The 72,089-nt window shown below is 42.5% G+C and overlaps 1 protein-coding gene across 1 annotated transcript; it reads left to right on the forward strand.

The window, feature by feature from the left end:
- The first annotated feature begins 16,248 nt into the window (after positions 1 to 16,248).
- KDR (kinase insert domain receptor) lies at positions 16,249 to 44,034 on the forward strand. The gene is made up of 30 exons (XM_040556175.1): positions 16,249 to 16,408; positions 17,204 to 17,294; positions 17,738 to 17,934; positions 19,024 to 19,148; positions 19,468 to 19,636; positions 20,479 to 20,618; positions 20,812 to 20,980; positions 22,491 to 22,602; positions 22,701 to 22,864; positions 23,700 to 23,856; positions 25,034 to 25,154; positions 25,723 to 25,831; positions 26,553 to 26,897; positions 27,838 to 27,984; positions 28,145 to 28,276; positions 29,538 to 29,644; positions 30,046 to 30,181; positions 30,445 to 30,549; positions 31,787 to 31,900; positions 32,837 to 32,925; positions 34,507 to 34,663; positions 36,120 to 36,220; positions 37,562 to 37,684; positions 37,805 to 37,916; positions 38,311 to 38,410; positions 38,523 to 38,628; positions 39,749 to 39,900; positions 41,551 to 41,647; positions 41,760 to 41,848; positions 42,639 to 44,034. Exons 1-30 carry the CDS (start codon positions 16,357 to 16,359, stop codon positions 42,856 to 42,858), a joined length of 4,038 nt encoding a protein of 1,345 aa, XP_040412109.1. The 5' UTR covers positions 16,249 to 16,356; the 3' UTR covers positions 42,859 to 44,034.
- The last annotated feature ends 28,055 nt before the right edge of the window (positions 44,035 to 72,089 follow it).

Here is a 72,089-nt window from a genome sequence, read left to right on the forward strand (position 1 = left end):
AAAGGCACTTTTGCACCAAATGATACACAGCCTGGTGTTAACTTTGTGAGTCGAATGAGTCTCTATTAGAAGGACAGCATGTTGAGTCACAGCTTTTAATCAAGTCAGGCTCAGTCTCACAAGGTGCTGCATCTGGGTGTCCCAGCTTGAGTCCCATAGTGCCTGTCAGTGTATTCCTCAGCTCCAAAACACTCCCCAAATTTGTGGAAGGCACAGCAGACACTTGCACACTTAGTATTGGGTACACATGCTTCAGCTTCTTTGGGAGTAGCAAGGACAGGACCTGGCAAGACCAAGGTGAACCAAGCCATTAGTAACTGGAGCTGCATGGGGTCAAAGCACAGCTCTTGTTACAGGTGATGTCCAAACCCTGTTCCCTGTTCTTTAGGGAATAATGTTGCTTATTGAAAAACAGTTTTTGAGTTGCTTATTGAAAAACAAAAACTTTTTTGTCGATGAACCTTACTACATTTTATGACCTTTCTCATCTCTTCTTCCTGCACTGTGGTGCTGCTGCTTTTGTTAGCTGTTACGATCGTCCTCATCATTATTACTCTGACTGTGCCTCTGCTAGCTGTTAAATCCAGAGTGCCTGAGTGTTTTGCAGTGCTCGTGTATCATTTCACCCGGTGTTTTCTGCAGTGAAGTGACTGTGCTTGCCCTCAGTCGGAACACAGTGTTTGTGAGAGCGTGGTCAAAGTGCACTGCACAGCACAGGATGACAGCCTCAAAACCAGCCCTGCAGCTGTTGTACTTCTCTGAAAAAGGTCTCCGTCAGCTCTTACAAATTTGCTGATGTTACTTCATTTCCACCAAACAGGCCAGGATCCCCAGAGCTGTCTCTTTCCCCATCTGCCTTTCCTTACCCACGCACCTTGCTAAGAGCTTGCTGGAAAGGCTTCCTCTTTGTTTCACAGCCTACCCGTGCTCTGAACCACTGTAATGAGATGCTTGCACGTAGTCAAAACTGGACATGTTCTTGAAAAATAATTGCATCAGGTCAGGGCTTTGCTTTTTAGTGGTATATGAACTTATTTTGATCAACAGCTTGCAAAAGGGAGAAAGAAAAGCAACACCATTTGTAAGAAGTGAAGGCTGTTGAAAGCTGTTTGCAGAGCTCCAGGCTCTGCACCTTCAGGAAGGGAAAGGAGAGTGCAGAGAGGGTATCACCAGTGTGACTGAATCCACAAAGGTAAATGACACTACTACTTATGCCAGTCCTGGGAATGAATTTTTGCAAACCAGGAAGCTGTGCAGGGAACATGAAACACCAGACTAGGTTGGGACAGCGGTATTACGGTGTGGTTTCATGCTTTACAGAATCTGCCCCAACTGCTTGCTGCCAACAAGAGGGTGATCTCTTCTTTCCCACTTCTTATCATACATTCCCTACCCTCTAGCAAATGCATGATTACAGGAGTTGGTCGACCGATCAGATGGACAACTGTTTCTTGGAAGTGGGTTCATTTTCTGCCAGATCAGCTCAATGGACCGACTCACTGGTTGTGGCTGTATGGAGAAGCAATGACAGCCTGTGGCTGGGAGGGAACTGTGCTCCCTATGGAGCTGCAGAACTAATGCTGGCCCTGGGGGAGAGGCTGGGACTGTCTTTCTCAGAAGAAGTCTTATCTCACTCCACTTGTGAAGCCACACCATCAGGGCTTGAATGTGTGGCTGCCTGTGAGCAATGTAGGTGAAAGCTGCCACGTCCAGGTGCAATGAAGAATAGTAGTAAAACGCATGTCCTAAACCAATTAAGGTTTGGTACTTAATAATAAGTACTCAATAAGTACTGGAATGTCATGTTGAATGATTCAAGCACACGATTTTGAAGGCTGACCATATAGCAGAATGTAAATAGTTACTAGAGCTATTTCATCAAAATCATTTTGGCTGAGGCACAGTTTCATACTCATTTGCAGTCCTCTTTCCATGGCAGTGGGTACAGTGGCACTAATTAAATTCAAGGAAGATGAAGGACCAAGCCATGGCATCAGCAGCACTTCTCTGAGTGAATGCAGAGGTCTTTTGCCCATGCTGGCAGTGATGACTGTTGAGTATTTCTTGTAAGCAAGTGATGAGTCCAACCTGGTGTCAGGAGCTTATAAGAAAGTGGAAGTGGAGCTCCAGAACCACTTCTGTGTTCTGTGGGGCTTCATCTTCATCAGGAGGTGTTTATCTGGCTGTGAATGCCACATGGCTGGAAGGGCTCTGACTAAGTACAAGTTGTGAAAGACCTCAGAAGCAAGATAGGTACCTGGTGAGAATTGATACATATACATTTCGAGGTCCATGACTGTTCAGTCTTCTCTTTCTGAAAGGGTTTTGCCTTTACTGATACTGATACTGAAACCATTGCAGTTTGTAAACTTTTTTCTTTACTTTTTTTTTTTTTTTTTTCACAAAATAGGCACTCATTCTGAGTTATTTTATTTTATTTTGCTGGATTGTGAACTGCAATGATTCAAAAGCTGTCACAGGAGCTTGTGAGATGTCCTAAGGCAGCAGCTTCTAAGAAAGGGGTGACAGAAATCACCACGAGTTTCTCCAACTCATGAATCAGACCTTCTATCAGGGGAAAGCCACCACTTCCCTGTTTTCTTAACTATTCACATTTCTTTTAAAACAAGAGACTATGCATAAAATTATGGAAGTCTGTGGCCTTATTTTGCCCAAGTAAAGGTACTGAAAGAAATTTATTAAGAAGGAATCAAATGTTTATACATATACAGCTTCCTCTATTTTATTTATTTATTTATTTTCTCAGACAATGTATTTGGGCAGTAGACAAAATGAAGGAAGCAATAACTTCAAAATGTGACTTAAAAATAGCAAAGCTCTGTGCTTAATTTCTGCCTGAAGTTAGCGTTAGGAATGTATCAGAATGATTGAAATCAAAGGAAAGATTTCAGCTTCTTTCCGCATGAACAGAATTGAGCCTCAAATATCCATGAGTGGTTGAAAAAAATTATCAGGTCCTGGATTATTGGTGCTGGATTATGTGTACCTGGTATTGTCTATAAGCCTAGTTCCTCGTTAGAGCCTTGAGGTACTTTTATTTACATTATGCCTTACTAATTAACTGCTTTCTGATGACTAGAAATGCAAGAGACTGGCATCTCTGAATGAAAGCCCAGCTGAGGGAAAACTATATGAGCCTTCATGGATTTTTTTTTCTTTATTCTTACTCAGCGTTGATAAGTTCAGAAACTTCACTATATATTGTTTTCACTTTCCCCTTAATCCTCAGACTTGAAAGTGCTGTGTGCTTTAGTTGATAATGGAGAAATGTATAGTAAACTTCACTGGGCTAGGGTATAAAGCAGCCCCCTCTCTAAAATGTGCTATGGGAAGTGGGATGAAGTGTAACTGTGAGTACAAAATAAGAGCTCTGCTCCCTGCCAGTTTATTTTCTCATTGTTTTGTTCTATGTAGTTCAGTGTGTGCTTGCCACTTTCACTGGAAATTTATGTTCTGCTCTGAGTTTTCCAATAGGATTCAAGAAATAAAAATCAAATGCAAATACCCCCTGAAATGAAGGGGTCTATTAGAGCCTCTTGCTACAAGATTCCCTTTATGTGTGAAATATTTATTAGTCCTTGCCTGTTCATTATTTGAAGGGATATTTGAACTGGTGAATCCTTAGGGAACCACAAAGGGAGCAGAGGGAATGTTTACAGTGAAAATGGTGCTTAATCTCCAAGAATGACAGGAAAAGATTAAGCAAACCACAGATAAACCATCTTATCATTCAGAAGTATACACGCTGAATGCGTTGTAAAATAAATACACAGCTGCTCTTTAAAACCTTTGTGCATCAAAGGACCAGAGCCCCCAAAAGGACTTATTCACCTCAGACAGGATTTACGGGGACTCTCCATCCAAAGCTGAGATTTAAAAGAAGTCCCACTGAACAACCACCTCGGTCTAGCATCTGAGCTGGTTTGGAGGCTTCAGCAGCTCCACACGCATCTCGTTCACCACAATTCAGAAATTAGTCAAGGTGCCCTCTGTCCTTAACCCATGCTGGCTGCATTCTTGTATTATAAAACATTACAAGACTGCTGTTGTTTTTGACACAGCTGCCCATGGTAACCTATTTTATGTTTAATAACAAAGGAATCAACTCATATATTCAAGAAACATGGGGCTTGGGTTTTATTCCCTTTCTTGTTAAAGATAATTCAAGCTGTAGTTCCTAACACTGGATTATGACTGTCAGGCTCTAACTGAACCCTTGAAAAACTTAAATATTTAGACAACATGACCTCTTGATTGACAAATGGCATTTTGAGAAGAGTTTCATATAAGGAAAAGTTTCCGTGCCTATAAGGCTTTTATCAATAGCGTGAGAGCCCATGAGATATTTTTGCCACTAATGTGTCCACGAGATAGTCTAACTGTTCAGATATGGTGTTATTTTCCCACCACACCATTTGCTCTCACATCTAGAGTTTTTTCTACCACTAATGTACCAAACCCAGAGATTTCCAGCCTTCGTACCAGTTTGTTTTGCAGAGCCTTTCCTGATGTCTGACACCGAGATGAAAGCTCTTCCTCATGCAGTCCATTACAATTCCTCTGAGGCCTAAAGAGTGCATTTTCAAAGTGCCATATGGCTACCATTAGAGATGATAGCAGCGGCTGAGCTAAAGGTAGGGGTGGTTTCATCTAGCTCTGGAAGAGGACAACATTCAAAATCTTCAGTGGGATGGGTAAAGTCTGGAGCTGCCTGACCTGCTGTTGTGCTGTGCCCACTCCAGCTCCTGTGCTCCCACAGTAATTCTCTTTGAGGCTAAGATTGTCCCCAAATATCACCTCCAAAATTTGAGACAAGTATTTTCCTGTATCAGAAACTCACCTATCTATCACTGCAGGTTGAGGTGTACTTGGAAGAAAACGATCTCTCTCGTCCTACTGTTTAGAAAGCCCTCCCCACATCTTTCTCTAGTCCAAGTGATAAAAGTAATGAATTCAGGTAGGTACCCAATGAAAGCCAACAAATAAGAACAAATTCTAACCTGTTCATACTGAAGAAATCTAGATTAATTCTACTGGTGGAAATAATCTTACTTTATTTTCAAACAGACTGTAGCTGAACTCCAAACATTTGTCCCTGTCTTGAAAACCCAACTTTTAAAACTATGGTTCTTCTTTTTATAAACACAATAGATTTCTACCTGCAGTACAAACATTTCATGACAGATGAAAGTCAGTGTCCTTCTTCACATAGATCCTTTCTCACGCATAACACTCAGAGTAGCTTTTTAAGAAAATAGGTCTGATATAAGCTTGGGGTGAAATTCTTTCTACTAGAAAGAACTTTTGGAAGTGCCTAAGAGAAGACTCTAGATATTGTAACCAGAAGGTGATATTTCAGATGAAGAATAACTTAGTATTTCTTCTGTCATCTCACTGAAAGAGATTCATTATCGACTTCAGAGAAATTAAGGGTTACTGAGTTTGTGTTACTGTCAGAAGGATAAAACAGCAGAATAAGCCTATGAGAATTGTGCATAATTTAATTTTTTTTTTTTTTTTTGTCTTTTGGCACTACTGGGAGGAGTTAGTTTAAAGTGGTATTTTAGACATGCTAACAGTAACCAGTGAAGGATGTCCATACAGAGTTTTCCACTCTGCATCAGTGCAGAGGAGAGCAGAACCAGACTCACAGAGGCATGGTTCTTTTGGACATATTTTCATTTCTCTTTGGAAGGCACTGGCTTTTCATTTGGTTATGATGTGTGATAAATAAACCTAAGGAGCTTTGGCATTTGGCAGTTGAAGTATGTCTGAACATATTAACACATTAACACATGGGCTTTTTGAGCAGCAGAACTAGCAGAACTTACTTCCCATGGACTTGTGGCCTCTCAGGAGCCCCTGCAGTGTGACCCAGCTCCCCAGCACATCCCCATTTCCATACCCTCTGGGCTGGAGCTGTACCTGTGCTGGGGGCAGTCTGGATCTAGGACTGGCAGGATGATATGTGTATGCCCTTTTGCTATCTGGCTGCTGTCAAGGAAATTACCTGTGCCCCAGAGGGATAGTGAACTGAGTCTTTCTTCTCTGTCTAGCTGCCAGTTTCCACAAACACATTTATCTGTGCTATTTCTAACCCTCTTTCAACTTAAACAGAAATTGGCCACTGAATTTAAAAGCTTGTAATGAGAGTGTGGCTTACAGATGGACAAACAATGTGATGGCACAGTTTATTTCCTTAGGACAACAGGCTAAAGCTCCGTAAGGGTGAAAATCTCTCCCAAGAGATTGAGCTATTTTACTTGTTTCCCTGTTTCAGCTGGGTATGGATGAACAGCAAGCCAGCATATACTAGACCATTTACAGTCCTGTTTAGGGGCAGATCCAGCTATGAGCAGTAGGATTTCAGTCAGAAAGAGAGATTTGGTTAGAAGTTCCCCATTCCCATCTGGCCCAGAAGAGACACAGAAATACCTCTGATTTGAAAACCTTCTTGATACTCAGTTTGGATTTGTTACAAGTTCTGTTGTTTCCTTCATAATATTAATTTTGTCCACGTGGAGCCACAAGTACACAGAAGATCTCAGCATTGAGAGAGGTGCAGTTCCAGTCCTAGTGCCTTGGTGATAGGATTGAAAGGGCTGGAATTAGTGACTAATTCTAGACAAGGGAGCATTTTGTGGTGAAGCCCTCTAATTAATGTGATCTGGGCTCTTTTGGCTTTCCAAAGTCACCATGCAGTGAGAGGCTGTTGTGCTGCTCCTTGGTCTGCCCTCTCCTCTTGAGGAACACAATGCTGGGCATTCATCTCGGAGCTCCCATCTCCAGTGTTCAGTCACCATCGATCACTGGTGAGGCCTGAACATCATTTGTTGTAGTACCAGGATAGCCTTCATCCCACAGGTTTGATCAATAAAGGTAAGAAAAAGAGCATGTTGAACTCCAAGGGGACTGAAGAAACTATTTTTTCTCCCAACCTGAACATTTGGAGACAGATACATTTTTTTTTCCTCCTGGATCTCCTCATTTAGGCTGTCTGATTTCTCTGTCCAACTATGTCCTTGATCATGGCTCTTGCTCACACTCCTGCTGTGGCTATTCTCTTCTGTTTTCTCAGGAGAAGCATCTCACAAAGAGCAACTCTTATCCTGGAAGGAGATGCTTGGATTGAGAATATAGGAGAAAGCACAAATGAGTTTTTTTTCTGGCACTCACAGCAGTGTGTCCATTGGAAGGTGAAGACAGAAGCATTTGGAGGAATGGAGCTCTGCTTTTTCAGGCATATTGTCACCTCTGTGTGGCATTTTACAAAGGCCAAGGTCCCCTTTCCCATGAAGCATTTATCACCCTACCCCAAATGACAGTGAGCGTGATGCTAGGTGTATTTTTTTTCCTTCCCTACCACTCAGTTATCACTGCCACATATCATGGTGGAAACACCACTTTGTTTTCCAATTGCAAAGATGCTTTGAAACCAAGTACACCCCCATCACGCAGTCATCTTTATGGGCTGATGAAAATAATGAATCTGGACATGGGGAAGGTACAGGATGTCGTTGTGCTAACAGAGCCGGTGTGCAGGTGGCAAGCCCTCTTGGCAGAAGACCCAGGGGTCAGGAAACATGTGGAGCTCCAGGGGCGGAAGAGAAAGTAGTGAGCTTGGACTCAGTTTTCCTGATGACACGCATGTCCATGAGGAAAGCTGGAGGCTACAGAAAGTGACTTTCACTGACTGCACCAGGAGGGCATGGTAAACCTCCCCTGTGCCTGCACTGCTCTGCTGTGCTCAGTGGGTCAAATGGGTTAAGGGAGGCAGAAAGAATGCAAAGTCCTTTAGCAGGTATTTTTCAGGACTTATCCTTTTTTTTTCATTTTCATTTTCCTTTTTTTTTTTTTTTTTCCTACTAGCTAGAAACAGTATACCTGTATTTCCCCACTTGCTTCCTTTGCTAACTGGATAATATTATCATACATCAGTAGGCGTGTTAGTCTCCTAGTGTATTTTGACATCCACACCTCAGGTTTACCTGATATTTTTTTGCACCAGTTCAATCAAAATATTTTCACAGGTTCACGTGAAAAAAAAAAACCTAGTGACTGAAATGATGACAAGAGGATAGAAAATCCACAGTTGAACTCTGTGAATAAAGTAAGTAGCATTATGAATAAGTTAGAGGGAAGGGAATGAGCAGACAGAGAGCATTATTTAACACGGTGAATGCTCATAAATCTGTGGTTGTTAGAGAGATTTATTTTTCCCTGACTCCAGTTGCTATGTTTGCTGGTAAAAAAGAAAAAATAATAATTGTGATTTTTAAGAATTCAGAATGTCTTAAATACTACGCTTGGATTCCCACCCTTTATAAAACAAATCTTCCAGTACTTCTAAGTCATCTGCAATAAAATAAATCTTGTTGGCAGGTGCTGGTGACCCTGAGCTCAATGTCTTCCTTCCTTGAACTGCTCGGTTACCTTTTTCTTGGCACACAGCAGTCAGCAGATGTCAAAGACTAAGGAGGCGTTTGGTGCCAACGCTTCAGTGCTGGCAGAGTATTTCCTGCAATAACGTCTCTAATTTCAGGCTTGTGGAGAATCCCTGCTGACTTTTGTTCCATGGCATTTTATGGACAAAAGTCCAAAAGTGGATAATCTGAGGTCCATGAGAATCCTACAAAGTTTTTCCCCTATGCAGTTGCTTGCAGCTCTCCTTTCTGAGTGGCGGTAGCTGTGGCTTCAGGAGAAAGTTCTCCCTCACAATTTCAACTTGTAGATTTGGCATCTCTGCCCACTTTTGCACCTGTGTAGCTTGAACTCTCTGTGTTTGCCTGTAATTCTTGGACTCACAATTCCCCATCTCACCTCTTCTCCATTGTCCAATACTGCTCTGCTAGTCTCAAGTGGAAATACGACTATCGAAGCACAACCTCTGCAGAGAAAGCAGAATATCCCCAGAGGACAGTCTGGCAGCTCACCATCACGTGGCCTCCTGTGTATCACTTTTCCTGGTCTGCAGTGCTTTGTATGCAGGGCTTGCCTGGAAAATATGATCCTGATGTTGGAAAGGAACCGAGCTGGGTGCTCTCCTGGGCTGCTCCCTGGGCTGCAGGATGGGTCTCTAGGAAACCTCCAGCCCCTCCCAGGGGCCTGGGCTTCCCTTAGAGCTTCCTTGGCCTTGTCAGCCTTCATCAGCAACCTCTGAGTCTGGGCAGGAGGACAGGGGTGTCAAATCTTCCTCATTGCTTGCTATTGGTGCTTCAGGGAAGGATCTCAGATGAAAGGATGTGGGTGGTAATGCATTTCTTGCAAGCACTGAATCAGCAATTTGGTGAAATTAGATCATTTCAAAATGCTTATCACATATGTTAGCGATGTAGTTAATAAATGGCATACTAGTAGAATTCCATAAATTTTCCTGACCTCCCACAAAGTACAGGTATATATGTATATATGTGTATATACACATACCTGTAGTAGACTACATCTAATATTTCCCTTTGACCTTAATGACAATGTCCTGAATTTTGTGCACTTCTGTTGGGCATCCCCCTCCAAAAAAAAAAAAGTAAAAAAAAAAAAAAGTTGAATCTATATTTTAACCTTTTCTTGGCTGGTAGGTAAGACAAACTCAATGTACAGCAAGTGTCTGGTCACTTCCTTTCCTGTTTGTGCTTTCCTTCTGGGAGTTACACAGCCACACATCAGCTGGTAAATGTTCAGGGGATTCATTTCGCTCCAGCCACTGCAGAAAGTAGTGGAGCCGTAATATGGTATTTGCTATGATGCTTCTGCTTGGATGAGAGGTGTGAGAAAATAATCAGATGTTTAAAAAAAGAAAAGTGTAATCAAGCAATCCGTCAACTTGTTCACAAAGGCAAAAATATGTAAAAAAACAAGCTTTGGGATTAGGGTTTCTGGCTTTGGTGTGAAGGGCCTGGTTGTGAGAACTGAGGTAGTCTGCAAAAAGTCAATTTTCAGCCCTGTAAATAGGGAATTTTGATCAGCAAATAAACTGAGATGTTCTCCCTGAAATTAAACTCTGTCCCTTTTCCAAACCTGATTACTTTGCTTCCTTGAAGGGGAGTCTGAACAGAAGAAGAACATGTTACTACTGGATCAGTTCCTTATCTTGGGACAAATAATGGCTGATACCTGATAGAATTGGCTATGAAGTTAAACGATGAAAAATATTAACAGGCAAATAGACAACTAGTTGTGATGAATATTTATACTTTGTAAGAAAAAGACTTTCAGGACATTGGTGTTAAAAATCAGTTTACGCATTACAACTTTAAAGTGATTCATCACATTTTAGGTATCAACTGTGAAAATAAATTTTGACTGTAGCATACCTGAAATAAGGCTTCCTCAGTGCTGGGATAAAAATAGTTCTTTGGAGAGACTGTGAGAGCCAAGTGTACTGGTACCCTGAAAAGTCTTTAGAAGGGTGGTAGTGATGGAGATGGCTCCTGTGTCTCTAGCAGCCCTTGCTGTGCCTTTTTCAGCATCTTGGGGTTCCTTACATTCATATGCCCCTGCATTGTAGGGCCACTACATTATGTCCCATAACAGCTATGCCTCTTCTGGCTGAGAAAGACTGTTCAGTCACCATCCAGTTCTGCTGGCTGTGAAAATATTTGCAAAGAAAATTAATTATCTGGAAGAAAGCAGTTTGGACATTTCCCCAAATACTGCATAAATGGACTGGCAAGTATTGGTTGAGAAAGAAGTCATGCGTTATTGACACGTGTACCATATGCTGCCATTTGGGAATATTGTTTTATATCATTTCAGACCATTACTGCTTGTACTTTGCCAACTATTGACATGTTTCAGAAGTCCCCATCAACTTCTGCCCTGAGGAACTCATGCATTTTTACTATCTCAGGAGTTCCTACTTGGAACTAGGGCTGCGTGAATAATTGCTTGGACGTTGTTATTTTTTCAGGCAGTTTAGTTGCTGAACACACACACACAGTGACAACAAAACCACTCACTACCTTAAAAAAAAAAAAAAAAAAAGCAGAAGAGGTATCAGCTCAGACTGATCATGTTAGTTTTCCCTGCTGAAAGGAAAAACTGAAATGTTGTTGTAAGCTGGTTGAAATATTAAACCTGACCCAATAAATTGATTCATTTTGGGCTGTTTTATTAAAGAATCTGAAACCACAAATTGTATTCCTACCAGTCATGAATATGTGGGACTTGAATAAATCTGAGAAGACTACCTAATCCCTACTTCTGCTGTAAACCACAATTACATTTCACCCTTTGACAGAGATCTGTCAGACCCGATCTTAAACACTTCAGCTGATGCCAGTCCCAGGCTCTTCAGACAACCTTATTCGGTGCTTAGTTGCCATGAAAGTCAGAAGATGTCCCACATTATCTGAGATATCCCACATTATCCATGTCTCATCCAGAAAATTAGATTGATCATTGGTGTCTATAACTGATAAGATACCTCCAACCTATCCACACTGGAAGGCTGTTACCATACTCATCTGTCCATTTGGACCAGGTGACCTCCAGAGGTCCCTTCCAACCTAAACCATTCTGCCTGATCTCTTTTCCAAGAATGAGAAGGCTTAGTTCTTCCAGCTTTTCCTTATAGACTGGGTTTTCTTTATTTCCGACAATGCTTTGCTCTCCCTTGAGTTACCTCCAATTTGTCTAGTTCTCTCCAAAAATGTGATGCCCACAGGTGTCAAAATGGAGATATTTCTTCAGACTCTTCAGTTTCAAATAACCAGAATTTACACAAACAATTAACAGCATCACACAGTGATGACTTCATCCCCGTTCCACTGCAACACATGAGCCCTTTCTGCAGTAGCTCTACCTGGTCAGCTCTTCCTCATTTTGCATTTACCCACTTGCTTACTCCTTTCTAAATGCATTTGACACTCAAAAGCAACCTAGTGTCTGTCAGGTGTCTTCAGCAAATTTTGTCTAACTTGTTTGGGACAATTTTTGATATGTGTCAGAATGATTTTAAGTTCTAATCGTGTCCTACGAAGTACTGGCACTTTTCGCCAGTTGGTATGATTTGTAATTTTTAGGCTGGTTTCCTATGGAAATGGGACTTACCTAATAATGTTTTTTTGTCTGCCTGTTTATTTTTTCTATCTTCTTGATGCATAATTTTAACACTTCTGCCAGTTTCAAGCAAATGTGACAGCGGTGAAATATCTCTAAAATATTAAGTCAATTTAAAAGGAAGTTGGATGTAGGAGAGACATCTTACTAGAGCCCTCACCAGAGAAGGGATGCAGGCTGATAGAATCAATACTAGACACTGAGGCACCCCTACTGCAGACAGGTGCTACAGACTCCCCAACCTTCAATTGGAGGTTGTTCCTTGTGAGGAACGTGGGACTGAAACTCACCAGGAGCTAGGGTGCATGGCTGCTATTCCTAATGCAATCATTTGTTGTAAGAATATGTTGAACAGGCTGGCTCCCAGTGAGATATGCTCATAATCTTTGCTTCATAAGCAACCAGTATCATATTTTGGCAGGCAGTTTTGCAAGCAGCTGGATCTCCACTTCTGAGCAAATTTCCCTGCGGTAGGCCTGTGTATGAATCTGTAGCTTGTCTGTGTCACCAGCTGCCCACCCATTAGCCTGGCTCACCACACGTCCAGACACTGAGCTACCTGATTGCCTTCCCTCTGCTTCCTGCTCACAGAGTGATGCTTCGAGCTGCTTCCCGCTGCAAGAAGAGGGGAGAAAGAGAGACTTCAGCCACATAAACAAGTAAAAGCATTTGTCTCTTCCCCACAAAGCTATACAGTGCTGGGCTTGATGGGAAAACCATGCTGGAAGGAAAAAAATGATCAGTGCCTTGAATAGGCCTGGGCAAACGATTGGCTGCTGCCCTGGCATGAGCAGTTATCAATTCCCAGAACAGAGATTTAGGACATGATGGGGGCAAACAAGTGAGCACTGAAAATGCTCCACTGAAAGTGGAGTTTTTCAAAGGCGTGTCCCTAAAATCTCATGTGCCTCCAACCATAATTAGTTGCCTGGGAGTGGGGACACACATCCAAGGCACGTCAGACTGGTCTGGGCCTTGACAGCAACGAACCTGCTCCTCCAGTTTGGTTTTCATCAGCATCCAGCCAAGCTGGAACCAAGCTATTCTGGGGATGTCCACACATGCCGAACTCACACCTTCTGTTCACAGCCGGACATAGCCAAATACAAGCAATATACTCACAGATTCCAGCAAAGGTATCAACATTTTTGGCAGACACTGAAAATAAGCAAAATGGTCATTCAAATCTCTACCTTTGGGCAACTCTGTGTGAAAATGAGTGACTTTATGCTTTCTCATTCCTATTTCCCTACCTGTTCTCACCTCTATTATTCCATCTCTGACTGGTTTTACAGATTTTGCCCTTTGAATACTGCTTTTGTGATCAAATTTGCAAACCAAGAGATTTTCTATACATGGAGTATTTGGTATGCTATGGTTGAACCTGCAATGTAGACAGAAGTGAAGGCAGTGTTGATGCTAAACTGATTGCATATTAAGACAATCATCTACAAACTGTGTTAAATCAGCTCAAATTCTCCTTGAAGCCAGTCTCTGAATTTCTTAGTTTCCCCTGAGGATTCTCAAGGCTGCCACAACCTGCCTCCACCTTTTTGTTAGATACTTTGGATGCCTGAGCCCCAGCTGTGGCAGAGATGTGAGCAGAAGCTGGTTGCCACTGGATGTGTTCTGCATGGGACCTTGTAGCTTGCACAGCTGCCATTCCCGATGTCTCATCCAGCTTGAACTCAGCAGACATCTAAGGACCCAGCTATGCTTTTTTGTCCTTTGTGAGTATGATGGTGTTTTCCTCAGGGCGTGGAAGAAGGTTTACATGGGAAGGACGTTTCACCACAGCCAGCCATCTCTCTGACAGGTAAATTTGCTTCCTTCATCTCCATGCAGTGAATATGTGTGTGTTTGCTCTCAGCTGCTGCTACAACCTCTAGCAGAAGAGAAAATGGGGATGATATCAAAGGTGCTATCGGGGTTTTTTGTCTGAATGAAGGGATTTCCCTGAGCAGCTGCGCACCTAAGTCTGTGAGGGACCACTGGCAGACTCATTCAACTACATGAGCAAGGGAGCACGTAGCTGTTGTTCACAGCGCTGGTCCTTATCTCCCCCCGGGTTGTTATTTGAATAATTAAGCAAACAAAAGGTGACTGTGGTTGTCCTTGCCGGGCTCCTCGGCTGGACTGCCCGGGAGGTGCTGATGGAGCCGGCGAGCCTGGGGGAGTCGTGACAGGTCGGGTAGGAGAGGGAAGGGGGCTGTCCCGTTCCTCTGCTGCTTTTCTTTGTGTCTTGTTTTCATTGAGTTTTCGGAGACCAGAGAAGCGGATACATAAACAAAAGTTTGCCCAAGGCAAGATGTTGTGCCCCCTCCTGTTGCACTGGTCATTTCCCCGCATGGGAGCTAAGGCACAAAAATGCTGCAGGGAAGGAGGAACGTAACCCAGGGGATGAAAACATGCTGGTTTGTTGCAAACCTCGAGACACAGAGAAAGGTTTCAGGAGTGGAGGGGCTTTGAGAGACGTGGTGGGAGCAGGGAGTTGATCTGACAAGACACACAGGAGTCAGGCATGGGGTCTGATTGCTCCCCATCTGTAGGATGCCATCTCCACTGTAAATCTGCATGTCTGGTCCATGCAATAACATGAATATATTTGGCTTCTCTCACTAGCTCCCCATGCAGCACTGACAGTCTCTGGTGAAAGCTGGGCTACGTGGGATACTCTGCAAGTCTGAAGGAAGGCACAGAAGCTGTACAGAGATGATAGCTTAAAGGGTGGATAAGAAAGCTGCCACCACTCGAATCACTGGCATTTTGGCTTTGTAACTGTGCCCCTTTGCCCCTCAGCCTCACAGACATCTGTTGTCTAATACCCTGTAGTCATCACGGTAGCAGTGTCTTTAGATGAGGCTTTCATTTGAACTTGAGGTTACTGTCTTCTGTGCTCAGGACAGTTTTTCTCTCAGATGTTTCCCCTGGCATCTTCCAGTGACAACCCACCTGAGGAAGCCACACCGAAGCTCAGAATATAAGACTCAGTGTAGCAAAGCACATATCATACCATATACTCTGTGTCAGTAAAGTCACTCTGCATCTTTTGAGCTCTCACACCTTCCATCTGCAGTGATTCTGGACCATAGCTTTTACTTGACCTTACCAGGGGACTAGCCCCACCAACATCAAGCGTGCAAGTGATTTGATTCAGATGGAAAGTTCTACACCTGTAAAATTACTCCCCAGAGCAAAGTTATTCTTTTCCTTAGATATTTACAGGCTCGGTGCCTTATTTGAGCATCCTGAGTGTAAAGAACTTATCTTCTCCTTTGCTCATTGGTGTCACAAGCATCCCTGGTACTACAGGGACACCAATTCATGCAGTCAAGCCCCAGTGCCTGTAGCATTATTCTAGTTAACAAGATTACACTGGCAGCAAAGTACTAAAGGATTGTGTCCTGTTGAGGAAGCACAGCGTAAAGACCCGGGATTTCAATGGGATCACTCAGGGAAGCAAAAGCTCTGTGTGTTTTTGAGCTGGGCACTTCCCCACATTCCCAACTCGCAAGCTGCTGATGTTGGCCGTTCGGTTAGGTGTGTGCTCTGACTTGCTGGGGGTTGTGTGTTTGAGGGGTTGTTCCCTCTCTGCGCTGTGCAGTCCTGCCGGAAAGTCAATTTTTCATCACCTCTTTGTGTCCCTTTGGGTACTATGAATTCTCACAACACACGTATACATAAACCTGATGGGCAGCCCAGTCTCAGCAAGGGTCAGCTCAGAGTGCCCCAACTCATTTCGAAATGTCACTGACCTGACCTACAACGTGATGGAGTGCTATCCATTTTCTGGTGTAAGAGCTCATAGCAATAGCGGGAATATATTTCGCTTGCACGGTGCCCAATATATTTTACTTGCATGATGCTGACTTGCTACTTCTTGAACCTCCTGAGCCTCCTTTGGCTTTTCATGGATTTCATGGGATCTCTGGGAAAAAAACAAGAGAAACTTGGTTTCTGCAAGCAGCAGGGGTTCATTTCCAAGGAACCCACACTCATCCCCCAGCTTGTGCACAGGTGGACTATGTTTGGAGGGACCCCAACCTCTGCTGGGGGCACGGAGGGGGTCGGGGCTTTGCTGGTGGATAGGCGGGGCTTAATTTTGGCTGGGCGTGGTTTATCGAGAGTGGGCGGGGCGTGCGGGCTGAGCCCGCCCCCGGGGGCAAGAGGGGCGGTGCGGCGCGGCGGGGTCCCGCATCCCGGTGCGGTGCAGCTCGGTGCAGCTCGGCTCGGCACGGCTCTGCTCGGCTCGCCTCGGCACGGCTCGGCTCGGCCGGGATGGAGCTGGGGACGGCGCTGGTGCTGGCGGTGCTGCTGTGCACGACTCCCGGTAAGCCATCGGAGGAGGGGAGTCCCGGGAAGGAGCCGTCCTCAGCCCCGCAACCTGCCGGGGATGCCGGCGGCTGCGGCGCGGGGGTGTGCGGGGCGAGGGGGGAGGCTGCCGGCTCGGCATCGCCTCCTCGCCACCCATCGTGGCCCGCCGAGGGTTGGGGGTCCCTCCCCGTGCTGCCCGCAGGTGATGCTCGGGCTGGGGGCGGCAGTGGGGGGCAGCCCGGCGGAGGGCAGCGCCTCCGGGCCAGGGGGTTTTGCTTCGGAGGTAAGGGGGGCAGCAGGATCGGGGTGAAGGAAAGCGCCCCTGGGTGCGTGGAAGCTTCAGTTCCTGGCAAAATGCGTAAAAAAAAAGGTTTCTTCACGGAATTCATTGATCGGTGGCCTCGAAGAGTGTAAGCGTGCTCGATTTATTATAAGAAAAGCTGGTAATCCCTTTCCCCAGGGAGTGAGATCATCAGATGAAGGTTCACTTTATTTCAATGTCCCACATCCTCTCGTTAGACCTTGAAGTTGGCAACGCAAGAAAACAGGAACTCCACCCTGGCTGGCTGAATTGTCGTGCTCTGCAGCTAGCTCCTGACCATCTGCCTGGGCTTCCTGTTATGACAGAGTTTCTGAACTTTCTGGGATATGTGAAAAGTCATTATTTACCCTTCCCTGTTAAGTAGGTGATGGGAAAGTGTCTGCTTAAATCATACTGCCTAAAAACTTGTATATGATGCTGTTCTGGTTGTGTTAGCATTTACTTTTGTCATTGCATTGATCTGAGGTTTTTTTATACCTGTTTTTGCAGGTTTGTTTATTTCTCTGGATCAGCCAAGTCTCAGCATCCAAAAAGATGTCCTCACCATAACAGCGAATGATACTCTAAATATTACTTGCAGGTAAGGGCAAATCTGTCCAGTGTAATTTTGGTAGGGGTGATTTGTGTAGTGAGTTTCTGTACAGAATTGGAGGCGATTCTGTCTCTCCCCCATCATTGCTCCTGATCTGCCCCCCTCCCATGTTGCCTCTCATGTAGCTTTTTCCCTGGCATATTTTTGGAGTATGGCATATAAAATGCTTCAGGCTTAGTATGACAGAGGAGGGAGATGGGTGCTGTGTGACTTAGATTCATCATAACTTTGTTTTCAGGTAGCTTCCTCATAGATATTTACAATAGGTCTGCTGACATGAATTTATCCTGCATGTTCTGATGTTCCATCGGATGGGATGAAGGCAGTTCTTCTCCAGAGACCTTAGGAGATAGCAGGGCTGGTGTTCACAGCTTGGCATCGGTACCGATGCACCTGATGTGCTCATGCTCCCCTAACATTTGCTTTTCCAGCGGCCAGAGAGCTCTGTACTGGTCCTGGCCAAACAACCAGAGCAGTGCCGAGAAGCGCATCTCCGTGACGGACTGCAGCGATGGCCCCTACTGCAAGACTCTTACTCTCCTCAGAGTCATTGGCAATGACACAGGGGACTACAGGTGCCTTTACAGGGACAACCAGGCAGCCACAACCATTTACGTCTATGTTCAAGGTAAGTGCTTACGCAGTTCTCACGTGGCTGTTCCCCTAGCCTCACAAGAAAAAAGGGGTATTGAATATCTCAAAACACTTTTGACATTATCATTTCCTAATCCTTGAATTTCTAGTCCTATGAAACTGTTGATTTTCCTATTTTTGCATTGAGCAATTACATGCCAGCATGCTAGTTATCAACAGGAAATTCTGTGTACCTGTAATTTGAAATTGACCCCCTATATACAGTGCTTGGTCTGCATTCTCCTCCATCCAGAACTTAACAAATGCATCTCTGCTGCGCTCTGTCCTCATGAAGCTGAGCTAACACTGACCTCAGCAGGAGTTTCATATCAGAGGGACTATGTAGATTGTATTTACAGTAAAACAGATCCCTTTTACAGCTTGCACTACCTGATACTGTTAAAGAAAAAAAAACACACATAAGCTTCCATGCATGCACTGACTGTAACAGTAAGATCTGTCTAGGTTTCAAAAGCCGAGTTTTCACACTCAGGCTGATGGGAATGCTGTTGTGTGCACCAGACACTGCAATACCTTCTCTTTAAGAAGGCACATTCAGACACTGAGGCATCTACCTGATTCCTGTTGTCTGGTCCACCCAGTCTCATTTTTCTTGCAACTTACCATTTTTTAAAAATAGGATGCAATTATATGCATGGGTTAGCTTGTTTTATAAGCTTGCAAATTTACATTTTTTGACTGACTTTGGAAAGGATGCTGCCATCGGGGGAGCCAGTGTAGCATGTCACTGCTTTTAGCTGGTATTTCCTGTAATACTTACGCAAGAAAAGTCACAGTAGGGTAAATCAGATTTGTGTCGGCACAAAGACTGCGGTGGCAGGAAGCTATTGTCCAAAGTGTGTACTGCTGCTGATAAATGTTTTGAAAATAATGGTATTGTAAATCTGGGGGGCTGTCAAAATATGTCCTCCCTTTTTAGTCTCATCATTCCAGTGTTTTACCAAATAAAAAAGAGTAAAACTGATTTGAGATGAAATAAATAGGGAAAGAAAAAAATTGGAGGAAGTTTCCTTCATGACCACAGGACAAATAATGTCCATTTACCAACTGAATATTCTTCTAGATTACCGATCTCCGTTTGTGACTTCAGTTAGCGATCAGCTTGGCATTGTATACATCACTAAGAATAAAACCGTGGTCGTACCATGCCTTGGAACCGTATCAAATCTCAATGTCTCTCTACACGCGGTAAGGAAAAAGCCCATTATTTTAAGAGTTAGTTGAAATCACTGTGACATAAATACATTGCTTGTAGTTTAAACGTGTTTCTTGAAAACTGCTTTCCCTCCTTGGGAGTTTTCCAGCCTGTGGTTAGGAGGTGAGTGCTGTAACCTTACTCATCCATGGCCCTGTGCTCTGAGGGTGGAGTGGTTGCCTACAAAAGGAAGATTGCCTGAGCTAAGATGTCAAAACAGGGATCATGCCATTATGGGAAATGTTGCGCTTGAAAATTTGGGGTTGTTTGATTTTGAAATCTGACTGTGTATTTTATCACTATTTCAAACAGAAATATCCAGAGAAGATATTTGTTCCTGATGGTAAATCAATTTCGTGGGATAATAAAAAAGGCTTCACTATACCCAGTCATCTAATCAACTACGCGGGCATGGTCTTCTGTGAAGCCAAAATAGACAATGAAAGCTACCAGTCTGTCATATACATAGTTGCGGTTGTAGGTAAGCCAATGTTTTTTTCTCTATAACCAATGTTATTTTCCTTGCTACAGCATGCTGAACCAATTACATTTGGTTGGACTGTAGGTTATTCAATACTGACAATGCAGCTAATGCAAGATGTATGTTGTGATATATATTACTTTTCTGTTAAATGCAATATATTGTGTTCTTTCTAATTCATCACTGGGACAAGTGCTTCTGTTTTTAGTTTAACATAAGTTGACAGGGATTTTTTTTTTCCCAACAATGCAAGCCTTTTTTTCTAAAATCACTCCCTTCCCTACTTTATTTGCTTGTTCAGGATCCAAGTCATTATTGAAGGGAGCTAGAGGCAGGCATCTATCAGCAGCAGATGGAAAGGAATTGCTGTGAGAGCGTACCAAGGGAACGGGGGACCTGAAGGTCACACTAGGAATTAGGTTGTCTTGTCTCCCTTCAGACTTGTGTCTTCACCCTGAAGGGAATTTATGCTTTACTGGTATATTTTGTCAGTGGTTCACCAAAACCCAGAAATGCCAGCTCCTGAGCTGCAGTGCCATGATGGGGAGCTGGGTTTGTCCCCGTGTTGTTAGGAGGTGGCACGTACATGTTGAATTTCTCCTGTGTACGTCCTGTCGTGACACTGTCTGACGTGGCTCTCACGTCACATGTGGGAAATGTTTGGGAGAGGCTTGCCCTTCCTTCCAGGCTCCTTCGCACGCCAGTCATCATGCTGTGCTAGGGTGTCACGGTGCCTCTTCATAGCTGTGGTTTTAGTGGGAGTTTCAGTGAATTCACTTGGGAAAGTCAGTGCTGGGTGCTGTACCCCTCAATATTTTGTGTGTGCCTTTTTCTTCCTCCAGGATACCGGATTTACGACCTGACGATGAACCCGCACTACCAGGTGGAGCTGGCAGTAGGAGAAAAACTGGTTCTCAACTGTACCGTAAGGACAGAGCTGAATGTGGGCATTGACTTTAAATGGGACTACCCTTCTATCAAGGTAAAACCATAGTAACTGAAAGATGCCAACATCACAGCACAATTTGGTTTAGTTACAGTGTCGCTCCCCTCTTTGTAATGCTGACAAGGCAGCTGATAATACACTCAGAAATTGCTGCTATATACAGGTGTTCAAAGGATGGCAGGAAGAATAACAGTAAAACTCCCCAACACCTGTCTCTTTTCTATTACAGGAAAAGCGTGCAACCATAAGAGATTTAAAAACCACCGCAGGAGAAGTAAAGAAGTTTGTAAGCACTCTGACCATTGACAGTGTGAACTTAAGTGACAAAGGTCGATACACCTGTGCAGCATCCAGTGGCCGTATGAACATGAAGAACAGCAGCTACTTCATTATCCATGGTATGGCACCTTCCACTTCAGTTCTGTTGGTTGTCACAGCTTTTGGATGGATAACTGGGATGCAGGAGGCACTTCAGTGATGAATCAAATGACAGAAATGAACCAAACTGCAGCTATAATACCTCTCTTGCACCCACTAGTCTGTTCTTGAGTAGGGTTATTTTTATACTACAAGTTTATCTAATGATAACTTTTTAAAGAAAAGTTACTGAAAGATGTAAAATCCTATGGGAAAATGGGCAGTAAAATTAACTGAAGTAAACCTCCTGTCCTCTTCTGTGATGATCTTGAGGAGGGCTGAATTAGCAAAAATGACGTTGTGTAAGGCGTGCCTGTTCTCACACCAGATGAACATAAGTGAGGTCCTGGTGGCCCTGTGGGGCAAGGGTCTGGGTCAGCATGAATGAAGCTAGGGAAATAAAACTTTTGGCTTTTACATTATGAGTAGCTGAGTTAAATCAAGTTCTGGTCATACGGAAACGATGCAAAGGAAACAACTTTAACTAACTGCAGAGATAAGTAGGAGGCCACATCCTACAGCCTTTTCTCAAGCCTGTCTTGGGCACAGCCCCAGTGGCTCCACTGGTTTTCTTCTAGAAAAAAATTGTCAGCATGAGAACGGCCCGTTTTTTTATCACTGAGTCAGACAAAGGGTTTTATATTTTTAAGGATGCTGTTTTCCTGTAGTCTAATTTCAGAGGCTAGAAAATTATATACATATATAGAGAGATAGATATATGTATACATACATATGTGTGTGTGTGTGTGTGTGTGTGTGTGTATTCTAACATTCAAAATTATTATGTAGAACAGTGTTCAAGATACACTCATTTTTTTCCTGGGTTCTTTCTATTTCTCTTCAGGAGCCAAAACTAGATCATTTCCTATAATGAGCGTACCAGATATCACATCAATACCATCCTAAATCTTAGCCAAAAGGCTAGTTGCTGTCTTAGCCTGCATGCAAATTTAAAACAAGCAGGGTAAATCATTTCAAAGTGTTCTGTGACTGCTGAGGTTTGAGTACATATGTTCAGCCTCATCTCAAATATATAACTATGATATTGTAGTTTTGAATACTTTTTTTTTTTTTCCTGGAATGAGTCAGTCAAGCCAGTTTTATGATATATGAAAATAGAAGTATTGGAAAGGATGAAAAGGGGATGCTCTGCAGATGAGCAGTCCTCAGGATTCCTTCTTTGGCCACAAAGTCATCGTGGCTCAGTAGAGCACCAGGTCTGACTGACGGTGTGCTGCCTTGAGAGCTGAGGCTGGTCTCTGCTTTCCCAAGCTCCCTGGCAGGGAACTGCTTGGTTTTTCTGTGCGAGGGAAAGGACTGGGTTTTCATGGTGGGTCCGGCTCTCCAGAGCCCAGGTTGGAACTGACTGTGCTTTACCAGTGCCATCCTGTCACTGTCCTCTGTTGGTCATCTGCAGTTAGATGCTAAGCCAAATGGAGACCACATATGCTTTTGTCCCCATAGAAAGACCATTGCATTTATTTTTTGCAGAAAGTCCTTTTATTCATCTGGAGAAAATGGAGAATGTGGTTGAGACGAGGTTAGGCGATACAGTCAAAATTCCTGTGAAGTTTAAAGGATATCCTCCACCAGAGGCAAAATGGTAAGAATTGGGACACAATGTGTTTGAAAAACTGAGCTATTCTTAGTCGAGGTATATCACTAAAGTATTCAGAGCGTTGTTTGTTTTTTTTTCTGTAGGTACAAAAATGGAAAAGCCATCAATGCAAATCATACAGTTAAGCTTGGCTACACATTAGTAATCACTGAAGCAACTGAGAAGGATGCTGGGAATTATACTGTTGCCCTTACAAACCCTACTAACAAGATGCAGAAGAGGCATACGTTCACCCTGTTTGTGAATGGTAAGTGACGTGCAAGGGCAACTTTCCTCTGCATGTAGATGCCGTGTGTTGCCATTCTTAGAATTTGATTTCACGTCAGAGCTATGAAGATATGGATGGGCTGGGGGCTTGGAGGAGAGCACTTATACCCCAGCCCTGGGGATGTAGAGCTGGCCTGCCTCTCTTGGCTCCTTGATCCAGGATGTGCTACTGGAGAAGCTGCAGGCCCTTGTTGTTGTTGTGATGGTGCTTGGTCTGTGTGTGTTTTTTTTTTGTTTTCTGTATGTTATTTCTTTGCCTCTGCGTCCTGTTCCTTTCCTGCCCTCCTTGCTCTCCGGTGCCGGCCGTGCTGCTGGAGTCCTCCCCGACCCTGCTCCATCCTGGCCCTGGTCTGCCTCGCCCATCCTTCCTGCCCTGTGCCGGCTGTCCCGCATCTTCTGTCCTGCCCCACACAGCCCTCCTCCTCCTCCTCCTCCTCTTCCTCCCGGCTTCCCAGGAAGCAGCCTATCTCCTGTGCTTTGAAAACAGCAGGTCTTGGAAAGGGCAGTGAGGGTAAATGTGGGGCATAACATACATTAAATGGCTGGGGATGGTGACGGGACCTCAAGAGCTATATTTTAAACCTGGGGGTAATGAAGGGAGATTTTGCTGGAAATATTAAGCATTGCATCTTGAGGTCCTGGTCCTGAAGGTGTTGGGCAGGTTCACCTCTTCCCAATATATTCTTGTCCGTTGGAGGTACTTTGCATTGCACTCAAATGTCCCCAGCTTCTCCAGGGATGAAGCAACACAGGGCACATGTACACTGTGCTGTTGGGGAGCCTCAGGGGGTGTAACAGCCTGTTCTCTCCTCCAGTGCCCCCCCAGATCGGCGAGAATGCGCTGATGGCCCCCGTTGACTCCTACAAGTACGGCTCGACGCAGGTGCTCACCTGCACTGTCTACGCTGTCCCACCACCCGCCGCTGTCCTGTGGTACTGGCAGCTGGAGGAGGAATGCACGTTTAGCCCCCAGTAAGTGACAATGGCAGGGCTGGGAGGTCACCATGATGATATATGGCTGGGTGGAGAGCGGTGGACGCTAAAGGGTTCAGCCCCAGGCTTTGGTTTTGCTCCCGTTTGAGTCAAGGCTGAGCTTTTGCTGATGGCAACTGTAAGCTCCAAGTGACATCATGAGGTAGAGCATGGCCAAAATTAGCCCCGTGACCAATGAAGAAGATTGTTGTGCTTGATAGGCAGCCAGGCTCTGATGAGGTGGTCATAGGCAGGGAGTCAGAGAGACAAGGGCCACCCACGGTGAGGAGCTGGCAGCCCTTGCTTGTTGCCTTCAAGCCTTCTTGAAGGGCACCTTGGCTCGTGCTAGGTTTCGAGCACAGCTATCTGTGTGCCCCTCTGTCAGATCCCCCATTGGGCTGCAGGCCTAAAACTCAATCCCAAACACAGGAAATTTGCTGTTTATGCTAATTGCAGATCTTTGTGTTCTGTTGTTCTTTTTTTTTTTTCCTTACGCTCAAGTGCTGAGTGTGACGGTGCTCTTTATCTGTGTGAAAGTGTCTCTCAGAGGAAGCGCTCTGATTGATGTTGGGGAATGATAGAGAGAGTGCCTGACTGAGATTCACGCAGCTTCCCTTATCTGGGCCTGCCATAAGCCCAGATTTCCTTTTAAAAAAAAAACAGGCAAGAAAAAAAAAAAGCATTCTTCTTTCCTGTTGTTGTTTTCAAAACGATTTCCACTAGTTTCTTCCTTTGGTGCCTGGTTGTTTCCTACACAATGGCTACTGTCCTCAATAAATTCTTGTAGGGAGTTCAGTGATTTCTGTGTCTCTCTGTCTTCCTTTGAACTAAATTAACTTGAATCATCCATTTTTGAATGGAGGTTTGTTCCCAGAATAGCCGCTTCCCTCCAAGCATCCTGATTGAGCTGACACAGGCAGATTAATTAGGAAATTCACCTTTCAGCTTGGAGGTTTCTTATTTTACAGAGCACAAAGGTCTCAGAAGGTTATAGGGTGCAATTTAATAGAAATGTTTCAAAAACTTTACTTTTTCTTCCCAGAAGGAAGGCTGTGGTCATCTGATTTACAGATCAATATCTGCGTATTATAAAGAGAACACTACACAGCTCTCTTGAAGGACTAATATTCTCCAAAAGGCAATAATATGGGCTGATATGTCTCTTCTTATCCCTCAGAAAAGTTCGCTCGGGAGCCAATCCATATGCATGCAGAAAGTGGAAAGTGATCTCGGAGAGAAAGGGAGGGAATCAGGTTGAGATCAAACACCGAGTCGTTACTATTGCTGGGAAAACAAAGGTGAGCACATTTTCTTTTCTGTTGGTTGGGAATGTTTAGTCCTGTTCAGCAGTCCACATGTCAGTAGTATATCAAGAGAGTCGAGAGTATTTGCCTAAGAAACCGGGGGATCCTCTCTCACTTGGTCTTGTAAGCTCCTGCAGAAGCTAATAGGCAGAGATGGACACTTAGCCCCTTAGACATCTACCCAAAGCAACTCTTCAGTGAGGAACTTAGCTTGATTACATTTCAGTGCTTATGTCTTAGGGGCTTGAAGTTAGTTGAGGTTAGTAAGGAGAAGCTGGGGAAACTGAAGAGCAGAAAAGGTTGTAGGTGTAGTATTTATTGACACATACACCAGAGCCTGCTTTTTGTTGTTTTATTTTGTCTGATTGTTACACACCTAAGAGAAAAAACGTGAATGTCATGAAAGGACTGTGAACCCACTGTGCTTTGGATTTGTGCTGTGGAGGGATTTTCGGTTGTGCAGATACTTGCAGAGCGCTTTGCTGACCTGCTGTGCTGGTCAGGCTCGCATAGGTACTTCAGCACTGATGTGGTATGAAACTACTTGATTGTTCTTTTGCAGACTGTGAGCACCCTTGTGATTCAAGCAGCGAACGTATCTGCTTTGTATAGATGCATGGCTACAAACAGAGCTGGGTCAAGTGAGAGAGTTATCTCCTTTCATGTGACCAGTAAGTATACCTTTTTGAGAAGTCATGCTAAATTAGCGTTATTTTGTCTGCTTCAGTATTTAGAGGTGCTTCGACACCATTGTCTGATTCCTGTCCTCTACAAAATCCTTTAATCCTTTAGGCTTACTGAAGGTTTTCCTAATGCAGCCTTTAAAGTCACCAACTAACTTCAGTCAAGGGACTGGTTCTGCTGGCATCAGTGGGGTGGCAGTCCCATGAAACTGGTGCAAAATGGGCAGTAATATCCTGAGAGTGATTGCTGTCGACCTTTTGGAGTCATTTAAAAGAGCTAGCGAGAAATTATGGTAGTTTGACAAAATGATTGTAGATGCAGTATGAAAGCTAAGAGTAGCATTTTCATAACTGGTGGCAAAGAGCTTCTGTCTTCTTGAAAATCAGTCCCTGTAGTCACTTGAAATATTGCTTTAATCCACGGCAAAAAAGAAACTATACGGTAATACTAAGAATTGGTTGCCAGAAATTTCTGTAGGAAGAACTATATTCATTATACAGGCCTTTCTTTGATCCATATAAATGTACTACTTTGAATGAGATTGTACTCTTTGCATAAGTGATTAATTGATTTGCCAGTGTTTTGTTTCCTCATTTAAAACTATACAAGATGAGGATAAGGCTATGTTTGTAAAGTGGCTTTGTCAAGTTAATGTTGGCAACAAAATATACAACCTAATAGGAATTTATTTTGTTTTTAAACTTGCAGGGGGTCTTGAAATTAATCTCCAGCCTCGGGGTCAACTGACAGAGAAGGATAACATGTCTTTACAGTGCACAGCAGATAAATTCACCTTCGAGAAGCTATCGTGGTACAAACTCAGTGCTCATGCTTCGCAGACACCCTTTGGTGGGCTGCCCATGCCTGTCTGCAAGAACCTCGATGCCCTTCAGAAGCTGAATGCAACCGTTTCAAACACCAATGGTGAAAATGTCACCTTAGAGCTCATCCTCCGTAACATCTCCCTCCAGGATGGAGGGGACTATGTGTGCATCGCTCAGGACAAAAAGGCCAAAACGCAGCACTGCCTGGTGAAGCACCTCACTGTTCAAGGTATCGATCTCTTACCGTGACCTGAAATGGGTGGCTGCGTAAGCAAACAGCTGCAGTAATGTCAGATTTTGGCATCTTCCTGTCTTGCATGTACTGTCTGATGGTGTGCTCAATTTGTTAAATAGATTTAGATGACTTGTAAACAAAGGGGATGTTAGTTGAGCATGATAATGTTTGCTGAATGCTGGCCTGGGTATGGCCAGACAGCAGGGACTTACTGTTCCATCTGCACCAGTGAGGAAGCATTGACCATGCTGCTGTGCTGTGCTAGAAGATGAGTTTGGCTTTTTGCACAAATAACGGCATGTATTTAGCTCAATAACTTCTCAGTTTTACTTTTCAAAACACTTTTTTTTTCCCTCCAGCTGTAAATGCATGTGTATATTTACAGCATTAGTGCTACTGCATTGTGCCATTGAATCGTGGGTTGGAAGTAATTCAAGTGCAAGCAATACAAGCTGGTAATCGATTAGCTTTTCACACAAATAATGACGACTTTGTTTGAGAGCCTAGATATCTAGGCTTGTTAGGCAGCTGTAGTGCTGATTCATTAAAATACCTGCGCATCTTCATGGGTTGTCCTGAATGAATGTCTGATGGACAGCCGCTATCAGACTTCTCATAATGAGCCTGTAAATAGAAGTGGGAGGGAAGCAATTTCTCACCTATTCCCTCTTCCCTCAGCAGCCTGAGAGGTTACAAATTAAATGGTCTCACGCAGATTACATCAATGCTGTTAAAATTTTCTTGGCTATTATGATTTTCTCATGTCGTGTGGAAGATTAACCATGATCTCAACATGCAAGCTGCAGATATTGTTTTTAATAATTCGAGACTTCATTACTGGGCCAAATGAGTAGTGCATCTTCAAGTGCTATTACTGCAAAAATAGATGCTTTCTTTAATCATCAGTGGTTTTACCTTGTTTTCATACCAACAGAGCCCATGGCACCCACACTTGTGGGAAATCTGGAAAATCAAACAACAAACATTGGTGAAACCATAGAAGTGTCATGCACAGCAAATGGCATTCCTCCTCCAAACATCGTGTGGTTTAAAAATAATGAAACACTTGTTGAAGATTCAGGTGAGGGACTGATATTGTGTTATGAATTTTCTACGACTTAAGGACTTCTTTTCATAGGGCTCACTTTTGATTTTCATCTCAAAAAGTTTCATTTTTAATTTTTCATATGAACTGGCATAAAAATAGCAGAACTAAGATTAATGATTTTTTTTTCCCCTAGGTATCGTTTTGAAAGATGGAAACAAAACATTAACTATACGTAGAGTGAGGAAAGAAGATGGAGGTCTATACACCTGTCTTGCCTGCAATGTCCTTGGATGCACAAAAGCAGTGGCATTTTTTGCAGTGGAAGGTTAGTGTCAGCTTATTTCCAGGTTGTGAATGCAGTTGCTGTGGTCACCAAAATAAGAAGAACAGAGTGAAGACTTTGTGCACTCTGTTGTGACTGCCATTCAGTTTCAATGATAGGAACATGTAGTGGTTTGGGATAAGGGAACTCCAGGCTTCATCCACCAAGCTCTAAACGTGTTTGTGAGACTCATCTCTCATTTGTTCCAATCTGACTGTGGCACGACAAAATGCAGTCCTCAATAGCAAATGAAAAACCCTAACAAGAAGATAGTCTGCAGTCTGAGTAACTGGAACTGTGATGAACTTGCCACCAAGAGCTAGGACTTTGCAATTAGAAACCCTGAACTAGAAGCTCCTTTTCTTTTATACAAGCGTGTTTACAAAAACTAGTCGCTGAATCCTTCACAGATCTCTGTCTTTTAAGTCAGGATGACAGTTCATTCTATTACATTAAGGTAATTAAATCAGTATCCTGATATTCTCATAGCTCCTGTTAGGATATTAAGATGTTGGGCAACAGCGTTTATGTGGGGTGGAACTTATCTGCAGATGACATTAATCTAGCTTTCAGCTGAGGTGGTAAATTTGGTTAGGAATGATCTACCAGTCTGTAAAGTTGGAAATCTGTGTATGACATACTGTTTCTCTTCAAGAAATGTACAGTGCAGCTCATTGGGGTCATGCAATGGGGTGTGCAGGACAATCTGTGTAGTGCAAGGGGAGAAAATACAGGAATATGATGTGGGGAATGGGAGCCGAGGAAGAGAGCTGCTCCTGCACATTATTAGTGTTGTTATAAGTCCTTATTTTCACGTGTTGTTGTAAAACCATGTTTTTTCATGCCTCAGCTGAAGCATGTAAAGAGACAAGAAAGAGATTGTTCTTTGGCTCATTCCCAGCACTTTATTTCCTACATATTTTTTTCTAGTTCTGGAGAAAGAATCTTTCATTTTTGGTATTCTGAAACAATGATTTATTCTTAAAATGAGAGATCTTACCTTTTATTGGCTGCCAGAGGTCCAGATACTGTCCATGGAACAAAACTGGTGCTAAGAAATTGTGTGGCATGTAAAACCACAAAGAAGTAAGCATATTCCAACATAAAAAACAAGCTTTTTTTTTCGTTTTGCTTTCGTTTCCTTGCCCCATGTTGCACTTTTAAAACAAACCTTCAGAACAAGGACCTCCATTCTGTGATATAATGAATGAACAAAACCAATAGCTTCCAACTATCACTCAGATATTAATTTATTTCTTCCCAGGCGCTGAAGAGAAAACAAATCTGGAGCTCATTATCCTTGTTGGCACTGCAGTGATTGCCATGTTCTTCTGGTTGCTTCTTGTAATCATCCTCCGGACCGTTAAGCGGGTAATGAAAAAATTCTCGTACTGTCCTATCAGCACTGGTCTTGCATGACAAATGAAAGCTGACTTGAGTCCTTTTGTGTTGTTTCTTTCCATTGTTCTTAAATCAACAGACACATTTTTTGTCTGCATGCCATAACATTCTTGCCTGGAACTGTGGGCACAGAAATTTGTTTTTAATTGAACAGGCCTCCACAAGAGAAAAAAAAAATGTTTCAACTGTTTTTGTTTATTAAAAAAAAAAAGTGCAAGTAATTAACGATGATCACACTCACAATGACATCGCGTAGGGGAATGGTAGCCAGGGATTTCTGGGAAAGAGTAGAACGCTACAAAGTGAGAAACTGGCATTTTGCACATCTCCAGCAAGAAAACTGTGCAACTACAACTAATGCCATTTTCCAGGCCAATGGAGGGGACATGAAGACTGGCTACTTGTCAATCATCATGGATCCCGATGAAGTCCCCATAGACGAGCACTGCGAACGGCTCCCGTATGATGCCAGCAAGTGGGAGTTTCCCAGAGACCGGCTGAAGCTAGGTGCGTCTTCCCTGCATGAGCCATTTAGTGATTCTAAAGCCTGCTCTGCACCAGGAGGTGTTTCTTGGTGCTTGGGCTGCTCTGATGCAGGACCTCTTAGATGGGTTTTGGGGTCATGTAGGATATAATGCAGCCTTTCCCCATGATTAACTCTCTGTTAATTTCTGATATATAAATTCAGTTTAGAGTTGCTGTTTATTCTGCATCTTTTGATCACTGTGCCAGGCAAATAAATCAGAGTCTGTTCATCTTTTCACTTCAAGGTAAACCTCTCGGGCGTGGAGCTTTTGGCCAGGTCATAGAAGCTGATGCCTTTGGGATTGACAAAACTGCTACCTGCAGAACTGTGGCGGTCAAAATGCTTAAAGGTAAAAAAAGATGGTTAAAACTTCACCTTGAATGCTCAGTATATGGATATTGCCAATCCCACAACCAGTAGATAGAAAAATGAACAAAAGACAATCAAAACGTTTGTACCAACAACGCATAAGAATTTAGCTTAACAGTTGGTGTAAAGGTACATACCTTTACCTTATCAATAATTGCAGTAATGCCACTGTGGTTTTGTAGCCATTGCTTTATAGATTTACCCATGTTCAGAAGATAAACTTGCACTTGTAAGCAGTTTGCACATGTCCATATTTGCTGGATGCAACCTGATAAGGTGACTCTCTGTAGGGCTGAAACAATGGGTCTTAGACATGCTCCAAAGTAAGTAGTAGTTTTGAGCAGCTTTCTCCTCACTTTAAATCACATTATACTGCCTCATATTTGCCAAGGAGAGTTCAAAGCTGTAGTTCTCAGAAACCTACAAAGAAGACTTAGGTGGGACAGCAAAATAGGGCTCCCTGTGGCCAGGGGCTGTATCCCATTGGTGCAAAGCTGGGTGGCAAAAGCTGGGGGATTTCTGACAGTACAGTGTGAGCAGTCGCACAGCACAGGAACTGTTCATAACACTGGTTGTTGTATACTGCCAAGACTCATTGCAGACTCATAGCAATGGGATGGGCGTGCAGTTATGACAATAAAAATTAAAAAATCTTGTCCCTCCAGCTTGCCGGTGCTCAGGCAGCCTGTGGAGAGCTCCCTCTTCCACACCTCACTCCCCACTGCTTCAGTTCTTTCCTCCTACCCTTCTGTCCCTGGGGGATGGAGACACCAGCCACATCTCCAAGGATTTTGGTGAAGCTACAGGGTCAGTCACATTTGACCCTGACCCTATCTCCCCAAGTCTGTGAACCCATTGGACCCTATTGTGGACCCCAGCAGAGGCTGTGGGACAATGCTTCTTGTTGTCAGAGTGGGCTGGCTTGGAGGGTCAAATGGCAGAGTACAAGCTGATCAAAAGGCCTGTAGGAAAAAAGATTGCTTGTGTCCCTGTTCTGATGTGCTGCTCTTGGCAAACTTTGTTTAAAAACAGAGCAAAACCACCCTTGTAATACACGTGCCTGGCTTTCATTGGTGTCCTGCAGCATAGCTGATGCAGGCTACCAATCAAAAAGACTTCTCACTAGATGAGCTAGAAAAATAATGGAAGAGAAGATAGGGGAGGGGAAAACCTTTCTATCTGTGATGCTCCTGACCTGTGTTGTTTTATCTCTGCAGAGGGTGCAACCCACAGTGAGCACAGAGCGCTGATGTCGGAGCTGAAGATCCTCATTCATATTGGCCATCATCTCAATGTTGTCAATTTACTTGGAGCCTGCACAAAGCCAGGAGGTGAGTAACTTTTCAGCAGGTGGGAAGGTACTAATGAAAAGTTGGTCTTATTCTTGTCACCAGCTACAGCGCAACTTCCCTCTTTGACTTTGCATGGGTTGTGGGTGCCTCTGTGTGTGTGTAGGAGGGGAGATTGCAATTTGGAGTCCAGCTCTGGGTGGATGAACCTTTTTGACTTTATAATCCGGGACAGATGTTTCATTTAACAAATCCAGCACTGAACGCTAATTTGGAAGAAATTCATTGTAAAGTAACTGAGTAATAATTTTTCAGGGAAACTGACTTGTTGGCTTACTGTGGGATCAGAATTTAATTAGTAAAGTTCCATGACAGAAGTGCAGTAGTTGAATGAAACATAATCCATAAATATTTCTTTCTTTGTTTATTCCATAATAAAATAGACATGGCCAATATCTGGAACCTAGGGTGGAAATTTATCATTGTAATATATGCCTATATGAAGCAATTTGAGCATGAAATACCACATTTTGATTGTACGTTAAGGCATCGATGTTTGAAGCTGAGATTCCTGATTTGAGTTGTTAGGACTTAAGCTGCCTAGACAAAAATGCATGGATGATTGTGTGTGTACTGTATTGCAGATGAGTGGTTAATTGTACTAAAGTTCATTAAGTTGCATGTTACATCCTTACAAAGTCACTTAGCATAGGCAATTATTGGCACTTTAGTTAGAAACACACAAATAACATTTTCACATATGACATTAGGTCTATGATTTTGAAAAGCATGTGCTTTCTTTTCCTATTTTTTCCAACAGAAGAGGAATCAATATTTTTTATTACCAGTATATCTTAAATCTCTGAAGAAGTAGTAGGATGATTTTTGGAATGCATGTTTTTCTAACCACAGATCATGCCACAAGATAAGGTGGGGTATAAATGATCTTTCTAAGTAAGTGCTTCGTGTGTTATGCAGGCCCACTCATGGTGATTGTGGAATATTGCAAATTTGGAAATCTGTCAGCCTACCTACGAAGCAAGAGGAGTGAATTTGTCCCATACAAGGTACAGGAGTCAAGATTAACAGTATAACGGTTGATATGGTGTATTTTTCCACACACACTTTTTCTGTTTCTTGTGTAGTGGCAGTTCTTGGGGACGCTGGCTGTCCAGTGCTTCTCATGGGAATGAGAGATGACAAAGACATCAGAGGTCATCTAGTCTTTCCCCTGGCCCCTGAAATGTAGTTATTTTGTTATTGTTAGCTTAAAATGTGCAAAGGAACTGGGCTTCCACTATTTCCCTTGGCAGGTTATTCTACACTTGGCCATATCTGTCAGGAAGTTTTTTCTGATTATCTGCCTGAATTTTTTCCTTTCTTAGTTAAGCTCCAGACCACCTTAAATAACTGCACTCCCTGCTTTGTGTTTATGTCCAACAGATACCCATAGATATCTTTTATCACATGATTATCCTTTCCACTTCGCCCTTGGCTCGTTGCTGAACCAGGCTACCCATATTTTGTGCTGTTAATTATTTTGTATAATTGATGTGTTCTACGAGTTTTCATTAAGTTTTCACCTCCCAAGTCCTTTATGAAGGAGAGCTCTTGTCACAACATTGTTTGCATGCTGGTTTGAAAGGAGGGGGAGGATGGAGGTTGACATTTCCAAGCCCATTTCTGGACGCCTCTGCGAGAGGGTCTGATTTCTGGATAGGGCTGCAGGATCCATCTGAGGATCAGAAGCTGACTGAAGGGCATGGCTGTGGGTACCCAGTACTGAGCAGCATGCTTGGGGCCCTACCCCTTTTTACCCACAGCCAAGAGAAAGCCTCTAAGCTATGCTCTGCAGTGCTGGTAGACCTGTCCTTCAGCCTCCCTGCAGCTGCCGTATTTAGATCAGAGCTTCTTTAAGCTGTTTGTCAGTTCTCCGGGGGGTTATTTTTCTTCATCCTTGGAGTCATTGTTTACTATTTTATATTGGCAAAGGCAACTCGCTGCATCCTTTTGTGAGGTAAAAAGGATAAACAGCTATCTGAGGGGCCTTGAGGATAGAGGCAGGGTTTCATGAGGGTGCTGACCCTTGCTTATACAAGCGTTGGAGATGGGCATCAGCAATGGAAAAAAACAGTGCTGCCGCAGGAGCAAAGTAACTAAACTGAAGAAGGATTAAATGGAAATGTGGTAGAGGAAGTCTGAAGGGCTGGGATCCTCTCCAGGGGCATTTGGTGGCTCTGGGGAAGAAGGAAATAAATCAGATTTTGAGCACTTCTAGGGTTTTGGCCAAGGTGTAGAGGCTTAGTGGAACAGCCTTTGGTCATCCAGGACAGCAATAGCAGTACGGAGAGGCTTGACTGCATGAGAGGGGATTCGGTAGCATCCATGCGTGCTTTGCAGGTGGTAGGGACCAGGGACTTGGTGTGAGGCTGAGAAAGCCAAAAGCCTGACACTTGTCAGTGTTGATTTCTTCTGAAGCATGAATAGATGGTGGTAGAGGGTGGCTGGGAGGCTGCGGGAGCAGGCTGTCATGGTGCTGGGAGGTGGTGCCCATGATGCGGACCATGGGGAACATCATTGCCCCTCCTGGAGAAGCTTCTGACACGCTTTCTGTTTCTGATTTCTCCCACCTCCCCTCCCTTTGCTAGACTAAAAGTGCCAGGTTTCGGCAGGGGAAGGAGAACTACGTTGGGGACATCTCCACGGACCTAAAGCAACGCTTAGACAGCATCACGAGCAGCCAGAGCTCAGCAAGTTCTGGGTTTGTGGAGGAGCGGTCCCTCAGTGACGTGGAAGAGGAGGATGGTAGGATATTTCTTCTCCTGGTTTTGGAGCAGCTGTCATTGGTGGAGGCTGATGGGGGCATGGGAGACAGAGTGATTTCCAAATCTTCCTCAAACTGTGTGCAGAGTATTTCCTGGATGACCAAAGTTGCTGAGCTATGGATCACTGTAGTTCAGCATCCCAAACTCCTCACCCAATCCCAGATAACATCCGGGCTAGAAGGGTTCATTTTTAGTGCACTGCCTTTTGGAGAACCATCTATTTAACATCCCAAGGTCTTCAAGAAAAATCAAGGAGCACAATTTCCAAAGGTAGCATAGAGAGGGTGTGCCAGAATGCTAAACTAATTTCCTCAGTGTTTACCCAGAAGTTTAATATCGTGAAACACCAGCTGCTTCACTGCTTATTCACAGAGAAGCTGGATTGCCTTCCTTCTGTGCAGGTGGTCCATCAGGAACAGGAAACCTGAATTATCCTCTTATTCAAAGCCTCCCCTGGATATACATATCCTTTGCAGTGGTTTCACTGATGTATTTGCCATGTCCTCCTTTGGCAGCCACAGTGCAAAGTGCTCACTGTTGCCAAAGTGTTTCAGAGAGCACTTATTTCAGCAAGTGGTGGGATCAGACTGGTCAAGAGGGAGGCCATAGCTCAGCTGCCTTTGTCTCAACTAATACTGAAAATCACGCAATGCAAAGAAAATTATCAGTATATTAATGAACCTAATAGGTAACATCAGGCATGTGCTTTATGAGGTATTTCTACACCATTTTGGTCCTTTTCAGACCTCTTCAGTGTAACCGCTGACCCTCTGAGCCTGGGATGTTGTTGAAGTGTGTAGGCCTAAAGGAGGCCTTGAGATGAGGGTTTGCACGAGAAGAGTTGTAGTTTGTGGCAGATTTCTTAAAATCAAGAGCTGTGCACAGAACTTGGGACACATAATTCACTAGGAACTAAATGCTGAGGTATCTGTTGGATACTTGAGTACATTATTCCTCAAGGTCACTAGAAGATGAACTTAGGCTTCTTCTACCCAAAATTAGCAGGGCTTTTTGCCAAACTCAAGATTTTCTCCCCATGGCATATTTTTCCCTCATGACTACATGTGACCTCCTACTAATCTGCTTCCAAAGTCATCTGCTGAAACCACAGCAGGCCTTTCCTGTCCTAGGATCTCATGAGCTGTGATTTTGGCTGTTTTTCTTTTGGGATTGTTTCACAAATCTTTCCACCGGTGGGAACTCTGCAAGTCAGTGAGGAAGCCTGGAGTAAAACCCATCATCTCAAAGTGTATTTTGCACAGGTCTAGTCTGGTGCAAAATGGATTGCTAGTGCAATTATACAGCCAAAAAAAAGGGCTTGTTTTGCTCTTCCAGCTCACTGTGACATGAGGTTAAGATGGACATTTACCTAAGAAGCAGTTATGGGTAAAATCAGTGACAAAGGGCATGCCTGACTGTTGCCTGATTCTTTGCAGCTGGTCCTGAAGACCTTTGCAAGAACCCTTTGACCATGGAGGACCTCATCTGTTATAGCTTCCAGGTGGCGAGAGGAATGGAGTTCTTGGCTTCACGCAAAGTAAGGAACTTCTCAGGAAGAGTGGCATGTTATTTATTTGACTGTAGGAAATAGTGCTGTAGGTCTGTGGAAGGAAACAGCGTGTTCATCTTTGGACTAGCAGTCATCCGCAACATTTTCTTTTTTGCCCTGAGACATATCCGAATCATAAATATTACAGAGCGAAACAGCCCGTGCGTTTATTGACACAAATGTTAGTGATCTGTATAAGGTTTATGGGTCACTGCTTCATAGAATAATGATTAAGTAGTTGGAGGAGGGGAGCTGATGTATGAGGATGACGAATTAAGGACAAATCCCTGGTAAACGGAGCTACACTAGAGAGAAGAGCTTGCTCTGAGGAAGTTGCCTGTAACTTGTGTGAGGAGAGACAATGATCATCTACCAAACTTTGTGGATGTTGTCTCTTCAAAGAGTGTCTTAGCAAACAATTAATATCCTGGTTGTTAATAGCACCTCACCTGCATTTTAACCTTCTGTAAGTGCATCTCCGTTGTTTGATCCTAAATATATATAGTACATGTTTAGAAGGATGTATAGTACATGTTTAAAAGGATGTAAATGCCAGCGAGAATGAGGAATTCCCCGCAGTGGTATAGAAACAAGATTACTTAGAAATGGGAAAAGGAAATAGAAGTGGAGAATATAACACTGCTCTGGAGTGCAGGCTAGGTCTGCAAGGCAGGTATCAGAACTTTTTCTAAAAATGTGTCCACTTTTATGCATCCTGGTTGGTGTGTATACGTAAAAGTAGGTATTTCCTCGATCTGTATTTCTAATCCATACTAGAAGCAAATCTGCAGCTACTTTCAGAGCCTAGATTTTTTACTTCGAGCTGTTGAAGCTTGAGTTTTGAAGTCTTTGGTTGTTGGCTAAACTGTCATTCTGCATAGGTAAAGTCATGGACTTTTCTCTCTCTAGTCTGGATTAGTTTGTATTGGAATCAAACCGGCGTTTTAGTCTGGTATGTTTTTCAAACCAAGAGTGGAGTATACAGATTTTAGTGAACCTTAGTAAATCTAAAGGTAATCAGATCTGAACCTGTTTGTGTCAGCTTCTTAGGATAAATAACTAGCTAACTTCAAAGGCCCTTTCTGCATAGTGGATAAACAGATGCATGTTTGTATTTGGGAACACAAGTATTCCTGAGCCAAATCAGTTGTGACCATCAAAAAAGCACTTAAAATCAGTAACTGTGGATGCTGAGGTTTCATTTTCTTGAAAGGTTTAAAGAATTATCTGGCCTTTGAGGGTAGGAGAGCACATATGTGAAAGAGATCAGCCCTGCGGTCGGAGCAGTGACAACAGGCAGCATATAAAGTTGTTTACTTCTCTTTGCAGTGCATCCACAGGGACCTGGCTGCTCGTAATATCCTCTTGTCAGACAATAACGTGGTCAAAATCTGTGATTTTGGTTTGGCTCGAGATATCTACAAAGACCCAGATTATGTGAGGAAAGGAGATGTAAGTTTCAGATTCTCTATTTGAGAGAGATAATGTTTTTCACCTTAAATGGCTTTTTGGAAACTCAGTGTTTTACTGAGCCATGATATTTATTTATTTTTTTAATGAAAATGCTTTCAGGCCAGACTACCCCTAAAATGGATGGCACCAGAAACTATTTTTGATAGAGTATATACCATTCAGAGTGATGTGTGGTCCTTCGGAGTTCTGCTGTGGGAAATATTTTCATTAGGTGAGTCACTTTAATTTTATTGACCTTCTTAAAATTTAAACAACAGAGCCTCTTGAAGAAAACAGTCAGAGTGTTCTTGGATTCTCTTCAGCATTTTTTTTACTTCTCATAGATTTCCTGTTTATTTTCTCCATCAATATGAAACCCTCAAATTTCCTTAAAAATGCAAATGTGGGAACATGGACTTAAATGTATCTTCATACAATTTCAGTGTGTGATTATGTGCCTCATTTAGTCAATCAGTTGCTGTTGCCATCATAAATATAAATTGTTTGCACATCCAAATATGCTGAACTACCTTATTAACTCAGGCCGTAGTGGATTATATGTTTGAAAATTAATTCCAGAATTTAAAGAGTCTAATGCATTCAAATTAACATTGCTCTCATTTTAGGCGCGTCGCCATACCCCGGAGTGAAAATTGATGAGGAATTTTGCAGAAGACTGAAAGAAGGAACAAGAATGAGAGCACCAGACTACACAACACCAGAAATGTAAGAAAACATTCTTTCAGCTGACAGTTACCCCACAACAACAACAGGTGTTTAAGCAAGCAATAGGTTCTGTGTTCTTTATGCTGGTATTTTAATGGGCTTGTCCTTCCAGGTACCAGACAATGCTGGATTGCTGGCATGGAGATCCTAAGCAGAGACCAACTTTTTCAGAGCTTGTGGAGCACCTGGGGAATTTACTGCAAGCCAACGTCCATCAGGTACATGAAATGTATTCTCTGATTACTAAAACTACTAACTGAACCTCATCTGTCTCACCAGCCACCGTGAAATACCATGGATAAGTACCGACTGCTGGAGCCATGGGAGAGCCTTTCCTTCTTCCACTGCTCCCAACAAGCAGTTGGGACAACTGGCAGAGAAGAATGACCCTGCTCAAGCAGGGCCACCCAGAGCTGGCTGCACAGGACTATGTCCAGGCAGCTTCTGAAGATATCCAAGGAGAGAGAGTCCACAGACTTATGTTCCTTATGTACAGAGTCTTTTTTTTTTTTTTTATGTATATCTGCCCATAACCTGGTATAGTTGTATTACCAATGATTTAGACTCCTGTCATGAACTATAGTGTACTGTGACTACAAAAGACAAAAATTATTTACTGTCTGGTAACTAATAGCTAATTATGTGTGTGTCATATCATAACCCAAAAGAGAAAGATGAAAAAAAAATAGAGAAGAGTTGGAATCTACTAAAGGATTTCTTATGGCACTACAAATAGATACACAGTACTGAAGGATGCATAATCCAATTTTCATGCCTAAGAGCAGAAATTTAAATAAGTGGAGAAAAGTTTTAAAAATATCATCCTTGTTATTCACATCAAGTGAGATTCTGAAGTATTTATATAAAAGTTACTTTTTTGCTATCTCCATTTCATCCTTTTTTTCATTTACCTCTTACATGTAACTTAGTCTTTATGATTCATATCCTGTAATCCAATTCAATCTCATCTTCAGTTTAGGTCTATTTTTTTTCCTCAGATTCATGTACTTTGCATTATTGGGATTCAAAAATTACTAAAAATGACATTTTTTTTATTTCAAAGACATCAAGAAAAGACTCTGCTTACACATTTTATTATGGCATATAAATGTATGTCATATAAAATTCCCATTTTTTAATCTTAAACTACTCGCCAGGGGTTATTTAAGTTTCCTTTTTTTAATGTAACTGCTCCTGTAAAGCTGATATAATGCTTGTAATTTAAGAAAACAGACCAGGTATCTCTGCTGGACTGATACATTCTCCATGTATGTGTGTGTAACTGTATACCTCTATAGCCTATTTCATTTTTGTATTTTTTTTCACTGCATTCTACAGGATGGTAAAGACTACGTTGTCCTTCCTTTGTCAGTATCGCTGAATATGGAAGAGGATTCGGGTCTCTCTCTCCCAACTTCACCTGCTTCCTGTAGGGAGGAAGAGGAAGTCTGTGATCCTAAATTCCATTATGACAACACAGCAGGAATTAGGTATTTTATATGGTGGACATCCTATTGGGGCCTCTGGGCAGTTTTTGTTCATGCTGGGGGCAGGGAAAATGAAAGGAAGAGACTTCAGCTGCTCTGGTCCATATTTAACCTCCTCCATAGGGATAAGAATAAAGTTTCTGTAGGCAAAAACAGCTTTCTTACCTTCCCAAATGCTAGTGATGACCTTTAGATTTTTTTTTAATTATCCTTTCAAGATTTGGTGTTCTCATTCAAAAAAACTGCAAGAGTATTGTTAGTTTTTAAGAAATTGAACAAATACAAAGTTGTACTGATCCAATTCAGGTGTGCTCACACTCTTATATTGCAGCTCCCTAAAAAAACTAATGGTAATAGATCTGTCGATAAGTAGCCTTGCTGGCATTTCCCCTCCTAATGTGAAATGTTGGTACATAGGTCATGAATTGATAGGCAAAGGGAATGTGAGGTAAATTGTCACTGGGTTCTGTCCACTGCTTGCTTCTGTTGTGCTGCTGGGGTATCCGTGGTGGACCTATAGTGATAGATGCTGTGGGGTATCGTAGAAGAGGTGAATCCCCTATGTGGTTCTAGAAAAAACTAGGTAGGCACAGGGCATTTCACACTTCAGTTGAACGCTTCAGTCCTATAGATGAACTCTCAGCCTCATGTTTTAGTAGTGGGGCACTCCAAAATATAAATTTTTAAGACACAAAAGTCTGTATCTTGCTCTCCACAAAAGTAGTAGCTATGAGAGGCTGATGACTAGTCTTTAAATCAAAGCTGGAGGAGGAGAAGCAAGCACAGGGAAAACACAGAATATTAAAAATTATTTAGATTTATGAGACAAATTAAAACCAGCAGGAGGTTGGCAGGACTTGGCACAACCAGGCTCAAAGCTGAGAAAGAGGATGAATGATGCCCTCAATTGCCTCCAGCTTTGCCCAGGTGTATGAGGGCTTCTCTTCCAACTCCACAATGCCCAGAATGGCTTTTTCTTCATTAGCTGTCAGGAACATAAATTAGCCCTGTTTAACTGAGACAACATCCATTTCATTCCATATGCACCAAGAGAGAAAGCTGGGGGGTAGCTGTTGTGTTTGCTGTATTAGTACCTTCATGAAATTCCAGTTGTTGTTTTTTTTGGAGTTGTTTTTTTCATGGATGTCATCCTGACCAGAGGGCTTCTTTTGGAGAAGAGCCTTCATGAGGGATGTAGTGCTGCCTGTTGTGATCCCCATGGCTTAAGGGTGGCAGTCTGCAGAGTCTGCTGTTGTTGTCCTAGGTCCAGCCAGGGGCCTCTGAAGTTCAGCTCGAAGAAAGAGACACATGCCTTTGCTCCGGGCTCCTCTGTTTATTATACTTCTGAGCAAAGCTTGCAGGAAGTGAAGGCCTCCAGCATAATTGAGGAAAGGAGCTGTTTTCTCAAAGCTGTTTTTTAGAATTTGCTCAGAGATCAAGGTTGTCAGGAGCAGAAGGTCAGAAACTTGCCACTTTCTAGGCGGCTCATCCTTTTCAATAAATGGATATTTTGAGGTTTGCATAATATGTTTTGACAAAAGGATTATTTTCTCTGTAGAGTGATAAAAGGATTCTGATATCATAGTGCTGTTTGCAGCCAAGTTGTGGATAGTGGACACAAAGTTTTTGTTTTTGTTTTTGTTTTCTTTTCAGTCAGTACCGACAAGGTAGCAAAAGAAAAAGCCGACCTGTGAGTGTGAAAACGTTCGAAGATGTCCCATTGGTAACCACTGTAAAAGTTGTTCAGGAGGTGAGTTTCTCTGCTGTTTGTCTGCTTTTTTTGTCTTCCTCTTTTATTGATAAGTGTATTTTTTTTCCTTTTTTAACCCTTTTCATTTAATGCATTTTTAACACGTTTACAGGAAAACCAAACAGATAGTGGGATGGTTCTTGCATCTGAAGAGCTGAAGACACTGGAAGAGAGAGACAAAGAAGTGAAAATACCCTTTAGGTAAGGCTCAGGCTGCAAATAGGATTGAATATGACCTTTTTCTTGCAGTAATTCAGAACACTGATAGCTTTGTAAATTTTCTTGAAACATAAAACCTTTTGTTACTATACGTTTAAAAACACAAAGAAAAGTTGTGCATTGTATGTTTGGTCATCTGCATTTGGTACCAAGAGAGGGGAGGTAACACAGCTGCTGCAAGCATCAGGCAGCACTGCAGAAGGGACTTGTATTTATCAGCTGCAAAAGCATCAACCACCCATTGAAAGAACCGAGCCAGTGCACACAACTGGAATGACAAAGAGCTCTTTTTTTTTTTCTAAAGCTGACTCTTGAGTTTTCAGGATGTACCTGGGTGTATTTTCAGAGCATTGTACAGGGCTTTAATTGTGCGGTTCACAGGAAACACAGTGGCATTCATCTAGCTGAAACCTCACGTATACTGTCTGAGAGCTTCTCAGAGGAATTATTTTGTGCAAACAAAGGTATAGAGCAGTTACAATTGCACCTTGGATTAATTGTACAAAGAATCTCAAAATTTTCTCTCTGTTTCATTTGCAGTCACAATCTATCTCCCTGCACTGTTATAAAATTAAATATCTTTTTCATTAGTGAAGTTAGGGCGTATAAAAAAGCCTGTCCTTATAATGAAACACATGTTTAAAAGGGCTTAAAGCTAGTTTTGTCAAATGCGCCGTTTTGCTTTTGGTGGTGCTGTGATGGAAAGCAGCTGCCACCAGAAGACGAGTCTTTGTGGCTCTCTCTGAGCTGCTCCTCTTCGCTTTCTTTGCAGCACGCTGGTGCCCAGCAAGAGCAACGAGTCCGTCATGTCCGAAGCCTCCAACCAGACGAGCGGGTACCAGTCCGGGTACCACTCGGACGACATGGACACCACCATCTACTCCAGCGAGGAGACTGAACTCTTGTGCACCCAGGAGGCTTCTCCTGCCCTCTCCCGCGCGCAAGGTCTGCTGTATGACGGCGCCGTGTCGCTGCCATCCCCACCGCTCTAGGGCGAAGCCAGTGGCTCCAGGTCCCCTGTAATGTGCCTTCCTTGCCTGGGCTGGCGGTATTCGGGTTTGATGTGTACAGAGACCACGTCCACGAGACTAGGAAAAGACGTTTATTTTTTCATGAAGAGGACACAGGAGCACGTCACAGCAAAGAGGCACAGTGTTGGGCTGTGGGGTGCTTTCCTCCAGAGACGCTGGTGGCCGAGGGCATTCAGCCCTGGCTGGGGTGTGTGGGTGCAGTGCCGACCCGATGACAGAGGCAGCATTGTGGCCTTTGGGACCCTTGTGACATGCTGAGCATCTGCCCAACACAGGCAGTGGCATGACATTCAGCTTAACTGTTTCTAGTTGTACGAAATAAAGACACAGCCCTGCTCTTTTTTTTTTTTTTTCCCGGCTGGACTCCAGGAAGGAAACAGCACGGCACTGGCTTCTTGTTTCTCAGAGTTACCCCTTGCCTGCACCTCCACAAACAAAAAAAGGAACCTCCAGCTCAAGGCTCTGGCACTTGTTGATGGCCTGAGACTAAACATAGGCAGGGCTAAATATAGGTGGGGGTGATGGTCTCTGTCCTTGGCAAAGAAAAAATGTTGCTGTACCAGACCTCGTGAGCTGTGTCTCCGTAGGGAAGACTTGCCTGGTTAGCGGGGGGGGAGCCAAGTGATGGGATGTGGATGCCTGGGGCATGCCTCCCCTTCAAGGGTGGCCTGGGCAGTCCTGTAGTCCCAATGGGGCATCCTAAGTGCACCCTACCTTCTCATCTCACCCCCTTCCCCAGATGTAGGTCAGGGTCTTTCACTCACAAATTCCAAGTCTGAACCAGCAGAAACTGGGGTTTCTATAGTCTTGGAATCCGTGACTGGTTTCATGGCAGCTCCGATCTTCTCCGAGGAGAGACTGTAACTAACGGTTGGACGACTTCTGACCTGTGCTCTTGTAGTCACAGAGCTCCATTGATGGACACAATGCAGGCTACAAGGTTTTAAAATGTAAAGCTATTTCTATCGAGTTCTTTTTTGTATTTTTATAATGTTTTTTGTTTTTTGTTTGTTTGTTTGTTTGTTTGTACTTACTATAAAGTCAAATGCTGGGAACCATGAATATAAGGCATATACAGTATTTATAGCCTCTCTATGTAGAAATAAATGTAATATATTAAAATATAAATATATATTATATAATGGATATTGTACTATTCACATTCTGTATCAGTGTTCTGTAGCATTACGAGGGTCACAATATTTTAATAGATAAAACTGCATTTTATTAAAAGGGTCCAGAAATTTAGAGGTGAGGGCTATGAGTAGATCTTTTCTTGCATGTATTTTCTTATGTCCTGTCTATTGACAGGGGAACTTATCAAGTGCTACTTATTTCAAGTACCATTTAACAAATCTAGCTATTTATGACATTGTACATGTCTATGAACATTTCTGTGGAGATCTATAGTAAAGAAACTTCAGCAATTTTTAACAGTTGGAAGTAATTGAATTTAGAGAACTGGTCTGAGGAATAGACTGTTTGTAGAGACTGAATCTCCTCTGAAAGGCTTTATTGTGCTCAGTTAGGGAAGGGTTGATCTAATTGTGTTGTGGCTTCTGCCTGGGGAGTAGCAGTTTCCCTTAAAGCCTTATTCATTTTTTCCCACTTGTTTTTCTTTGCTCTCACTTATAGCTGAAATGTTGGCCCCTGCTCTTATGTAGCAATGTGTTGCTTTATTTTGAATCCGTACTTAAAACTCCCACCTTCTCTCTCTGTTCTCCCATTTTTGTCTCTTTTCTGCCCTGTGAACACCTTCATTCTCAGTGCAAGCCTGACCAACATTAGGGTATTGGGACTCCAAGAATTGTAACAGCTTATGCTAAAAACTGTGCAAGGGAAATTAAGCCACAACATCAGACTTGATTTCACCTTCTCTTTATTGTAGTTTGAAATGAGACCTGTATAGGCTACTGCATCATGAGGGCACTTGGCCAGAAAGTGGGAGATGCCACTGGTAACATCCCTTCAGGTTCAATACAGGACAAACACCTTCTGTGCACGAGATTAATGCCCCAACTACAGGGCTGTGGGTGTCCAGCTTCAGACATTTCTCCATTCCTCTCCTTGAAGCATCTTACAGCCAGGAAAACAAGAGCTGGGAGGTCAGATAGGGAGCACAGTAAGTGAGACACTTCTTAGATCTGCTGTAAGGGCTCCTAGGAAGGATTTCACATATAAATTATCACGTATATATTTGACATTTATCTTCCTTGCCAGGCAATACTCTAGCCAGAAGGCTACACTTGACAGAGTATGTTGCACCCCTCAAAACCCATCCCCATCAGTATTCTTCAATATCTTTTCTTCTGTGTGTTGATATAAGATAATGACACTGGCAGAAGTTTGATGGGTATCCTGCTAAGCCACATTTTGGGAAGTCCTGGCATGGCGGTAGAAATGGAGATCAGTCATCAAAGATCATCTGCCCTAGAACTGAAGTTCCCCAGGTTTTGGGATGTTCAGATTAGATGTTTAAGTTTTGTAGTTTTCGTTCCATCTTGTTGTAACACATGGTATGTGCCACACACACGTAATCAGATTCTTCCCTGTGTGTTAGTAGTACCTATAAAACAGTCATTCACTGTGATGCAGACTGATGAAGATATAATATAGCCATTTCAGCTAATGAGCTTGCATTTATAATCCCTGTTAGCCAATGAAATTGTCTTGTTCATCCTAAACATTTTAAAGATGTCTGGGAAATGTGGGAACTAGCACACATCTGGTTTAGGAAAGGAAATTAGCTTTAAAAAAAAATACATATATTCAGTTTCAGGAGCAAGCAAAGCTTCTATAAATGCATTCATATACTTGGCACCAAGACCCACAATTCTTTTCTTAGACCATTGCTTTTACATCCTTTAAAACACCTGGACTTTTTGTTGTATTCTGAATACAACACATTCAGCTAAACCCCAGCCAGGCTACATCTGTCTTGGTAGACGTCTTACATTCCAAACTGGCTGTTTCCAATGAAGCAACTGACATAGCGTGGTTTTCCAAATGCCTCATAAACCAGCCCTGGCTGTATTCCCATTCTGCAGCCATGCAGTGAAGCGTCAGCTTTTGGATCAGCGTCCTTACCCATGAAATGCATGGGAGATTCCAGCTTGGATTTGAGCACGATGAATTGCAAAGAAAAGGGATGTTTGTGAGATCAGGGATACAAACATATTGCTATGAGCAGCTGGGTAGGAGTGGGAAGAAGCAATGATGGGGTTGACTCCTGCTTTTCAGAAGAATTGCAAAAATAAACTGCAATTGCTGCTAGGTTTGGATATAGGGATGAAGCAGAGCGCTGCCTGAAATAGGTAGTATTGGGGCTTGAAGATTGCTCGGAATTAGCTCTTATCAGTGCAAACACAGCACATCTGAAGAACGCATGGGCATTCAAACATGGTGGCAAGGTCCTTCTCCAATCAAAAGATATCGTAAAATGTATCTTTGCATGAAAATGTCTTGGCAAGCACAGTCCCTGCCTAAACTTTTCTTATTAACATATCTCCACACACCAACTGTATTTCATACAAGCATAAAAACTTGCAGCTGAGAGTGTTTCACTGATTCTCCATGTCTTCTTTGGATGTGATTGTCCCCAAGCACCATGCTGGACTTTTGGGAACAAGTGCTCATTAATTCTAAAAGCGGCATGTGACTAAAAAAGACTACAGTCCCAGAGCCATTGAAATCGGGGACAGAAATTTCCTCCTAATTACATCTCTTTTTGGTGGTTCTATGACTGGAAAACATACTTGGGCAGCGTGGATAGCCTCCAGATAAAAGACTGGAATTTGCTATTTTTATGTGAAACATTTCCAAGCCATGAATCATCTGAGGTTTCCCCTCATCACCGATGCTTGAGTACACACCCTGTGTTACCTCGCAGTGTGGGACCTAACAAAACAACAGCGAGGGCAAGGAAAACAAAGTTAACGTTTTGTTCTTACTAATTGACATATTTATTAGGGACAGAAGTTAACCAACAAAGACCTTTTCTTTGGACTCCAGCCCTGAATCTTCATTCTGCCTGGCTGAGCATTGCAGTCTGTGTCATAATATATGTCCTCAGCTTCTGAACCCCTGACATTCGGGCTGGTTAAGGCCCAGAAGGTCATTGGGAAACGTAGCAGGAGCTCTCAACATATGGTGCTGATAAACATCTCAGCATCAGAGATAAGGAGCTGGTCAAGGAAGCCGGGGGTTTGTTACCATAAAACTATACAATGTAAAGCCTAATCCCTACACAGATTTAATTAGCTGTTAAATGTATCAGGTTCATGATGAAGGGTGTTCTGGTTACCTACATGTTATTCACTGACTGCCACCAGTTGATTCAAATGCGGAGTATCTCTGCCTTGCAGCTTGTTAGGGTGACTTGTTATGGTGAATGATAGCTGCTTTGTCAGTTTAAGGAAAGAAAAAAAAAAGAAAGAAAAAAAAAAAAAGGAAAATAAATTTAATTTCCAGGCCCAGCTCTAGTATCAGACACAGGCTATGGTGCCAGGAAAAATGTCAGTGCCATGTCATTTGCTGAGTCTTCATCAAAAAAAAAGGCTTTCTTGAAAGACAGAATACATGAACCGAGGTTTATGAGGCTCAATGTTGTTTTTTGGGGTAGCTGAAGATGTTTGGCATCCCACAGGGCTGCTTCCCTTGGCTCCACGCTGCTCTCTGTATAATCATGCTAAGCAACTTCCCAGCTCTAGCAATGATTCCACAAAAGCGAGTGGAAACAGAGCTGCTTTTACTTTTATTTCTCTTGGTCTGTTTTCCCACTGCAGCCAGGAGGATGACTGCAACATGTTACAGATATACCCAAGACAGTTTAACTTCTGCCAGACTAAGCAGCAATACTGGTGAGGGCTTGGCAGCCTGGGCTCAGCTGGGCTCAGCCTGGCACATCCATAGTGGGACACACGCACCACAGATCCTGTGCCTCTGGCACCAAGCTCGTGAGCAGAAAGCTGGCTGCTTTGTACACCTCTGTATGTGCCACAGTCACACCATCAGCTGCAGTGCACCCACTTTTAGGAATAACCACAGGAAAGCAAGTTGGGTTTTGTTACTGGAGGCTGTCGCACTTCTGGGTGTACTGCACTCTCCTGTCCTTATACCTGTGCCATGCACCATGGCGGCAAAGATTATATGTGATGTTTTGTTTCCATGGTTTAGTAATATCATTCCCACCATCTTTTTCCAGACTGTGGCCTTTGGGATTAAGACTGACTCTGCCTGGACTCAGCAGTGCTGCACTGGAGTGGGGCAGGGGAGAGGAGAGGTGAAAAAGGCTGAAAGAAGTTTTAATGACTGCATATGTCCTTTATGGATATGCATATACACTTACCCTGGAGAGTTGCTCTTTAGCACCAAGAACTGAGGAAGAGAAAAAAGGGTTTTAGATTTTTCTAGTGATTCACTTGCAGATTTGCACTAAATGCACTGTTTATTATTTCCTTCCCCGTGATCAGGCTATAGTGTAAGAGCTGATCAGACAGGCAAAGTGTTCGAACCAGCAACAGGCCCTTAAGTTTCGAGACCTTTGATGGATTTTCCAATTTGCATCTCCAAAAACCTGCAGAGAAGGCCCCATGGTGAGGAGGTGACATCTGCTTGGCAGGGTTCCCAGGCGGGTCTCCAAGAGATGCCCGGCTTCCTCCTGGAGGAAGGAGGGTGTGGGACAGCCACTGGCGGATGTGCCACAGCCTTCGCCAGCATCAGTCAATGTCAAGATCCGCCTTGCCGGCATCTTCTCCACCTTGCTATTTTGGGCTGGGGAAAGGCTTCCAAGGGTTGGGCTGAACTTGTCTCCTGCATGTCCAGCGTCGTCCCCTTCCCAGGCTGTTTGCCCTGGCTCCTGGCTGGCTCTGGGGAGGGATAAGATGCAGAAAGCAGAGGCTGTATTGCTCAAATGCAGCACAACCAGGGGCACCACTTACTGCCGCAAGCCAGCAGAACAGAGTGAAAGTATGGCCTATCTTATCAGTGACTTAGAGAGCTAAGGCTCAAGGACATAAAAACTCTCTTTAAACTCAGGATAATACCCATAAACAGAGCCCTCAAGAGATAACTTCACAAGTGGAACTTTTTGGGTGCACTTACGTGTAGCTTTAAATTACAGTCACGAAGACATCTTGATGTTTTCTGATAAACTTCTTCAACGGGCAACAACTATTTAGCATTACAGTTTAGTTAAGTACTAAAACAGCAGGGAGTGCACAGATAAAAAGATACAATTATTAACGTATAGTTTGGTAATGCTATCAGAACAATGGCTGTAGGGGGTTTGAGCATCTTCTCAGGCTAATGCTGCTAATTTTTCAGGAGGGTTATTAAGTTTTATTAGCAATTTGCATCTCAGTATAATTATATGGATATTAGAGAAATCAATATTGTATAATGTAGAGTCCCTTAATGGCTACACAGTTTGTTGAGTCTGTTATGGGACCAGCTTTAAAAACAATTTAAGGAGGAATCTTTATAATTTTGCCAGAATTGGGCTTTGTGTGATGAGATGAATGCCTTAGACATTGAAGAGAGAATTACAAAACTTGCCCTCAATCCTGAAACTTTGGATTTAAGTGACAGTTTTACAAATAGATTACAGAAAGCTATTGCTGTATGTTTAAACATCTTCCCCACACTCTGACTGCTCTTTATTCATTGATATGTTCATTGATATTCCTGACCACTACAAAGGTTTCAAACAAATCAGTATCATAAACATGTTTGTCACCCACTGCAAAAATTCACTGATCTAAGGTGCAGAACTGTCTGTCACACTGGTGTCTGCAACAGATTTATCATCTACCTTCACAGAATGCTTGTATTTTTTATATTATGGTGTTCTCTCCTCTTTATTCAAAGTTTTTTTTTTCTTAGGTCTGGGCATATGAGAGTTATAAGAACTTAAATATTGTTGTGGTTTTTTTTGTTTTTGTTTTTGTTTTTGTTTTTTTGTGTAAAAAACAATCTGAGATGAACTTGGGTTATTATTTATCAGCGTCAAGCAAGAAAACCAATATGGGATCAGTGTTTTAGAAAGGGCAGAGGCAGAGATGGGTCTCTGAAGAAGAACAGTTGCAAGGGCAGCCATGCAGGGACAGGATGTGAGCAGTGGAAACACAGAGCCAGTCCCGGGAAGCCGAGTAATGCTCAGGGTGAAGAACATGGAACATCATTTGGGCAATGATGTTAGTTTCTGCTTCTGCAGAGCTGTGTTTGTTTGTTTGCTTGGTTTTGCCAGGTTACTTTAACTCTAATAAATCCCAGGACACAGTAACTTGCTGGGCCCTTCAGTTACCAAGGGACGTGGCAGTGGCTGGAGGGAAGGAGGTGGGTGCTGGCAGTGGTGGAGGGGCACAGCTTTTCCCAGTGTCCCTGCCTGCCTCCTCTGGCTAAAATTGCCTGTCCATCTCAAGCCATTTGGCTGAAAGTGGCCTTTTCGAGAGGCACCAGCACAGCTGCAAAGGGGCAGAGCAACCCACTGCTCCATCTGGAGTATTTTGGAAAATGGCAAGAAGGGCATCTTTCCCTGTTCCCAGTTTTGGCTGAAAGGACTTCAGGTAAACTTGGAGGTATTCCTGCAGAAGCTTAACACTGTCAGCAAAACAGTTCTCTGCATTTCTTTTTCTTCAAAGACTGATAACATTTCTCTAGCTCTTCACATACTTAAATATCTCAGAGAGGGAGAAGTGTAGGGAAAAGCTATTTTCTGTCTCCTCCAGCACAGGAACTAGAAGAGTGTCAGGGGACGAGTTCAAAACCAACACAAGAATATACTTTCTCATCTGTGCTTTGTGAATTTGTGAAGTCTCTTTCCACAGGGTGTTAATATTTCCATCCAGAAAACAGTGAGGGAAATTAATGGAGGAAAGCATGCAGATGTACCGGCTATTAAAATGCAATCTCAAAATAAAGAAACCTCTGAGCTCCAAATCTTGGAAAACTGGAACAGGATATTTGGGAGAAGTTTCTCCGTATCCTTATCCTGTTCTTTATTTCTTCCTTAGTCTTCCACTGTTGACTGCTAAATCTCTCCAAATGATGCTTTGGTATCCTGTGGTACGACCCCCCTGAAGATTTTATAAGTTAATTTGTTAAGTTTGTATAGTTAACTCAAACATTGGCTTTACACAGTAATTCCCTGCAAGAGTTACAGTTCTCAGGCTGCACGTGGAAGACTGTAATGGCATTTTTCAGCACTAAAACTGCAACTCTTGGCAAAAATGCTCTGCAATGAGCACCATGTGGGTTAATAAAGGGAGTTCTGCTAAGTTGCTCCAAGTGGTCCTGAGCCCTTGGAAAATGAGTGTCTCCAAAACCAGGATGAGCCTCTGCTGGGTAGGCGCTGTACCCTGCCCGTGTGAGCACAACCTGCCCTCTGCTTTCAGTGATGCTCCAGCGCCACCATGTACCAGCCACACAGACCCTGCTTCGTGTCAGCAGCTTGTGCAAGAGTCGTGCAACCTTTGATGAGGGACTTTAAGCCCCAATTTTCAGCCTTCTGGCTGCAAATAAACAATGCATTCCTGGCATTTCAAGTACAGAGTCAGAATATCCTCAGCTCTGGCAGTCTGATGACAAGTTGTGCAGAGGAAATCTTCTGCAGCCTCAGGAACTGATGGATTTCCTACTCATTCTGAACAGATTGACTAGTGCTAAATATACATATCCTGCATTTCCACACAGTCTTGGCAAAGAGGTCGACCTGTTTACTCTTTTTTTAAGACAGAGAAATAACACAAGATGAACGTAAAGTGGTAATTAATAAAGGAAAAACTAAAGCGCATTTTTCTTACCCCTCCATGCTTCTAGCTCAAAGTGTGCTAAACACTAAACCAGACTGTGCTCAGCAATGCAGAGAGGAAAAAGACATTGACATTGCATTGACATGCATTGACATCATTGGGAAGCACATGCAGGGAGTAATTTTACAAGGAAATATTTTCTGGAGAATAAAGCATGGAAGTGCTAAACAATTGCTGAAAGTCAATGAGATGTAAATGCTGTTTACTATTGTGTCTTCAAGTTCCCCTGCTGTGTTAACCTTTATAAGATATTCAGATGCTCTGGCCATGGGAAAATCTCCAGCGACAAGACATAAATAAATATAGTGAGCTTGGTCCTGGAGATGTTAGGACTCACACATCCACAGGTCCTCTGCAGACAAATGACTGCCCAGAATGTGAGCTGGAGCAGAAAAGCCCCATCAAATAACAGACTTGTTATTTACAGCTCTGAGCACCAGTCCACAAGTGCTACAGTTCTGCCACTCTGTGCATGCGGCTTGCTTGCTGGGGTGTAGGTGATAAGATGTGGATACAGGTGGTGTACAAGCTGCATGTGATGTTTTCTGGTAAGAGACTTTTGCAGGACCCTAACACAACAGTCAAATTGTCTGACTCCTTCCAAAACTTTCCCATACGGCTGAAGAAATTAAACAGACACACTCACTGTAAGTGAGACCTAAATGTGAGAGAGATTAACGTTTTTTACAGGCTTCCCCTGCAAGTATTCCTGTAACTCTGTAATGCAGGAAATTTTCAGAAAAACCTTACTGCACTCCCTCTTTACAAAGGCTCTACCTTCAGAATTTAAGAATTTCCCTTAGATGTTAATTATCCAAATAGCTTTTTCTTGCTTTCTTACTCCCTTGCTTCACATGTTCACTGACAACATTTCACCCACCTCACTATCTTTAAAGCAAGGTTGTACAAATCTGGTCTACCTTTTCTTAGTAATTGATGGGGATAGATGGACACAGACATAAAACTGTGGTTGGCATTGTCAAAGCACCGATGAAGGCGCCGATGTCCCCTTCTGCCCCAGAGATATTACTTTCCTCCAGCCCTTCTCCTCCTCCTCCTTGCATATTTGAGGCTTGAGCTGGGAGCTCCAGATCCCCAGGGTGGCCAGCATGGGTGATCCCTCATCAGGAGACATTTCTCCTCTGCCCTCTGAGCCTGGAACGGCTCCAGCTCTCGAGGTCACATTTCTTACTGCCCAATAAGTCACAAAATCCATTTGAAGTCTTTCGCCTACATTGAAGTATACATAAAAGAATGAAATGGAAAACTAATGGATTAAAATGGTCAGTAGATTAAAATTTACTGTGAGGAGCAAGAAGGGGGGACAGACAGACAGTGTGATTACATTACAGTGATTTCCTGGCTGGGGTGTGCTTGAACTATCAATGTTACACAAAAGATTAAATGCCAAAACTTTGATGCACAACATGCCACAACCTTTTAATACATTGTCTAGAGAGTTCAGGGAAAAATTAAGTGCTTTCTCTAAAGTTCATTTCATTTTTGTCCTCATACAAGCCCTCTCTCTGCAAGGAACATCATCCTGCAAGAGGAACCCTCATGAAACTCTGCCCTCACAGAAATGTAGGAGTGTTTCACCTTTGATTTTAATCCATCCAAGATTTTACTCATTGCTATCTCTGCAAGATCTCATAAACCGTGTGTACAAAAGTCACCTTTCACTGGTCTCACAGTATTTGAAGCCCAAGGGACAGTATCCGTGGAAAAAAAAGCAACAAGGCAAATTAGACAACAATAACCTGGGCTTCTCCCTACAAAGCAGCAGTCCCCTCCCAGTGCAGCTAAAGGAAGCAACAAGCCAGATGAGGAAGGTAAACTTGGGATCTGAAAGGAAAGAGTTTCTGGCATTTATAAAAGTCAGAGGTTCACACGGAAACTTAGTTACAGCACTGATCCTCTCCCATCTATTTCAGGACACACGGTCCTTTTTTGACTATAATATTTGAGTAATTAGTTTTGGAGGATTTCTCCTCTTTTTAACCCTTTGTGTGGAAAGTTTTGCACTAATTTGAACCCATATTGTCAGCTAGGATATATGAAGTAGGAGCTGAACATTGAAGTTAATTGCCTGAACAAGAACAGAGAGAAAACTAAATCATAGCTTTGTCATGTGGTCTTCAGTAGAGTCATTTCACCCATCCTTTTCTGTGATTAACAAACCCACAGCAAGGAAAAAGAGGAGTGCCAGTTTTGAGATCAGATGAGAGTGCACTCCACCACCTCCTTTGGGTCATTGATATAAAAAACTGTTAAACATGAAAGGTCCCAAGATAGACCCCTGTAGTATTCCACTTGTTATGAGCCTCTAGGTAGAGGATGAACCATTAACACTCTAAGCCTGATCATCTGATCAATTTTTAGCAATCTAGTAGTTATCCACATATCCAGACCTTAATGTCCTAAATAGGGATAGAAGAATATTGTGAGGAAAGTCTTGAAAACCTCATTACAGTCAAGGTAAATGACATCTGCGGCCCTCCCCTCATCCACAAATGCAGTTATTTTATCAGAGAAGACAGTTAAGCTGATCAGGCATGATTTGCCGTTGGTAAATCTATGCTGACTATTCCCAATTACTTTCATTCCTTTGTATGCCCAGAATTATTTCCAAGAGGACTTGTTTTATGATTTTCCCAGGGATCAAAGTGAGACTGACAAGTCTGTAGCTCTCTGGGCTGCCCCATTGGCTTTTTTTTCAAAGATGTGTGCATTAGCTTTTCTTCAGTCATTAGAAAGAGGCCTCTCCAATTTTCCATGACTTTTCAAAGGTGGTAGAGGAGCCTTGTAATGAAGCCAGTTCTCTCAGAACCTTTAGAGGCAGCTCATCTGGTCTCTTGATGTAAGCATTATTTATTTGGCAAACTTTTAGGTTGTCTGTGTGTTGGCTGTTGGTATTAACAACCTTCAGTAGCAGTAACAGTACTGAGAAACTGCTAAATAGAAAGCTAGAATTGGAAAAAAAACATACAAACAGATTTTTGTTGTGACTAAAAGTGGGTGATGAGAGCTTTCATCATCATTAGGGAACTCAAACTAAAGCAAAGGTTGATCTCATCATCTGTTCATTCAAATTATGAATTAATCCACTGCCAAGGTTTCACAATGGGATGAATCTGCAGTGGCCCCAAGTTTTAACTGAAAAAAATTTCACGTTTTCACCTCACATAATGGCATGGGTTACACCGTGTAGGTGAAATACTTGTCTTCATTAAACATAGTCAAGGCTGTGAATTTCTCCCTCAGCACTTCATTAAATCTGTCTTCCTGACAGCAAATGAGGCTATCATTTATGCAGAATCTTTTAGATAAGTCAGCTGCTTTTGATGTTCACCTCAATGGTGTGTATTTACAAGTATTTACAGGTCCATGGCCTTATGAGCTCCTCAAAGGCTACCATGGAGGTCTAATCTCTTACACTTTCTACTCAATGTGTCTATATGACAGTAGATGGGCAAATAAAGGCTCTAGCTGTAGCTATATAGGGATGTCAAACTGCAATTTAAAGGAGTCTACAATTTGAGGTACTGGATGCAAATTGTAGATTCCTTTGAGTCAATACTTTCATTTAGAAAGCAGTCAATACTAAAACATGAAGGAGAGTTGGATGGCTCAATCCATAGAAGAGGAAATATGCATTGGTCTACAGTAAGGATAATCAGGAAGCAAGCGAGATACCCCAGTGAAGGAATATGGACATTTATAACCTAAGTGTGCAATGCCTTTAGTTTCTGAATTATTCAGATAGTAGCTTGGGACACATCTGTTCTTTCCATCCATAGATGACTGTAACAATTGGTTCTGGATTGTTCATTACTTGCTTGCAGCAACCATAATTCATGGTTGGATTAGCTGCACTGCAAGGTTTGACTCTGCACTGCTCTCACTCTGGCTCTTACAAACCTTCTGCTGCAGGTAATGCAGAAAGCAGCAGCCAGCCCAACCAGAGGCAACCATAACATCTTTACTTATATTACAACATGTCATAGACTCTACCTGTACATGAAATTTCATATTTAGATCCTTGGAAACCTCAGAAAAAATGTCTGGATCCTCAGAAATATTGAGGCTGCCATGTCCAGCTGAGATCAACAGAAGAGGCACATCTGTGATTGGTTTGGTCCCAGACTATTTCTGAGAGCCTTTTTCCTGCCGTGTGAGCTGTGGTTCTGGGAAGGACAGGTGCTTCAGTGGAAACTGTAAAGTGGAGGATACTTTGCCATGCAAATGTTGGTTAGGCATGAAAAAGATGCAGGCATGAAAAAGATGCAATTTAATCTTTTGGAAGGTGGATAAGTCTTTCAGCAACTGAGAGAATATTGCCTGGCTATTTGTCGTTGTATGTGGGTAATTTTGTGAGAGTAAGCACTCTTGTTTATGTAGACCAAGAGAAATTGTCTATATGACTATGTTTGCCTTAGCAAGTAATGCCACACAAAAGGAGCAGCTCCATGGAGTAAATTGGTAACTAAGGACTCAATGTCCACGTTACATGTGAGGTAAGGAGGTTCCTTTGTACTATTTCTAGGCAGATCTCATAGCCTGAGTGCCCATTACTGGCTGGGACACATCAGCTGCGTTTCGAGAGCTCACCTTTCTGCTTGGTGTTGTCTGAGGAGACCCCAGTTGGCATACCCTGAGATAATGTGACCACAGTGTTCTCCCATGGGGCAAGGGGGAAGACTTCCTTCAAAAATATTCCTTCAAAAAGAAACAAATATGCTAATGTAGGTGCAGCTGGAGTTACACACCATGAATATTGTTCTTGACTCTAAGAGTTTCCATATGTTAGTCCGGGCTGCTCTCCTTGTCCGGATCCTTCTGGAGACTTGTTAATTTAAGCCTTTAGCTTTTCTCAACAAATTGGTTTGAACTTTTCAACCTCAAAGGTTAAGCCTGCTACTCAGTGAGTGTCTTACATTATCTGCCTTTATAAACGGGAAGAGGGCCTGTGTCACCCCAGCTTATAGATATTTGCTCCACTCCTGGCAGGGTTTTAAAATTGCAGGTTACACCTGTTTATCATCTGGAATGAGAAACGCAATGTGACTCTCTCTGTAGCAGCCCTCTGTTTATCTGAGAGCTCAAGCTCAGGATCGCGAGATCCTCAGGAGACCACATTTCAGCTTGGTATCCTGATTTGTGGCCTCTAAGTGTTTGTTTTGAAAACAGAACTGTCACCAGCATCTCTTGAAAACAGAGCTCTAGGCTTTAAATCTGTTGTAGCAGTCACTTGATATTACTGCTAAAATGAGAGTGCATGTCAGTGTTAATTGAGGTCAGCATCAGATGTGTTTTATTGGCTTCTGATTGCTACCATTACAATCATTATTACTACTGCTTACCTTTCTATAACCTCCTTGCTCTTTCATTAGGTAGCGTATCAGTTAAGTGGGATTCTTCCCATCACAATAAATGGCAAATGGGAGATAATAAGGAAGTTGGCTTCTGCTCCTTGAGATTATTGGAGGTGTTGTCATTTCACCTGCATAATATCAAGCTGATAGTGCAGAAAGAGATATTACAGCATCTACCTCGTGCAAAAAAAGAAAAGAAAAAGAAAAGGAAAAGAACAGGCAGGGTTATGCACTTAAATCAGTCCCAAAACTTAAAATCCAAAATTCCAAAAAGGAATAAGGGAGAGGGGGGCACCTGTCAGCACATGATGCTGAACACCTTTCCACAGACTGAGCATGTTGACATTCACTGCAATCAGTATGCCTTTCATAATCATAGAAGATTTGATATATAAGTAGAATGAAGTGTTGGATAGAGATTCTGGGGACTGTCATATCATCCCAGACCGTTCAGCAAGACCTCGAGATGGTGGAGGAATGGGCTAACATGAGCTAACAGGAACCTCACAAAATTTTACAAAGGCCTTTACAAAGACCTGTAAAGAACCAAGATGTCACGTTTCCTGGTGCAGTAGTCCTCCACAGCAGCACAGGCTGGGGAGCAGTGTGGTGGAAAAAGGGGGACCTGCTGGACAAGAAGTTGAACACAAGACAGCAATGAGAAAATGTTGAGAGAGCTGGGTTTTTTTATCCTTCAGAAGCAAAGGCTCAAGTGGACCTAATGGCTGTCTTCATCTACATGTTTTGGCACAGAGAGAAGTTAGAACCAGGTTCTTCTTGGAGGTATGCTGTGAAAAGAAAGGAGGTAATGGTCACAGGTAAGAGCAAGGGTTAATTTCAGGTGGATATAAGGAACAGATGTTCACCATGAGCACTGGAGTGGGTTGCCCAGAGAGGCAACGATGCAAATTTGATGTGGACAAGGCCCTGATCTAACTTTGAAGTGGCAGAAAGGTGGACTAGATGACCTCCAGATTTCTTTGTTCTAGTAAAATCAAAACTAGTTCAAAGGACCACATGTATTTTGACATAAAACTTATCAAAAATCACAAAATAAGCTTTTTGAAAAACTCCAAATTGAAATAGGACATACTGTTTCAGTTGTTACATTATCTGCCTAAGGATACACATTTCACAGATTTATACTATAATTATGCGGATTTTTCTATTGTAACACTGAACTACCGCAAAAATGAATGATTTCTACATTTTGAAATAATTTTGACAAGGTCTGGATGATGTTTCCAATCCACAAGTTTTTCTGCTTCGCAATTCAGAAAAGCATTCATCAGAAGTTTCTCCTTTCTGATTAGGAAGCTCTGTCACATGCCCTTTTTGAAGTCTTTGGTGACATTATCCAAAGAAAAAGGATCTTTTGCATCAGCTGCCAAAGCCCCAGGAAGCCATCCTTCAAGGGCGAGACAAACTCACTCCCTTGTAAGCTGGGCAGTTTGACCAGCCTTAGCTTTTGTGCATGGCAATGGGACTCTAACAGTTAAAATTGGTTCCCAACACTTTGTGTTCCTCATTCAGTAAAACAGATGATTTTTTTCTCTTTCTGTTCCTACTAGCTTGCATCTATCCAATCAGCTGGTTTTGTTTCCATTTTTCTAAGTCAAGTTCCTGTTGTGTTTTTACCCCGGTGGTAATCTTGATTTATTTTTATTTGGTTTTCAAGACTTTATAAGGGAACAAAAGAGGAGACATGTTTTGCAATAACCCAATTCACATTTGCAGGAGCACAATGGAGTCTGAAGTCGTGCTTGAACATTCACTTTCTCTCTCCCTGGTAAGCAAGGCTGAGAAGTCAACAACCATGAGCTCAGATATGGAGACAACTGGCCTAGGAAAATGATGTCCTTCAGCTCCTGGATGAAGTGAGGGAAGGTAAAAGCGTGTAGGCAAGGTAGCAGATATATTTCTGCCCACCTGGCCCTACTATCCAGATTGACTGGAGGAGTGTTGTGCAAAGGAGCCCAAAGTACCAGCAGGGTGAACACTTATCTCATTACATTGGCCAAGATGAATGTTATAGCTGGGGCAATCTTTTCAAGAGGCTTGGGAAGAGATAAAAATATGTAAGAGAGAGCCCTCTCCTCCAGTCAAATTGTGTGGTTGGCAACCTTGTATTTTGTTAGTTCTCACACAGCACCAGTAGAGGATTAACTGAGAAGCACAACTGAGATGGAGCTTACACCATCTGGTCAAGGCTTTCCTCCTAACCAGCAGGGGCGAGTCCCAGGGGCTGGAGGGTGTGAAATCTGCTTGGAGGGATGAGGTTTTAACACTGAGCCATGTCCAGGCAATTCAAGGATAGATTCTGAGTTCACAGGATTGCACATAGACAGACTGATTTTACCATCACCATTTGGATGTCATTTATTTTCACCTCATCTGTCCTGGAATTAAGCTGCATGTTTTTAAAATAACACATTGTGTTTATCTAGTTAATAGAAGTGTCTGACAACATCCTTACCTTGAGGTGTAATATTTTCACAGAAAAAAAAAAAAAAGTTTTGACTAATAAAACCCTGTAATTAACAAGTGACTAACAAGAAATAAACAAGCGATTCACTCATACAACACTTGAGCATAACCTAAGAATGGCTCTTTAAACCGATCTGTTGAAAGACACTTGGAAAAAGAAAATTATCATTCATCTTTGCACTTCTCTTGATTGAAGTTACTTTAGGGATCATCTTTCAGAAGGAAAACAACCACAGCATATAAGCCACTTTGGCCAGTGTTTATCTGAGTCAAAGTACGAAGACACAACTTAGATGTGTATAAACATTTAATTCCATGGGGAAATAGTCTGTATTTCAGAGAACAACAAGGCAGGAAGGTACAATGTGCTTCAAGCTGCCATTGGAACTCAGAGATGTTGGCAAAAGTTTTAGTAGAATATGTAGCATTATTTACAATATTTATTTCTATTCTACAACTATTTTTTCCACTGTGATGTAAGTTTTTATCTGCAATGACACCAGAAAACAGATGAGGTAATAACAAATAGCAACAACAACAAAAACTTTTTTTTTTTTTTAAAAGGCATAATACGTACTTGTGCAGGCTCATTTGAAGCTCATTTGACACCCTCATGTGAGGGTTTAAGAATGCCCTTTCCTCATTTTACAGGTGAAAAAATGAAGTGTAGAAATTTGAAATGACAGCAAGAGCACTTGGCTGTTCTGGCAGCCAAGCCCTGTGCTACTGCTCCTGCCATGTCTGGAGTTAGGCATATCTCAGTGATTAAGTGGGAAGACTCCCACACGCCAAAATTCACAGCATCTTTAGTGACATTTGTAGACTGTCGGGTTTCTTAGCCTGGAACATGCTGGGAACTACCATTTTCTTAAGCAGTGAGAAACCCTGCCCTGCAGAAAAGGCTGCGTGAGAAATGTCCTCCTGTTTCCTCGCAGCATTAATTTTACACCGGGATCTCACTGGGAGCAAGAGAAACCCACAAATGCCCAGTGACCAGAATAAAACTCACTTTCCTTGCCTTGAAAAACCTGAGAGAAGGACTTGGGTGGAAACTGGAAGAGGAAAAACATTCAAATGATACAATAATTATTTTTTAAAGGAAACTTTAAAGAAAATCTTATCACAGCTGTGTCTCTCCTAGGAGAAGACACCCCTCACTTTAATCCTTCCCAAGTAGAAAGCTACAGCAGCGTTAGTAGCATCTATACTGATTTGGGGGCAACAAGTTTATTTAAGATTCAGACAATAAGCAAGATTATTTCTGAAGGAACATCAATGTGAAAGGTGTGTTTTCTATCTCCACCTTCTCAGAGTCACAGCATAAGTTGCTGAGAATCAAAACCAAAAACTACCTCCAGGTTTTGCCTCTATCTACTGTTTTTTTTTTTTTTTTTTTTTTCTTTTCTGATTTTTAAGTTCAAGAACTTACAAAGTTGAAAATGAGAACAGTAAGCAGTGCAACTGGGAACCTGCATTTTCTGTCTGGTCTCTGCATTTGGATGGCTGTTTCTCACTGAGTATTTACCTGCTGGTGTGCAAGCTGTCCTGTAATGCTGATGTCCTATTTTATAACAAGTTTGCACTTTACTCATCTGTCATATCTCCATTATACTAATGGACCACTGATGGACTACTGGGACAAACGAATGGATTTTCCCCTTCATCAGAGGCTGAGACTTTAGGTTTATCTGCTGGAACTTGCAAGTGAACTTCACAGTTGGCTTGTCAGCTGCAGAGAAAGAGCTGTCCTCCACATCTCTGAAGGTGGCCTTTCCCTTCAAGAAGACGGAGCCAAGAGCTTGTAATTGCTCAGAGCTTCTGAGCTGCGGGGCTTTGACATCAAACTGGACATGGAAACCTGCCTTTTATTAGCTAGGAAGCCAATGATGATGGTGGAGCATGAGGCTGCTGTGATCGCACCTTCTGTCAGCTGGGATGCCATGCTGTAACATTATCGTGACAAACCATGACAAATGAGGTATCTGTATGTACGTGGATATGGTATATTTAAAGATTTTTCTTTTTTTTCTTTTTGAAATCTCAACCCTGTCCAGTAATATTCCTTACGGGAACTTCCCTGGAAATACCCAGCTCTTCAGAATAACACTTTTTTTCCAGGAACATTAATTATCTAGGGGAATATTCATCTCGTTCCCGCTTATAGCACATATTACTTTTAAGGCTAAGCTATTTCTCTGTAGGCTTTGAAGTCAGTCTTTCACATCAGGGCCTTTAACTGTATTTTTTTTTCTGAAGCTTTTACACAGAAATGTATTGCATATAATAAATATTAAACATCAAAAAAATATAAAATATACCATTTACATTTTATTTTTCAGGCAAGTTTCAAATCACATCAGGAGCTGGCTGGCTGTGCTTCTCTATGACATGGCATTTAACATGAAAAAAACAAGTCAACAAGACTATCAGGGTTCTTACTTCCAGGAAGCAATCTATTTTTAATATTACAAATGCTTTCCTGTTTTTTTTTCGCCAAGATTTCTCCAGTGCCTATGAAATTCAAGGGTTTAAGCATTTATTTTTTCCTTAGATGCAGCATGCAATCAGGGAGAGAAAACATTTGTTACTTATTTTAAGAAGGTCTCTGCACTATATCAACAGAGCAGGACAACATCGATAGGCTTTGTGGTTCACAAATGTCACCCTTGTTCTAGGTGAAAAGCTACCGCCGCTAGAAAGTCTGTGCGCTGCGTGTGTGTCTCGTGTACGTGGGATACATGTTCTGAGACTGAGTGTGGCCAGGATATCTACTGATCTGCAATTAGATTATCCATGCTATTATTTTTAGTTCTTATTGAATTGGACGCAAAGTGAGCTCAGAAAGAAACCATCAAATGGCTCCAACTGAGATCAGCGATAAACAATTTTTTTTTCACACAGCAAAAAGCAGAGTAAACACAGTCTAGGCATGCCCTGGTAAATACGCTTGTAACATAGCAAGAACATCCTTTTTGAGTTCTTGTCCAGACTGCTGCCACAGGCAGGAGTGCCTCTACAGTGACTTCAGGCTGTGGGGGCCAGGGAGCAGAGAGCAGTACGGACGTGCATGGCCGCATGTATAGCTGATGCTCTTCTGGTGCAGGTGGCTGGCCAATGCACAGGGTCCTGAAGGCTGGGAGGAAAACCCAGTGTTGGAGCTGATTGCTTCTGCAGGATACCAAAGATTTATGAGAAAATCAGATTCCTTCTTTTAATTCCACAAGAACTTGGGCACCTAAAACCAGGCAAGATGCTGCTGCCAGGGTGCACTTTGGTCATTCGCTGATATTGCTTTGCATGGTACCTTCCACAGGGAGCACAAGCTATAGCAGTTTCTGAAAACAGGCTAGCTGGTTTTGCTGAAAATTGCTCAGACACTGCACAGAGCATGTTTTAAAAATAATCATCATGTTTGGATTTGCCAGTGTATTATACTACTCCTGGCACTTATTAAGAATTCAGAAGCTGGAGTGCTGTCCAAATGGATTTTTATGTTTAATTCTTCTCTGTGCAGTGAAATGTCTGGTTTTCAGCCCCAGTTTTTGCCATTTCTGGAACAGGATACACTTCTTACCTATTTTAAATGGCTCAATTTTGGGATCCCTCAGTCTCCAGACAATCTTGCATGTCTTGTGTTATGACTACAGTGTTGGCTATTCTTATACATTGTGTGCTCGGTAGAATGCCTAAAATTGTTCTTTATGCATCCAGACTTAACCGTAAAGCTGATTTTCATAATCTCAGATGCTTTCCTTTCTTCTCAATATCCTTTCCCTTACTCACCTCAGAGAGTGATTTGTTTGTGATGTTCCATCCTCTTCTGTCTTTTATCTATTTTTGAAACGGATACATTTCTTTATTTTTGAAACCGAATGGGTGCCATACTCTAGGCAATTGTGATTGATTTCACCGGTTTCACAAACTGAATTTAATTATTCTTTAATTCTCCGTGCTTTGTAATGAGCCATGCCAGAACCACTGTTCTCAGCAAGATGCAGAGGTGAAGTTACTGGGCTCAGTGATCTGCGCCCATCTTCCTTGCTAGCACCTGCTTCCTCTTCTGCTGCACTACTACAACAAAAAAATAAAGTAACATGGCAAATTCCAGAGCCATTCAGAGTTGTTTGGCTTCCATCCACTGACCTTGGTCCACAAGTTGAAGACCAGCTGAATGCCTGCAGGTTGGTTCATTGCCAGTTTATCCTGGAAATCCTTGGTAGCTTTCTTATCCGCTTGGTGGTCCTCCAGCAGTGTAGGTAGTCATCCATTTCCCTCCCAGCTCAAAGCCCCTATGCCTTTGACTTCACTCTCAGCTGTTTCCCTGGGTTGCTCATATTCCCAGCTGCCTCCAAGCCACACACTGATGGGCTGTACGTGGTCTGGGTGATTCAGTCTGTCTTCCCTGGGACTGTTGCGTGACACTGTAAGAGATACACCATTCACACAAAGGCATTGGCAGGTACTACCATCTCTGTTAATCTTCCCATGGGCTGCAACAAATAGAGATTCACAGACTTAATATCTTGAGGAATTACCTAGGTGGTGGGACAGTGTGTATGCAGGAAGCATGCAGACAGTACAAAGCTGGGAGGACTGTCTGATACACTAGATCATCATGCTGGCATCCACAAGGGCCTGGGCAGGCTGGAGAAATGAGCAGACAGGAATCTTGTGAAGCTCAGCTAAGGGAAATGTAAAGTCCTGCACATGGAGAGGAATAATCTCAGGCACCAGTACAAGGTGGTGGCCAAAGTGCTAGGAGGCAGCTGTGCAGAGAAGGCCCTGGGGATCCTGATGAACACCAAGTTGAGTATGAGCCAGGGATGTGCCCTTGCAGCCAGGAAGGCCAACAGCCTCCTGGAAAGCACTGGGGAGAGTGTCACCAGCAGGTGAAAGGTGTATCTGAATCCTTGAGGCAACTGATATCTGCTAGGGAGAGCTTTCCTGGTGCCTCCATATTTCTAGTTCATAACAGCCAGGTTGCTGTCCTTGCTTTTCCAGACTTGGAATGTTGCATCAGGGTTTCCCATTTCTCCAAGGGTTTACTTATTTTATCTGTGTTCAAAAAAGCATCCCAGGCAAAATACCTCTTCTGTGCTATTTTTGTGAAGCCTTCAGACTCTGTTTGAAAGTCTTCTGCTAAACTTCCAGTGCTTATTTGGGTCATTCTTTGAATTCATACATCATTGACTAATTTTAAGGTATGTAAGGACCTCTACTATTTGTTCATTCTTGGCTGAAGAGGACAGCCAAGTCATGTTATCTTTCCAAAAGAAACCAGTCACAGTTCTTGACACTCACTAACAGTAGCTGGAGTTCAGGGCTCCCCAAAAAGCCAAACCAGAGGATGGAGTCAGGTATCAGCTACAGTATTGTTTCATCTTAACTAATATTTTGTTTCTTTGCCTTGATTTTTCCTGAATTAATATGGGAAATAGATCAGATCTTTTATCCAGAAGCCCTTCCTCAAATGTATGACTCCTCCTCTCAGCTTAACTTTTTCTGAGGACACTAACATGAAAGTTCACTGTCTGCTGTTCCTGTATCTTCAGTTTTAGTACCTCTTACCTTTCGGCTGCTTTTCTCCCAATACCAATTCAAACAAGTAATGAATTCCTGGGAGTTATGAACAGACACAAGAGCAACAGAAATAAGTGAATGCTTTGGTTAAAAGCTTCTGTCACCTCCTGTTTTGGGCAGCAGCTGCTTTGACCTAATTGTCTAGAAGAGCTTAATGGCTTCCTTAGGTTTTTCTTCAGTAAAAATAGACCAAATTCAGGGAAGCTGTCCAGTGTATAAGGTGTACTTTATACTACCATGGACCTGCTTTTGACAAACACTGGACTTATCTCACCTGTGTGCATAGCACCAAACAACCTCCAGAGATACTGCACTTTCAAACAAGAAATCACCAGCCACTAGATACACAAAGAGTTGCTGATTAGCACAGACTCACCCCAAAATAAAATACATTGAAATATCAGTTATTAACTAATAGGCTGTGTCTCTTCTTTCCCCTGCTCAGGAACTTATATTGTAGAAGTAACCCAAGTCTCTAGCCAATTCCAAATTACTGACCCCCAAACTGCAAAGATGTAGGCATTGATCGTGGTTGTTTAACACAAAGTAGTGCTCTGCCCTGGCATTTACAAGCAAGTTTCCATATCTGACATTCTCTGCTGTATGCATTAATTTTTAATTCCTTCACTTTCATTATCTGCAAATAATGATTTTCCCATTGTGTTTGTAAAGGTGCAGCCAAGAAAAAAATATATATACGAAACAACAAATGACCGCTGGGCAGGAAATGAATCACTCTGGCTTTGAGTGTGCTAACTACAGATACTGCAAATATACAGAAACACTTTGAAAACTTTCCAAGGACAATGCTCTGTTAAAACTATAACATGTATTCTGGAGATCTGGATGTATTATTACACAGCTCTTTGAAAACAAACATGAAGCACACAGTAAAAAAATGGTGGATGTGTTTGGATGGGAACATTTGTTTCCAATGGACTGACAGCTACTACACTCAAATAGCACTCTGTAGCCAGATATCTGTTCTCCTTTCTAGGAAGGACTCAATGAGAGTGACTCCAACTCTAGCCAGAGAACTATCTTTTCTTCTGTACATCAGTGTCATGCCCAAAGGATGCTGCGGTAACCAATTGTGTTACTGCAGAGTAACCAGAGAGGGATCTGTTTTGTCAGAGAAGATGTGACTTTTCTTTTTTTTTTTTTTTTTCCAAAAAATAAAATCAAGGGGGTTCTCCATGCCCTGCTGTGACACATGGCACTTTTCAGACCATGTCTCTGTTCATCAGCCATCACATTGACAGTTTATGTGATGTTTCTGACTTCATTTGCTTGATGGGATCCCACTTGCTCAAAAGGGTTGAAGATGTATAATGAAGATCAAAGGCTGCCTCTGAAACTTTTCAGTCTCCTCTACCCTTGAACTGAAGCCAGAGCAGAATATTTAAAGACGAGCTGTAAGCTGTGGGCAAAATTCAGTGCTCACTCGTCCACATTGACTCAGTTTCAGTTATGAGGAACACAGGCAGCAGAGATAACATCCATTACCTCCCTGGATTTTATACCATGTCACTCACAGACATAATGTTTATTTCCTCATCTATTTAGGTATGTACAGAAGATGACCTAAAAATCAAACAAACTATTGACCTTCTTTTGGAGAATTCTTCATTGTGATTCCTGTTTGAGCTGCCCAGATCTGGCCTGGATAATAGGTGACTCAACCAGGGGAAAAAAAAAAAAAAGAAAAAAAAAAGTAAAACATCTGTGGTTCATTTTGAAAACATCATAACAAACAATATAAAGTGTGAAAGTTCATGCAGCTTTATTTGAAGAGCCTAAACCAGCCCAAGCTCACTGTGTTTCTTTTCCCTCAAACTGCAGCACAGAATTAGGTTTGTCATAGCCCCTTGGCCTTCAGTCGGGTCTGCAGCTGGGTCAGCTCTCAAACACAGAGTTGCTGGAAAGTTTGTTATTCAAAAAAAAAGCCCAAGGGGAGAAAAAGCAGTAAGTAACAGCTGTTACTTACTGAAAAGAAAATTTAAACTGAGATACTTTGGCCACATTTCAGGCACAAGCATAGCAGCAAGAGTAAGTAATATACAGGTTTGGGTGACAGCCCAAGATACAGGACAGTCTCTGCTCCCTACTTGCCTGCATCTTCCTCCATCACACGGAATGAGGAACACTGTGTGATACTCTGTGTATGCATGTGTGTAGGACAACCTCAGGTTTCACTGAGCAATATTTGCACAGAGTCCAGTACATGTATGGCCAATGCCAGAAGCAATACCTCCATGCAGATGGGATTTGGATGCATACAGACAATAGTGGATAAGCCCCTGAAAACGAGAAAACAGAGATTTGATATGGTGCACTAAGAGGCAGGAAGCCAGTGACAGGCCTCAAAGGGAAGTGACAAAGGAAGAAGGACAGAAAAGGAAGGTGACCTTCCCTAACAGCAGTGTTTTGAATAGACTGAAAGAGGTGTAGTTCCCTACCAGGAGACCAACAAAAATACAGAAGGGTAGCTAGAAAGTTGCAAAAATCTGAGTTTTTAGTGGTTTATTATAACACACTGAGATAAGAAGGGCATTCTCTGTGCCAAGTGACTCCTGAGAGAGTCTGAGCCTACTGTTAACTTCTCCTCCATTAACCTGTTACCTTCATCTTTATGGTTTTCTCAGCACCAAAGCTTTACAACAGAATCTGCACGGCTCTGACTTCAGTGGATCTCCTTCTGCCTCTCTGATATAGGTAAATTAAAGTTCCCCAAACTTAAACTGCATTCAGTTTGTCTGTTCTTGTGCCACATCAGCTCCCTGCTCGTTCATTGTTCTTCTGTGAAACTGAAATTGTATTAGTGATTTTTACTAAAACGTTTCCTTCTGCCAACAGTGTATGTGCAGTACTATGAGAATCAAGTCATTCATGCACTTCAGCTCTGGTAAAAATAAGCATGAGAAGCTGGTCAAGCAAAAAATTAAAACAAATTGAAAATTCACATATAATACTAACCTAGGGCTTGTTGTTTGCCAAAAGCAAGTAGTTTTTGCAAAACTAGTTTAAATCTCAGCTTATATCTGTTCAGAAACCAGTCACCCTGTCACTGCAGGATGTCCTGGGGACTTTGATTTTCACCTCCTTGATCTCTTCTTCCTTGGCCTGAACTGGTATTGATTACCAGAAAAACGCTCAACCCACCTACAAATGAGAGCAAGTTTGGGAAACATCCTTGGACATAGACAAAAATCATGAAATTCATCCTTAAAATAACTTCTGTAAAAAGAGCCAACAATGAAATTTAATGTGGACAATACTTACTGTTCAAATCATTTATGGCATATTAAATCATTAGTTAAAACAGCTACAGACTGACTACAATTTTCTCTTGTATTTTAACTAGTCTAACTTTATACTGTATATATAGTAAAACAATGTATGCTTTTATGCAATGCATAAAATAATCTTCAATAAAATATTTTAAAGGATATTATGAAGCACATACCATCAAACCGCATTAGCATAATTAAAACTCTTAATCTAGGAGAGATCTTCTCTTGCAGTGTTGCTCCTCCTCTTTAATAAAGACAGATGCTTAATAAAGCATCAGGTTCACCTTTGTGTCCGTTTACTTTATTTTGCCGGAAAACAACAAAACGTCCGGCACAGCTTACTTTCTTCGAGGTTGCAGAGCCATCTAGTGTCTGAACGACAAGGCTTCCGTATATATCTTTTCTTTCCATTTAGTCTTGACTCCCCAAACATTTCCCCATTCCTTACTTTAAAATATGTATATATATATCATGGTTCCTTAGGCTCCTTTCAGTTCTCTGCATTACGTTCTTCTCTCTTTCTTTTCATTTCAGTCTTTAGAAATCTTTGGGTGTGAACGAACTGCCTGACAGTACTTACCGCCCCATCCTGGTACACAAATGATGGTATGTTCAACTTTTTATTCTCTCTATTAGTTTCTTCTTTAGAATAGAAAAGATGTAGAAACAGAAAACAGAAAAATTTAAAGATGGAGCTGAGATAAGAGTTTTTAATCGAATCCTCTGCAATAGCTAAGGGGTCAATTATACATAGGATATCCCATAGCAGGTGTTGGTTCATCCTTTCCTTAAAAACATCCAGAACACTCATATTCCAAAGGTAAGAGTTTCATATTCTCCCAGGTCAGCCTTTTCCCTATGCTTATGCATTTTTCTTGGGCAGTTTGGTCTTAAGTCTTCAGTCTCTTTCTTGCATGGATTCTCTTTTGGTCCTGCCTTTTTTGGTGGATTCTTTTTGGTCCCACCTTTTGTGGTGGATTCTTTTTTGTCCTGCCTTAATAATTGCAGAGAAATTTGATGAAGGCTGTCTTTATGGTAACATTTATCCATTAGTGGAGGTTCCTTCTCTTTTGCTTTTCTCTCTCCTGGGTATCTAAATCAGCAGTCGAAGAAGAATGAGAAGCATGGAGCTATAGAGCTTCCCTGTTTCAAGCTGAGGTTTTACTGCATGACATTTGGCTGCTGCTGCTGCTGTGTTTCATTTGTACGTATGGTGCTATACGTTGTCCAACAAGATATCTGCAAATAGATGTAGCTCTGTCTTAAGCAAGACAGGACTTCATATGAATGCCTTTTATATCAACTTTAGGTAGAGCAGATTTCACTGATCCAGTTTGGAAGTGGTGAAGAAATAATGGGCATAGGCAAGAACGGGGTAAATATAAACACAAAACTGAAAGGGTCCAATGACAGGAGAGATGTAGTTACCTAAACGTGACTATCATGTTAGATAAAGAGAGGCATTTATCACTCATACCTCTGTGTAAGTATGTGGAAATACCAAGGCCAACAAGATTTTGAAAAGCAGTCTGGCAGAAAGTGGGTAACCTCTAATTTCCACTGACATAGATTATATTTAGGCTGATTTCCTAAGAAACAAAGCATGTGTGATTACACTGTCTGTCTCCTGCTGATAACTTCTGAACCCACTGGACACATCTGATGGAAAACCAGCAATCTCAAAGATATGAAATTCCTGTATGTTCCATGAAAGTCAGTCTCTAAGTAGAGGAAAGAGACCAAAGCGAGTAACCCCACGGAGAGACGAGTCATCTGATGAAGTCGGCTGTTCTTGGTATGTTTGGTCTACCAGCTGGGCAATAAGTACATAGGTACTGAGCAGCCAATAAATAAGTGTGTGCACATTGCAGATCTAGGCACAGGCTTTTGCAGCTGTGCTTTGTGCAGCTGCTGGGACCTGGGTGTAACAGGATGAAAGGAGGGATGTGACATAGAGGTGGTGGCACTGGGAGGTAGAAGATTTACTCAGAGGAGTATGAAGGACTGTAACTGTTGTTGGTGAGGGGAAGATGCTGAACGTAAATTTGTGGGAAGCCAAGTTTTGATAGCTCTGTGTTTATGGTAGCATGCTCTTAAACTCAGAGTGTTACCTAAATCTTTATTTCACCTTTTATTAGTCTCCTTCTCTCATCCTCTTCTAAATCCCTTCTGAAGACAAACCTCCTTAATGCCATGCTCTCTCACCAATCCCAGCACTGCTGGCCACAGCATCTCTGCCAAGTGCTTAGCCACCTCTGCTGCTGCTTCACATTGGGGAGGGTTTCCAAGGGCGGTGCGCGCCTTTGCACTGCTTCTTTGGCAGGACTGATGATTTAGGAAGTATTTGGGTGTCCAAATTTTATGTTAGATCCCATGCAGTGATGTAAATAAGACATCTGCTTCCTCTGTTATTTGACCAAATTGCATTATTTATTTAAATAAAGTATCCTAGGTTTCTCTTAGCTTTTGTCTGTGTTAACTACCCAGTAACCAACAACTTAATCAGAGACTACTATTTTGGAAAGAGTCCCTCACTTGCTCTATCTTAAAATTAAAGGTGTTTATAAAATATTTGGCTCACAATAGCTTTTAGGACATCTGAGTTGCAACGGATGCACGTTCAGACAGACAGCTGCCTCTCACACGGGGTGCCTGAACCGAGCATATAAATGGGCAAAACCGTGGTGTTTTACACATTTGTCCACTGGAGGCCTCCCTCGGTGCATCGAGAGGCTCCCGCTGCCGCAGGCAAAGCTTAGGAGAGTTGGGTTTGGGGATACCTAAACCGGCAGCTTTCTTGCTCGGTGGCTCACTTAAGAAGCAGCAAGTCAGAGGCAGAAGGAGTGCTCTTCATAGCGAAAGGCAGCCAGAAGTAGTCACTTTCATGGAGGCTTTTGGAGCTAAGTGCTCACTAAGGGTTGAATAACTTACATTTCAGTGATGCTGAGTTCTGCGTGATGGACTAAGTGATCAATGATGGACTTAACTCACACAAGATTGGACTCAGAGGAGCTCGCTTCTTCAGTTCTACTTTTTTTTTTTTTTTCTCGTTGGAAAGCAAATGTCATCAAAGCTGTCCCTGGGAGAGCAGTCTTCAGTGCAAGTAGGCACAAGAATGAGAATTGCTCTATAGCTGTCAAATTACATTTTCCAATACTTTATATCTCTGTCTTACAGGTTTTGTTTGTTTGTTTGTTTTGCTTTGTTTGTTATGTGGATTCCTGTTGCATCTGTCTAGAGTGAGGTGGAGGAGGTATTATCATATCCTTCTGTGCTTTTTCCTGCACCTAAGTTCAGCCCGCTGCTGAAGAAAGACCAGAAAGGAAAGTTTAAGACCACAAAACAAGGTTAAACTGCAGGGCTATTAACCTGTAAAACTCTAGTGAAGGGTTGTTTGCAATTCCCGGAGAAAAAGTATATGGATTTTTACAATAACATAACAAAAATTTGTTTTATCCCTCATTCTTTTCTATCCTTTCTGCTGTGACATACCTGATGGGAAATGTAAGTAATCAATGTAAAATTTATATTGCTGTATGTTGTATATACAGCATACACACATGGAAACCCACTTGGCCCTTCTTTAGAGGTGAATTCTCCAGGTCTATATTGTGACTGTGTCACACTGGATGTGTCACCTGGGCAAT

This window comes from Cygnus olor, chromosome 4 (genome assembly GCF_009769625.2).
Source record: "Cygnus olor isolate bCygOlo1 chromosome 4, bCygOlo1.pri.v2, whole genome shotgun sequence".
Lineage (NCBI taxonomy): Eukaryota > Metazoa > Chordata > Aves > Anseriformes > Anatidae > Cygnus > Cygnus olor.

Bases quoted from the DNA above. Each gene is read 5' to 3' on its own strand.
- KDR (XM_040556175.1), top strand. From the start codon at position 16,357: ATGGAGCTGGGGACGGCGCTGGTGCTGGCGGTGCTGCTGTGCACGACT. The intron at 17,295-17,737 runs GTAAGGGCAAAT...TTGCTTTTCCAG, and splicing joins ACTCTAAATATTACTTGCAG to CGGCCAGAGAGCTCTGTACT. The intron at 25,155-25,722 runs GTGAGCACATTT...GTTCTTTTGCAG, and splicing joins CTATTGCTGGGAAAACAAAG to ACTGTGAGCACCCTTGTGAT.